The following is a 72,089-nucleotide window of genomic DNA, read 5'->3' as shown; positions in this document are numbered from 1 at the left end:
CACTTGTCATCTTAGGGTTTTATTGCTGTGAAGAGACACCGTGACCACGGCAACTCTTATAAAGGAAAACATTTCACTGGGGCTAGTATACTGTTCCAGAGAATTAGACATTGTCATCATATCAGGACATGACAGCATGCAAGCACACATGGTGCTAGAGATGGAGTTAAGAGTCTTACATTTTGATTCAAAGGCAATAGGAAGGAGAAAGAGCACTGGGCCTGCCTTGGGCATTTGAAACCCCGAAGTCCACTTGGAGTGACGTACTTCCTCCAACAAGGCCACACCTCCTAAAGCCACTTAATAAGCATTCAGATGAGTCTGTGGGTGCCATTCTTATTCAAACCACTACACTCATGAAATGCATTTTTATCAAATCCACCCTTCATTTCCTCCGCTCCTATGCCTCCTCTTCCTCCTAACACTTTCCCGTTGTTGAAACTTGTAATGAATCTGTAAATACAATTCATGTGCTTTATAATTTTATGGATGTTTTTCTGCTAGCGAAGGCTTTATACTGAAAATATTGTCTTTTTTTTACATACCAACCACAGATCCCCCTCTCATTCCTTTTCCCACTCCTCTCCCCCTGCTTTCTCCTCCAGCCCACACCTCATCCCCTCCTAAATGGTAAGTCCTCCCATGGGGCATCAGCAAAGTCTGGTACATTCAGTTGAGGTAGGACCTAGCCCCTCCTCACTGCATCAAGAGTGAGCAAGGTGTCCAACCATAGGTAATGGGCTTCAGAAAGCCAGCTCATGCACCAGGGATAGATCCTAATCCTACAGTCAGAGAACCCTCAAACAGACCCAGCTACACAACTGTCTCCCGCATGCAGAGGGTCTAGTCAGGTCCCATACAGGTTCCACCATTGTCGGTCTAAAGTTCCTGAGTTCCTATGAGCTTGGTTCAGTTGTCTCTGAAGATTTCCCCATTATGATCTTGACTCCCCTTCCTCATGTAGTCCCTCTTCCCTCTCTTCAACTGGGCTCCCAGGGCTTGGACTGGTGCTTGGTTGTGGATCTCTGCATCTGCTTCCATCAGTTACTGGATGAAGGCTCTATGATGACATTTAGGGTATTCACCAATCTGATTACCAGGGTAGGCCAGTTCAGGCACCCTCTAGTATAATCTGGGGTCATCCTTGTGGGTTCCTGGGAATTTCTCTAGCACCAGGTTTCTCCCTTACCCCATATCTCCCTCTATCAAGATATCTCTTTCATTGCTCTCCCACTCCATCCCTCCCACATCATGTTCCCTCATGTTCTCATCCCCCAGCCTCTCCCCTCTATTCCCCTAGCCATGCCCAGTTTACTCATGGAGATCTTCTCTGTTTCCCCTTCCTAAGGTGATCCATACATCACTCTTAGGGTCCTCCTTGTTAGCTAGCTTCTCTGGAGCTTTGGGTTGTAGTCTGATTATCCTTTGCTTTACATCTAGTATCCACTTATGAGTGAGTACATGCCATGTTTGTCTTTCTGAATCTGGGTTACCTCTCTCAGGATGACATTTTCTAGGTGCATCCATTTGCCTACAAATTTCATGATGTCATTGTTTTTTTACAGCTGAGTAATACTCCATTGTGTAAATGTAAACATTTTCTTTATTCATTCTTTGCTTGAGGGGCATCTAGGTTGTTTCCAGGTTCTGGCTATTATGAATAATGCTGCTATGAACATAGTTGAGCAAGTGTCCTTGTGGTATAATTGAGCATCCCTTGAGTATATGCCCAAGAGTGGTATTCTTGGGTCTTGAGGTAGATTGATTTCCACTTTTCTGAGAAACTGACATATTGATTTCCAAAGTGGCTGTACAAATTTGTACTCCCACCAACAATAGAGGAGTGTTCCCCTTGCTCCACATCCTCTCCAACATAAGCTGTAATCAGTGTTTTTTATCTTAGCCATTATGACAGGTGTAAGATGGTATCATAGAGTCATTTTGATTTGCATTTTCCTGATGACTATGGATGTTGAGCAATTAGTTAAAAGTCTTTCAGCCATTTGAGATTCTTCTGTTGAGAATTCTCTGTTTAGATCTGTAGCCCATTTTTAAATTGGATCATTTGGTATTTTGCTGTCTAGTTTATTGAGTTCTTTATATATTTTGGAGATCAGCCCTCTGTCAGATATGGAATTGGAGAAGATCTTTTCCCATTCTGTAGGCTGTCATTTTGTCTTATTTACTGTGTCCTTTGCCTTACAGAAGCTTCTCAGTTTCAGGAGGTCCCATTTAATAATTGTCGCTCTTAGTGTCTGTGCTACTTGTATTATATTTAAGAAGTCATCTCCTGTGACAGTGCATTCTAGGCTACTTCCTACTTTCTCCTCTATCAAGTTCAGTGTAGCTGTATTTATGTTGAGGTCTTTGATCCACTTGGATTTGAGTTTTGTGCATGGTAATAGATATGGATCTATTTGCAGTCTTCTACATGTTGACATACAGTTATGCCAGCACCATTTTTTGAAGATAATTTCTTTTTTCCATTGTACAGTTTGGGCTTCTTTGTAAAAAAAAAAAAATCAAGTGTTCAGAGGTGTATGGATTAATGTCATAATCTTCAATTCAATCCCATTGGTCCACATGTTGGTTTTTATGCCAATACCAAGATGTTTTTATTACTATAGCTCTATTGTAGAGCTTGAAGTCAGGGTTGGTGATGCCTCCAGTTGCTTTATTGTAAAGGGTTGTTTTAGCTGTCCTAGGTTTTTTGCTTTTCCATAGGAAGTTGATTATTGCTCTTTCAAGATCTGTAAAGAATTGTGTTGGGATTTCAATGGGAAATGCACTGAATCTGTAGATTGCTTTTGGTAAAATTTCCATTTTTATTATGTTGGTTCTACCTATCCATGAGCATGGGAGATCTTTCCATTTTCTGATACCTTCTTCAATTTCTTTCTTCAAGGACTTAAAGTGCTTGCCATACAGGTTTTTCACTTGTTTTGGTTAGAATTGTCTCAAGGTATTTTATATTATTTGTGGCTATTGTAAAGGGTGATAGTTCTCTGATTTCTTTCTTGGCCCATTTGTTGTTTGTGTATAGGAGGGCTACTGATTTTTTTTTAGTTAATCTTGTATTTCACCACATTACTGAAGGTGTTTTTATCAGCTGCGGGAGTTCCCTGGTAAAATTTTGGGAGTCACTTATGTATACTGTCATATCATCTGCAAATAGCAAAAGTTTGACTTCTTCCTTTCCAAGTTGTATCCCCTTGATCTTCTTTTGTTGTCTTATTGCTCTAGCTAGAACTTTGAGTTCTATATTGAATAGATATGGGGAGAGTGGACAGCCTTGTCTTGTTCCTGATTTTGCTTTGAGTTTCTCTCCATTTAATTTTATTGGCTGTTGGATTACTGTAAATTGTCTTTATTATGTCTAGATATGTTCCTTGTATTCCTGATTTCTCCAAGACCTTTATCATGAAGGGGTGTTGGATTTTATCAAAGGCTTTTTCAGCATCTAATGAGATGACCATGTGTTTTTTTTCTTTTAGTTTGTTTATATGATGAATTACATTGAAAGATTTTCATATGTTGAACCATCCCTGTATTTCTGGGGAGAAGCCTACTTGATCATGGTGGATGATTTTTTGGATGTGTTCTTGGAGTCGGTTTGCTAGTATTTTATTGAGTATTTTTGCATCAATGTTCATGAGGGTGATTGGTCCATACTTCTCTATCTTTGTTACATCTTTGTGTGGCTTGGGTATCAGGGTAACTGTAGCCTCATAGAAAGAGTTTTGCAATGTTCTTTCTGTTTTTACTGTGTGGAACAATTTGAAAAGTATTGTATTAGCTCTTATTTGTAATTCTGGTAGAATTCTGCAGTGAAACCATCTGGCCCTGGACTTTTTTTTTTTGTTTGGGAGACTTTTAATGACTGCTTCTATTTCCATAGGAGTTATAGGTTTACTTAAATTGTTTATCTGGTCTTAATTTTATTTTGGTATATGGTACCTATCCAGGAAATTGCCCATTTCTTTTAGATTTTCCAATTTTGTGGAGTACAGGCTTTTGAAGTATGACCTGAGGATTCTCTGGATTTCCTCATTGTCAGTTGTTATGTCTACTTTTTCATTTCTGATTTTATTAAGTTGAATATTCTCTCTCTGCCTTTTGGTTAGTTTGGATAAGGGTTTGTCTATCTTGTTGATGTTCTCAAAGAACCAACTCTTTGTTTCTTTGATTCTTTATACTCCTTTTTTCTATTTTATTGACTTCAGTCCTCAATTTGATTATTTCCTGGCATCTACTCCTCCTGGGTGAGTTTACTTCTTTTTGTTCTAGAGATTTCAGGTGTGCTGTTAAGTCATTAGTGTGAGATTTCTCCAACTTCTTTATGTAGGCATTTAGAGCTATGAGCTTTCCTCTTAGTTCTGCTTTCATAGTGTCCCATAAGTTTGAGTATGTTGTGGATTCATTTTCATTGATTTCTAAGAAGTATTTAATTTCTTTCTATTTCTTCCTTGACTCAGTAGTGATTCAGTTGAGCATTATTCAGTTTCCATGGGTTTGTAGGCTTTCTGTAATTTCTGTTGTTGAAATCTGACTTTAAGCCATGGTGGTCCAATAAGGTTATTCCATTTTTTTTATTTGTTGAGATTTGGTTTGTGACTCAGTATGTGGTCAGTTTTAGAGAAGATTCCATGGGATGCTGAGAAGAAGGTATATTCTTTTGTGTTTGGGTAGAATGTTCTATAGATATCTATTATGTCCATTTGAGTCACAACATCTGTTAGTTCCATTATTACTCTGTTAAGTTTCTGTCTGGCAGACCTGTCCATTGATGAGAGTGGGGTGTTGAAGTCTCACACTATTAGTATGTGGGGTTTGATGTGCAATTTAAACTTTAGTAAGGTTTCTTTTACAAATGTTTGTGCCCTTTTATTTGGGGGATAAATGTTCAGAATTAAGACTTCATCTTGATGTATTTTTCCTGTGATGAATATGCAATGTCTTTCTCAATCTTTTATAACTAATTTTAGTTTGAAGACTCTTTTGTTAGATATTAGGATAGCTACACCAGCTTGCTTCTTAAGTCCATTTGATTGGAAATATTTTCCCATCCTTTTATTCTGAGGTAGTGTCTGTCTTTGAAGTTGAGGTATGTTTCTTGTATGCAGTAGAAGTATGGATCCTGTTTTTGTACCCATTCTGTTAGCCTGTGTCTTTTTTATAGGCGAATTGAGTCCATTGATATTAAGGGATATTGATGACCAGTGATTGTTAATTCCTGTTATTTTTTGGTGGTAGTATTGTGTGTTTCCCTTCTTTGTGATTTGTTGATGTGGGATTATCTATTGCCTGTGTTTTCATGGGTGCATCTACCTTCCTGAGGTTGGATTTTTCCTTCTAGTGCTTTCTGTTGGGCTGGATTTGTGGATAGGTATTGTTTAAAACTGGTTTTATCAAGTAATATCTTGTTTACTCCATCTATGATGATTAAGGGTTTTGCTAGGTATAATAGTCTGGGCTGGAATTTGTGGTCTCTTTGTGTCTGCATAATGTCTGTCCAGGACTTTCAGAGTCTCCATTGAGAAGTCAGGTGTTATTCTGATGGGTCTACTTTTATATGTTACTTGGCCTTTTTCCTTTGCAGCTCTTAATATTTTTTCTTTATTCTATATGTTTAGTGGTTTGATTATTATGTGGTGAGGGGACCTTTTTTGGGATGCAGTCTATTTAGTGTTCTGTAAGTCTAGGCATTTTCCTTCTTTAGGTTGGGAAAGTTTTCTTTTATGATTTTGTTGAATATATTCTCTGTGCCTTTGAGCTGGTATTTGTCTCCTTCTATCCCTATTATTCTTAGGTTTGGTCTTTTCATGTTGTCCCAGATTTCCTCTATGTTTTGTGATATGACTTTGTTGGCTTTAATGTTTTCTTTAACCGACAAATCTATTTCCTCTATTGTATCTTCAATGCCAGAGATTCTCACTTCCATCTCTTGCATTCTGTTGGTTATGCTTATATCTGTAGTTCCTGTTCATTTACTCCGATTTCCATTTCCAGCATTCCCTTAGTGTGTGTCTTCTTTATTGTCTCTATTTCTATTTTAAGTCTTGGACTATTTCCTTCACACATTTGATCACTTTTTCTTGGTATTCTTGACTTTCTTTAAGGGATTTATTGATTTCTTCTAATTTTGTGTTTGCCTTTTTTTAATTTCTTTAATGAAAATTTTCATTTCCTATTTAAAGGCCTTTATCATCTTTATAAAGTTATTTTTAAGACCATTTTCTTCTACATTGGGATGTTCAGGTCTTGCTGTAGTAGAGCCATTAGGTTCTGGTGGTGCCATATTGCTCTTTATGTTGTTGAATATATTCTTGCACTGGCATCCACCCATCTCTTCCTCCAATCAGTGCAAATGGTGTCTATATCTCAGGGAGCCATTCTTGGTCATATCGGCACTGACAGTGTTTATGTCTGAGGTAGCTGCTGGGGTCTTGGGTGGATGGGTGAGTTTGGGGGGCAGAGTGGGGCTTGTAGATTGCAGGGTCCAATGGGGGGGTGATGGAGAGAAGGCCTACTCTCAGGATTCTTGCCTGCTGATCTGCAACTGGACCTGCAATGGGTGGGAACATAAGGGCATGGATTGTGCCCCTAGGCTTAAAGCCTAGATGCTGGGGTGATCAGCTAGGAGAACAATGACTCACCTCTTGGTCCAGTCAGAGCTGGTGGAGTCTGTGTCTCAGGGAGCAGCTGCAGTCTCAGTGTATGAGTGGGTTTAGGGAGTGGAGTGGGGCTTGTAGGTTACTGGGTCCAATGGGAAATGATGGTATTCAGGCTTGCCTGTAGGAGTCTTGCCTGCTGACCTGCAACTGAGGCTGTTGGTCCAGTCAGAGCTGGCAGAGTCTGTGTCTCAGGAAGCAGCTGTGGTCTTGGCAGATGGGAGAAATACTGTTTTATTCATGTCAAACACTCACCTTTTCTGCAGACATTTATGTTTTAATAACAAAGTACTTTAATTTACCTGTTTTGTCTTACTAACATAACATACATGATTATTTTTAACATTTTATTTTTTTAACTGTCTGTATGACTGTGTACCATACTCATCCCTGGAGCCCTTGGAGGCCATAAGAGGGCACCAGATCCCCTGAGAGTGGAGTTACAGCCCTTTGTAAACTATCATGTGCATAGTGGGAGCAGCCAGTGCTCTTAACCTCTGAGCCATTTCCCCAGCCTCTAGATAAACAGTCTAATTGATTTTCTGCCATGATCTCACCACCACCAGCAGCATAAACTCGTGTCTTCAGTTCCAGTACATACGTTTTTGTGCTATTGCATGGCTCACTGCATTTAGAAAAACTAACCTAAAACAATAATTATAATCATGGCAATAGCAGCCACTGGCTGCTAGCCCCATTTCACTCTTAGTAAAAATTAATGAAGTGTTTTATGTTGAACCACATTAGTATTTCTCAGCTTATTTACACATTTTCCACTGAAGTTAAGGAAAAAATTTTGTTCATAGTTCAACAATATTCTGTTATCAGAAATGGATATTTGATTCTCCTAAGGGCCCTTTAAACATTGTGATCTGTATGCTTCTCTATGGCTGCACTTTGTAACTGAAAGTTTTCCTGTGCCCACCCAGCTCCCACATCCTTGTGGTCCCACAGCTGCTCAGGCCCAAATGAACACACAGAGACTTACATTAATTACAAACTGTGCCTATTGGCTCAGACTTCTCACTAGCTAGATCTTACATCTTAAATTAACCCATTTCTAAAAATCTATACTTTGCCACGTGGATGGTGGCTTACAGGTATCTTTACAACTTTCTTCTCATGGCAGCAGGTGGCAGCGTCCTCTCTGTTCTGCCTTTCATCTTCCTCTTCTCTAGTTAGAATGTCTCGCCTAACCCTATTCTGCCTTACCATTGGCCAAACAGCTTTATTTATCAACCAATCAGAGCAACGTATTTTCACAGCATACAAAAAGACATTTTCCCATCACTTCCCCTTTTCTGTCTAAACAAGAGGAAGGTTTTAACTTTAACCTATTAAAATTACATATAACAAAATAGTTATCAAGCAAGAATTACAGTTACAATATCTAGTCTATTTGTATTTTGTAAAATTAAAGAATATATTCTATCCTATATTTGTGAGTCTAAAATTTCACATCTAATTTATCTTTTATCATAACCAAGGAAAATTACAATTATAACTATCTAGTCTTCAACTACATCAAAGACCTCAGAAGGCTATAATATTACCTAAGTAAACAGGAAATGCATTGTAAGCAACTTCCAAAAATCTAGAATGACAGAGACAGCTGGCTGCCTGGACAGTCACCCAAAGTTCTGTAATGTTGGAACATCTATCTTCAGCCCACAAGCCTAGAGTCTCTCAGTTGCTTCTTCCTGTGTCCTGAAGAATGTCTGGCAGTTTCTTCTGCAAAGCACGAACCTGAAGGACCATCTTGCCTTGCAAAGTTCAGTGGTTACCTTCCTATGAGTCCTGCATGTCAAGTTGATACATTTTTCAAGCAGTCCAGGCAAGAAAATTTTCTTGCCCAAATGGCTGTTTTTGACAAGAAGAAGATAAAGTCCATATAGAGTGTCTTTGACACCCATCTTCCTCTTTGAAATAAATCAGTGTTGCCAGGAGCAGATGTGTCTCATTGTCCAGAAAGTCTAAGTTTTTAAAACATTTTAAATGCCATATTTTGTAGGTCTTTGAAGTGTTTGAAGATTACCTACCTAATTGAAATATGTATATATATATATATATATATATATATATATATATATATATATATATATATATATACCTAGAAAATTTAACTAACATGACTCTATGGTTGATTATCATAGATGACTAATTATTAATCTGTATTTCTCAACTATACACTACAATTTCAAATAAGCTGCACAAACATAATACCTTAAACAAGAGTAGAAATATACATGCAGTATAACAAAAATTAACTTTAAATTTGTATCAATAAACTAAAATCTATACCAATGTAAAACATTTTAAACAAGTTGCTCTTTAAAAGTAGGTTCAACAATCCACCCTTTTATCCTATCATATCTGTATTATCCCCTTTTCTTATTTGAAAGAGATTGTATTTATAATCAACCTGCTTTAAATAAAAATAAACATTCATAAAAAATATTTTGGGAATTTGGGTGTTGCTTCTTATACTACTTCCTGCTGGATGAGGGCACTGGCAATCTAATGGGGATCTTGAGAAAATTAAGAATTATTATTATTATTATGGTTAAGTCCTGAGTAGTCTGTGAGGCTGTATTCTCTGAGCCAGTTGCCTTGAAGTTGATTTTGGACATTGGATGATCTAGGCCATGGTGTCATTGGAGACCTTTCAGGGGGTCTTGGCATGTCAAACCTGATCCATCTTAACTTGGAACAAATCCATAGCCTCTTGCTTCCTGTTCCAAAGCAACATATCCTTAGATCCAAATTTTGAAGTCAAGATACCTTTAAAATATATGTATTGGTGTAACTGAGCAGCCTTTATAATTAAATGTCTTTCTGCAGTTAAAAATCCCAAAGACAATATACTCCAGACTCTCTGTGTGATTTCCATCTTTATATGGCTTATTTTATATTACTTTTACTTTCTCTTTAAAGACTATTTTTAAAACTTTATATTTCTTTAATATAATTGTCTATATTCCTTTTTCTCTCTCTTTCAAGCCTATGTACATTTTTACACACAGTGTAAACCATTTAGAGGTTTATTTCATCTGAATCTGTTTTATTTTGAATCTATTGCTTTAAACTGCAGCATTACTAGGACTGAAATGGCAGCTTTGGCTGCTGGCTCCTCCCACCTCAGCTTTCCAACATGGCGATGGTACATTTACCGCCAACTATGACTCTGGGAGCCATGTGTACCACCAATTCTTGGAAGCAGTGGGTCTATGCCTGCATTAAAGCAGTGTGTAGCCCAGAAACCTCTTTTTTTTTTTTGGTCTGTACTAGCAAAGGCTAAATCCACCACACAGTGTAAAATGTGCGGTTTGGAGACACCTCTGTGTAACGTGGCATAGCTACACTTATACCTAAATAAATTCACACTTAAGGTCTACTATATTTTAATACATTGGAATTTGTTTGCTGTTGTTTTGTTTGTGTGTGTTTCTGTGATTCCTGTGAAGCTGGTCTGTAGCTTTGCTTTTATGAGATGTCTTTTCTACATTTTAGGATTGGGGTTAAGGGGGACTTTAGGCAATGAACCAGGTGAATTCACTTTTTACTGTGTTCGTGTGCAACTTAAAATGCTAATGTGTTTCACTGCTCTGAAATCACTGGACTTAAACACATTTTTCCACATGAACTTGAGTGCTTTCACCAAAAAAAAAAAAAATAGCAAAGGGTCAAAATTATTTGATACAATAGTGAAGTTTTATGTGTCATTCCATTACAGACAGAAAAATTAGGTCTAAGGCCATGCTAATTTTTCTTTCAAGTTTCTAGGAACCATAAAATTTATTTATCGGGATACTTACATTTCTGACCAAATATATACAACTATATTTGAATGACAAAGAAATCCTTCACATCTAGAAACCAAGACCTGCTGCTAATTCAAGACCTGCAAAAATATTATCTCTTATAGAAGAGCATGTGGTCTCAGGAAATCAGTAGCCATAAAGGCAGCAGTATGTTCATAGAAAAAAATTATCCACATTGGGTTAAAAGCTTTCTCTTTCACATGGAACCAAGCAGACAAAAACAAACAACAACAACAAAAAACAAAACAAAACAAAACAAATCAAAAAAATAAAAACCTCACTAATACTGCACTGCCTTTGCAGCTGCCTTCATCACCAAGGTGTGTTCCTTCTGTTTCTCTGTTGTTTTTTGTCATTGTCCCCAGATGCATCAGCTCCAGACTGGAGTTATAAGAAATGGATTTGTTTTTTAGTTTTAGAAATAATGGTTTTCCCATATTCCTTCAGAATCAGCAATAGGGTAGGTACATTTTATAGCTCTTTTCAGCATTCATTAGCTCCCAGAAGTTAATTGCTGTGACTATATAATTAAGAAGTTAATGTGAAAGTGAAGTGTAGCTTCAGGAGCTGGCAGATTTTCTGGAAAACTAGCAATCTATTTCTCAACTATTTGCACTTATCTCAAGGTGCTCCTTTCTTCTTGATGTCTCTCAGTCTCAGATCCTTGGCTCTGACGGGGGTCTGGCTGTGGCATGACAAACTTAATTAGGAAGGAGATGCGGTGGTGCTGATTATGAGGACACAACATTTTCGAAGTTTAAACTGGTGACTTTCAAAGTTGTGAAAGGAGACAATATTGCATTGTCTGTCTTGAGGTCATGAGTCATTTGTATGAATCCTGCGAACATTACTGACGTCACTTGGTTCAGTGAATAATGCCAAGCATCCATGAGAACTACGTCTAGAGAGTTCACTCAATTACATCCTTTTATAAGGATTTCTTTGGGGTTTTTTTCTTCTTTAAAAAAAAGGAAAATAGTTTTACTTTTCTTACTTTGGAATTTCTCTGTTTGGCTTTGTCAGTGTGGTTCATTCTTTCCATCTTCTGAGTTTCCATTTCATATGTGTAAATGTTTTAGCTGAATCAGATGATATTGAGATCCATGGGTAACACACTATTCTTTATACTTGATAGATGGCATTAGTATTGAAGCTCATACAAATGACCTGAATGGGGCTTCAGCTTTCTCTGTTTGCCTCCATTTATCCATAGCTAACTTATTTAAATTCTCCAACTCCATTTAATATAGAAATTAACAAGACCAACAGATTAGATCTTCACAAGATTATATAAAATTTTGTAAAATTTGCTAGCAATTTCAAGGTACCTGACACATGATAGATATTCAGTACACATTATCATTATTAATTATTATTATTACTTCCTGACACTAATGGTGATGATTATAATCCAATACTAACAAAAGTGAAGAGTGTGTATCCCATTTATGTTTTTGAAAAGCAACTACAATCATAATCTGAATCTCTTAGGTAAATTTTATTCATTTATCTCAATCAGAATCATGACACTGTTCCTTGTTTTTTGTTGGTTTTTGTTTGTTTGTTTGTTTGTTTGTTGTCTTTTTATAGAAAGATCGCTAGATTACTGCAGACACAATATCCCTGATTTCAAAGGAGTCATTTTGAAATCATTATTGTTTCATCTTGTAAAAGTTAAAATAATGACTAAACACTTTTCAGTTAGGTAACAGATTTTCCAGCAAGTTATTATTATTCAGAAAAAAAAACCCAAATACAAGAAAAACTCCAGAATACAGGATTATAATGTCAAATATTAAGACTGTGACAACATCTTGAACAAAAATATGGTAGGCATGTGAATCAAATTCACAAGTGAGACGGTGAGGTATAGAAAATCTGTGGAAAGGTTAGAACGACCATGCCACAAAGGCAGAAAATTGAGCGAGTGTATCACAGAAATCAGCCACGAGAAACATAGAAAGAAGTTGACTGGAGAGACATCTGTTGTATGATATTTTGTGTGTGTTCTGACAAATAAAGCTTGCTTTGAGTCAGAGGCCAGAGCTAGCCCCTAGCTAACCATAGAGGTCTGGAGGTCTGTACAGAGAGGAACAGGAAGTAATAAGGCAGGGGCGACACAGGATCTCGGCCATTTTGAACTGGAGGAACAGAAGGGGAAGGAAGCAACTGTGGCTGCTCTCAATATCTGAGTCCTGGTTTTTATTGACAAGATTAATTAAATTTACACTTCAGACTTCTCTACCAGCTAAGTGTGTTTGGAAGACTTTTTGGATTTACTGGGGGGAAAAAAAAAAGCAGCAACAACCACTTCAGGCTTACTTTAGGTGAAGAATAAGATACACAACAATGGTACTACAATAGCAATGTCATCCTATGCTGGAGAGATGACAAGGAGCTAGATTTAGTTCTATATAGCACAAATGAAATGTGACATTGACTACTAGAAAGCTGTTAGGTGGATAATATGATAATTGGCCTGGACATAGAATGATTTGAAACCTAATGTGCACATATACATAAGCATATACAGTGTGTGTGTGTGTGTGTGTGTGTGTGTGTGTGTGTGTGTGTGTGTGTAATTATGAAAAGAAATAAAGGATAAAAGGCAGGGACAGATGAGAGCCACATTGCAATCACAGTTCAAGCTGTTTTTATTACTTGTATGCTGAGCTTGCTATCAGTTACACGCTTGTGTGACACAGTGAAACAGAGGGAACCAGAAGACTAAACCAGTATATATGTCATAGCATTGAATACCACACTTAGAATGAGGGGGGACAAAAGCTGTGTTATTAGCTATACATGATGGACTCCAACAATGACTAGATGGCTACTGAGGAAAACATATTTTTCAGAATGTCCTAAGGATCTCATTGAATACATGTGAATTACAGTATGTCTATCCCAGTGTGTTGTCTTTTTGAAGAAATTCTCTTTGCTACTATTGGCAGGAAAACTCTCAACCCATTTCAGAAGAACTTTTTAGTTCAAATAGAAAATGAAAAGTCTGACCACATTGCCCTTTTCATTTCTATTGATCGGAAACTCAAAATTCACACATTCATTTCTGTAGTGAATATTTACTATATTTTCATTATCATTCTATTCCAGGAGCGGCAAGCATAATGTTGAAGATGACAGACAAAGAACTCTTTCCTTAGCAACATTCATTCTGGTAAGAGAGGAGACATAAAGAAGGATGTAAATTAAGAGGGAAACATGTAAAACAATTTCAGTGGAAAGATGTTTGCAAGGAAAATTAAGAAGATTGACATGGGTGAGAGTTTCATATTTGGAGTGAGGGTTGAAACTGAGTCCTAAATAATTTTTAAAAACTAACGAAGGTCTACAGGGCTTCTGAGAAAGGACAGCAAAGACACATACTCCAAGAAAAGAAAGATGCTGAGCTACTAACCAGACATCTCAGGAAGAGGCTCAAGGATACACAATAGTAGTTAGGTTAGAGCAGTGATTCTCAACCTTCCTAATGTTATGACCCTATGCTACAGATCCTCATGTTGTGGTGACCCCCAACCATAAGATTATTTTCACTGCTACTTCATAACTGTAATTTTGCTACTGTTATAAATTGTAATGTAAATATCTTTGTTTTCCAACAGTATTAGGCAACCCCTTTAAAAGACTTTTTTGACCCCCAAAGGGGACTCAACTCACAAGTTGAGAACCACTGGGTTAAATGTACTTAATGAGTAAACAGAGAGGCCCAGGAGACAGGCAATGGTAACAACCTCTTGGTCTGTAGCATCAGGAAAGATTAGGACCCCATTCCTCTTGTAAGAGATTTGTTCTCACTGACACTCCAAGACTGACAATAAAGTTTTCCTTGAACCAGAAGGTGGAATCAAGATTAACTGATCAGAATTAGACATAGAGGCTTGGGAGGACCAAGACAGGGGGGCACAGGAAGAAAGATGCACTGTCTTTTCGATCTGAAGTGTGAAGAGGCAGGGTCAGCTGATCGTTCCGTTGTCATTCTTTGGATCTATCAGGTTTTTACCCCAATATCTGACTCCCGAATTTTATTTAATAATAGAACAATACAGGTAATCACTTTACATTCCATATGTGAAGTAAACCATTAATGTCTCTTAAATAAAGGACAGCATGGTCTGTTTCTTGGCTAAAATGATTCACCATTCCAGAAAGCAATTGATTAAAAAAATAATAATAACAAAATACAAAAAAAATATGCTAAGCAAAAGCACAAACAGTCCTTTGGTTCATCATCATGATTTCCTATTCTAACTTCTTTACTGTCTAGTCTCAACTGACAACTTATTATTTATAGGTAGTTTATACTAATATCCCTACAAGCTTTTTCAAACCTTACCCCAAAAAGTTGAACCATAAACTTGAATATTAAATGAATTATGTTTTCTTGATATTTGAGGGGGAAAGATAAATTTGTAATATAGAAATGTAGACTTAAGAAACCTACTAAATCTTGGATTTGAAAGATTCTTCCAGCCCAAAAAAGCGAATAAGTCATTATCCATGTCTCAAATAATAAAGGTGTTTATTGTGAAAACTTCTTCCCAGTTGCCCAGTAGATAAAGGATTTGCCTCCTAAATATACTTTCAATTTATTTCTTCTATAACCCAACAGAATATCTTGCATTAGCTTTGAATTTCAGAAATACTTATTTTTTAGTTTAGTCCTACCATTTAGGCAAAAATTCCAAATCATGTACATTATTCCTGGGCTTTCTTAGCCTGAAATTCATTTTTCCCATAAATATTTTCAAACTGGTTAAAAATGTGAAAGATAAATTTAGGTAAATTAATTGAGAAAGTCAGAAGTATGCACTAGTTTCAGAATTAAAGAGCAGAGGAAATTAAACACTTTGTAGATATGAACATGAATATAAAATTTTAGTACTTGTGAGCTTCGGAAGAATAAACTGCTTTTCTGTTTCTACCTTCAGAACCTGGTCACATGCAGAACCAGATCTGTGGCTTTTGACTGTTTCTCATCTTGGAACCTTCAAGTGTTTTTGGAACTAGGTAGACCACAGACCCCACATCCAATGGTGATTTTTCATCACAAGAGGAAGCCAAGAATGATGTTCAAAACGCATACTAACAGTTAAGTTAGGTGCACAATCAGCTGAACAGACCACAAGAAGTCAAACCTTTCACCCCTTGCAGAACTTCCATTATAACAGGGAAGGCTATTAGAGAGGTTGTTCTTGTGAAGAGTCTAATTCCATTACAGTGTTTACACACACACACACACACATATATATGCTTAGTCTCACATTCTAAATTGTAAATAGGAACTTCACCTGAACAGTTCTAAATAATTTGCGTCTAGGCTTACAAAACCCAGAACATTCAGTGACCTTCATTAATATACTTTCTCGGTCTTTAGAACTTACACACACAAAAAAAAAAAAAGAAAGAAAGAAAAAAAAATCTTGGGAAATGGCTGAGTGAAGAAAGTGTTTGCTGCTCAAAGCAGGAGCTGAGTTCAGATCTCTAGTGCCCACATGAAAGCTGGCATGGTGGTCACATGTCTGTAACCATGGTGGGGACAGATAGATCCCTGGAGCTTGCAAACAATGACTTAAGAAGCCCCCTGACATTGACTTTCCCACACACAGGAACACTAGCATGCCCAGAAGATCAGGGACCTCTGAAGTATTCTACAAAAACAGATAAAAAAAGATATATCCCTGAGTGAGGAAGATCCCTCTCTATCTGCTCTGGTCATAGCCTTCCTGCTCTTCCTTTCCCTCACTATAAAACCCTTTGTATCTTCAGTGTACAAATAGGAGGAAGATTTGAAGTCAACAGTCCTGACACTTCCCATGACTCTCTTGAGTAAATCTAACTCCTTCCCATCAATTCTAGTCATATGAGTATTAGCCTTCCATCACTGGGCAGCCTGGACTTAGTTCAATGATAATTTTAACACTGTAGCTACTAGTTGATGAGAAAATAGAAAGTGTCCTGAAAAAGGAGTTGGATGAGATGAACTCTGAGACTCTGTTACTTATCAACCAAAATCAAAATATTTTAACACTTCAGCTACTAAACAATGTTTCTAGTATACATAGAGACAAGTAACAGGATAAATGGCTGTATAAATAATCTTCTAAGGAATAACTAGTAACCAGATATGTAACTGTATAAATAATGGTCTAAAGAATAAGTAGGTGTAGTGATTGGTTTTTGTCCACTTGAAACAAACTGGAGTCACGTGGGAAGAGGGAGTAAGGATGAGAAAATGCCCCCATCAGATTGGCCTTCAGACCAGTCTTTGAGGCATTTTCTTCATTAATGGCTTATGTGAGGTGGCACAGCCCACTGTGAGCAGACAATCCTGGGTTATATAAGCAAACTATAGGGAACAAGCCAAAAAATAGTGTTCTTCTATGATTTTTGCTTCCGTTCCTGTTTCCAGGTTCTGGCCTTGAACTCCTGCCCTGAATTTCCTAAATGATTATCTATACCTGGAAGTATAAGATGAAATAAATTCAGATCTTTGAGCCAGTGCCATACATTGTTCTTGGCTCACATTTATGCACATTTTAAGACGTTCCTGAAGAACAAGCTTCTGGCTCAAAGATCTGGATCAAGAACCAGTGTGCTAAGTACAAAGAGAAGAATCCCCAGAATGCTCAAAAAGGACTGTCAGAGTCAAGTGGAATCTCTAAAACTGTTTCTGGGTCAACCCATTCTCGTGCTCACTTGTCTGTCCTTGTCTCTGCCAATGTAGAGTCCATGTCTTCAGGAATATCTACTGTGGACTCCGTCCCCAAACTCAACTCCAGCCTGGAAGCTTCTGTCCATGATAATCAGGACATGCAAGATGCTGGATGTAGTCTCCAAGAGGACTTGCTTGATGGTCAAGGCCTGGCTCCAGCTTCCAACCCTGGTCAACCTACAGTAGCTGATACCCACACTGACCCAGCAATGACTGAAGGTATAGCCACAGTGGAAGCTCCACTTCCCAGCACAGCTGCAGCCAGAGGACCAAATGGTGCTCATGAGTTATATCCAACTACTGAGCCCCTCTGGCAATGCACACTTGAGGCTCTGTACACATGGGAGGACCTGTAGACTTGGACTTACATTCTGACTCCATACAATATCTCTTACATGGAGCAGTCCATGGAAAGAAATATTTATAGAAAGGAAGAGGTGTGGAGGTTCATGTCTTCAATCTCAGGATTTGGGAGACTGATGCAGGCTCATCTGTAGTAGTTTCAGGCCAGTGTGGTCAATACACTGAGATAAAAAAAATTTTATAATATTGATTAAGTATCGTTTTCTTACATGATAAATAAAACTAGAATATATTTTTGCAAAAAAAAAAGAAAAGAAAAAAAGATGAAATAAATTCTTTTTTCCACAAGTTGATTTTGGTCAGTGTTCTATCACAGCAACAAAAAGAAATCTAGAACACTAAGGGAGTGGAGTTATATAAGAGTGTCTAGTTCTTCTCTGTAGTAACAGTGGAAAAATTTCTCTGTTATAGTTGATATATAGACAAAATTCTAAATTATATAGAGAGGTACACTCTCTAAGTATGCAGCATTTTAACGTGGTTTATGTTAAGTAGTACCTCTTCACAAAGACTTCTGTGACCTAAAAATAAAATAGCTCCCAGATATCCTCTTACTGTCTTTTTCACCTCTGTGTGGGTTTTCTTCAAATCAACTGCTACACACTGCACACTACAGCTGGGAATGTTTCATCTGTCTGTTTGGTTTGATTTATTGTTGTTAGCATCTCTCTCTCTCTCTCTCTCTCTCTCTCTCTCTCTCTCTCTCTCTCTCTCTCTCTCTCTTTCTCTTTCTCTCTCCTGCCCTCTTACTCTCACCTGGTTCCTAAACTAGAATGTATGTTTCTTGAGACTGGCAGCATATTTGAATTGTAAATATTTGTATTTTGATGATTGAGATTCCTTGACAGTGAGGACACATTCCCGTTATCTGTGTACATCACTCTATTTGATGGTGCCACTGATGGAGTTTCTAAAAGTTAGCTGGAATTACAAGGGTAGATACAGAAGGCTGCTATCCCTGTGTCTCTGCAACAAAGGCAGGATTATGTGGCTAGAGTTTGAGACACTTAACAAATGAAAAGCTGCATTTCAGTCTGAGAACATGGGTATTATTCCAGAGTCATGAGTTAGTATAAAAAAAGGAGAATGGAATGCAAACTATTTCTTCTGGAAGAATGATCTGACCTAAAAGTCATATGAAAAATGAAGCCGAGCATAGCTGACAAATCATAAGAACCACAGTTTGTGTTATTCCAATTATGCCTTCAAATACCATGTGTTGGGAGTCAGAAAAAGAGGGAAATGGGCAAAGCCCAGCATGCTTTTAATTTCTGTTCAGCTGGGAAGTCAACTAACCAATAGTCTGAAAAGCTAAAAGCATTGCTCACATTAAGAAATCAAGAAAAAAAAAAACTTAGCTTTCTCCTTGAAGACCTAGGTCTGTGGTAGAAAAGAGTAGGATGCTTGTTTTTTTAAAAAACAATTTACTATAATGCAGCACCCTTTAAAAATGTAGTAAATTGGTAAAAGTCCAACACGGAGATGAGTGCTGCCAGGTAGAGGCACCCTACTGTTTACCTGCAGTTATCTATCACGTACTGACTTAAACCAAGAGGTGGCTCCCAGTTCTTTCCCCTCCCGTTGAGAGGGGCAGTGAGTACATCGGTTCTACTCAGATCAAGTTGCCCACAGCCTTCACTTGGAAATAATACAGATGGATAATGAGCAATGACCTTTTCTCTTTTCATTTAAAAAAATGCATTATTGTTCACAATACTTAATATGTTTATGACCACCTTGTCAGAAACTGCAAACCTTGAAGAACATGCAGGGATTTCTAGATTTAGCAAACAGAAACACAAGATTTCTGAATAAATTTGGTATCTGAAGCAAGGGGAAATATTTCTAATACATTTATGCTAAAAACTGCTTGTCATTTATCCAAACTTCAAATTTATCTGAGAGTCCTATACTTTAATTGACAACCCTATTTTAACTTGGAATTTCACATTTATGCACAATTTCTTCTTGCTGGTTGTTCAATTGGCCTTGCTTCTGTGGAAAATGAGAATGAAACACCTATATTTAAATAGGTGTTTTCTCCAATGTGATAAAATACACATAACATAAACTGTATTGCCTTAATTGCTTTTAGATTCAGTCCAGTAGCATCCAGTACATTCATCTTTTTTGTACAATCAGAGCCATTTCCCATCTCTTAAATTCTTAGAAACTGTATACACACCAAATGATAATTATTCATCCCCCACCTCTCATGTCTAGCGAGTCCATTTTATTCATTCTCTTTTTCTTTCTTTCCTTATTTCTTTTCTTTTCTTTGCTTCCTTTTTGAGTTGTATTAAATATGAAATTTATTGGAAAGAATGGAAGAAAATGAGAAAGGAGTGGAGTGTTTTGGAATGCTGTCTCCAGACATGACCTTTCCACAAGTCATTCCATCCTTGAACTCTCAGCAGCTTTGATTACCTGCAAAAGACCTGTACAAGACTGTGTCTATTTACATTCTTCTGTCATGGAGAGGGAAAGGCCTTAGGAGGCCATGTGCCTCCCTGGGAATTTAGTTATTTAATGTTTGCTGGAAGAGGAAGAGATATTTTCTTTAGTTGTATAGCCAATGCTAAGTTGCCCCTGGTCTTATAAATAATAATGATGTCCTGCATGCAAGGTATGCTAGGGCAATGGTGATACAAAGGTTGTGGGAGTAACCAGCCAAAATAAGGTTTGACTTAAGGCCTACCCACAAGATAGAATCCATAACTCTACAAGATAGTACCCATAACTGGCACTGCTTGCATGACCAGGAACTAAAGACTAGATAGCCTAGAGATATAGGGTAAAACTAAATACTACTGATTTAAAAAAAAAAACTGTAGTGATAAAATGATACCTAGTGATATTCCACTGTGCTTTTAGATCAGTTCCTTGTTCAGTCATCATCAGAGATGCTCCCTCCTTCAGAAGATGGAAACAAATACAAAGAATCACAGCCAGACAATATGCAGAGAGTGAGAGACCTATGAACACTCAGCCCTAAATGAGATGTATCTATCAAATCCCTCACCTCAGCTCAGGGAACCCCAAGGAAGAGGAGGCAGAAAGAACTCCATTATTTTTCTGTCTGTGAATTTTGACAACAGTACCCCAATAGCTGCAGTTAATACACTGCTGTCTATTGTTGTGCAGGTATACATATGACAAATTTTAATTTATTGATGAGGTATAGTAAGCATTAACAGCAATCAAACAAAATTAAATGTATATATATATATATATATATATTTATATGTATATATACATATTATATGTGTATGTATACATATTATATTTATATATGTATATATTTGATTACTGTTAATGCTTATTATACATATATATATATATATATATATATATATGAAAACCCCATGTGGAAACCTATTATACTATGAGCTAATTTAGAAAATAGAAGAATTTATTTTAAAGAACAGTGATAACACAACCTGAGAAAAGTAACTTAATATTTATGGTCACTCATATTGGCTCCAGAATAAATTATCTAATCCCCTTTGAGGTGAAGGTTGTAGTTTTTGAATCTGCAATAATTACAGCAAATGTTGTTGGGTTACATCTACATTGTAGCTATTATAAGTAATACAACTATAAATATTATACCAAAATCTCCTCAAAACTCTGCTTCCAATTCTTTTGAGTATATCTTGGCCTGGTAAATTATATAATAATTTCATTTTTAACTTTAGAAGAACCACATTTTCTAAAACATTTACATTCCCACCAACATTACATAAGGGTTCTGGTTTGTCCACATCCTTGTCAACACCTGTTATTTGCTATTTTGTAGATAGTGGTCTACCAAAAGCAACTATGTTTTATCTTCTACATGCTCTTCTGGAAGATGCATATAATCAAATAGACTTCTGAGTTCCAAATTAGCAGTGTCAGACATATTCTGAGATTTCAATCTTCGTCTAGGTGCGAAGACAGATTTCCTGGCAGGTCCTAGTCCACAATCTTTCTATTAGGTTATTAACTGAAGTAGTCTGTTGTTTCTTTTTTTTTTTTTTAAATGTAGAAAACAAAATGAAACATTTATTTTTTTTTTAACTCAAAACAATACTAAGTAGATAGGGTATGAAATTAAATATAAACACAAGTTCTACCCTAACCCTATTTATGCAAGGCAGCACAACCAAATGGACTTGTGGCGAGACCACCTGGTCAACAGAGGCTCTATCAACGACGTCTCCCATCTGGACTTCTGCTTCGTCTTCGGCCACCTCTCCTCTTGCCCTTTGGTGGACCCCGAACAAAACACCAGTCGACACTGATTGGCTGTCCCATCAAATCTTGACCATTGAGTCCCTCCGTGGCAGCCTGAGCCTCTTTGTATGTTTCATGCTCCACTAGAGTATACCCCTTCAGGTATCCTGTACGCCTGTCCAAGTTAAGGTGGATGTTTTTTATTTCCCCATATTCAGCGAATTTGTCATGGATATCTTCTTCAGTGGCTTCTTCATGGACTTCAGTGACAAAGAATCCAACCTTCAATGGAGCGTTGTGGTCCAGGTTCATCGCCATCTTGCTCTACACTGTCATAATCCTCTCGCATCCACGCTCGGGACCCCTTGGACCCAAAGCCGCGGCCCTTCCCTTTCTTCGATTTTTCTTTTAGTTTATGGATGCTTTCCGTCACCATCCTCATCCATGGCGAAATCTTCGCCCCCAGCCTCGTGAAGATCCAGCACGTCTGCCATCTTGCTTCTCTCACAGCTCTTGTCTGTGCCCCCCTTGTTTCTTAATATAAATGGCAGAACAAAAATAGGCCTGTACATACTTTCAATTATAGAGGATTATTTTTATCTAGATAAAGCTTTGTAGGTATTATGCCAACAAAGTCTAAATCTTCATTTCCTAATATTAAAAAAAATTATTTTTCACACACTCTGCATCAAATAAAATTCCATGCAGTTCCTACTAATCTAGACTATCTGGGTAATAGGTATTATTGCCATCTCATCATGTGCACGCCATATCTGACAAGCAACAAAAGAAAACAACATTTAAAATACATCAAGAAATCCAGGCTTGGGAGCACATGCTTTTAATCCCAGCACTGGGAGGCAAAGCCAGGTAAATCTCTGTAAATTCAAGTTCAATGAGTTATAGGCCAGCAGGGACTATGTATGAGATTATCTCAAAAGAAAGAAAAATAGAAGAGAAAAAGAAAGAAAAGAAGGTAGAGAAGGAGGGAGGGAGGAGGAAAAAAGAAAGGAAGGAGGGATAGAGGGAGGGAAGGAGAATGAAGGAAGAAGAGGGAGAGGCACACTAGTAAGTACAGCAGCCTAGAAGGAGTATATTCCATGTTCACCAGATGATAAACAAAACTTATCACTCAGTGCTGCCCACCTACCAGGGAAAAGTAAAATCATAGAAAATAACTAGATAATGAGTAGCTACTACAAGTCTTGATCACAGTATTTGCCACAGTACAATCAGTAATGAACTCTACACATTACATTCCAGTCTACACTCCATCTCGATATAGAAGTCTCTCTCAGGATGTCACTAGTTTCTTCTTGCCTTTGTTTGGGTGACTTTCTGTGACTTGTAGCTCATGGTCTCATTATTAAAGTATTTCTTTGTTACACCTATTAAAATCTACTTCTTTATAATTTCCAAGATTTGCTTCCTTTATGACTATCACAGCCAATGCTTGTACATTAGTTTTAGAAAAACATAGGAAATCTGCAACAATTCAAGAAGACAAAATTAAGAACATATACTTGGAAAAAAACAGATCATTTCTAAAACTTACTTCTCACAAAAATCACAGTACATAATAAGCCAATTATAGCCTTCCCTCCATTTCCTAGACTAACCTTGCTCTTTAGGAAATGGAGATATAGTGAGACACATTGACTGTTTTGCTGTTCATTTGGTTTGTTGTGTGTATGTAATATTTATTTTGGAAATTTGATCTTATGAATAAAATTTCTAGCTATATAAAAAGTTTCATGGTTTCAACAAATTTTAAATAAGATTTTTAATTTATTAGCAAAATGTAAGTACTTGTGTATCATATTTTAAAATAGTAAACTCTGACGATGGAAGTGCCTAATAATTTAAGCGCTGATTTTCCATTTCTATCTAGGATTTAGAAAGTGGTGGTAGAGCAGCTTCATATGTACCTTTTGTGACTTGAAAACATCATCTATTTCACAGCTGTCGACTGTTCTTATCTATTCAAAAGGAAGTTGTATTCCCTCCACATCAGTCTTTCCTACTGATGGTCATCAGCGTGTGTTTTTTTTCTCTCATCATGCTACCATTTTGCTTGTTTCATGTATGTTGGAGGAAAGTCACCAAGTATCTAAGAAAGAATGTAATGTTCTGTTTTACTAACCCACTTATAATTCCGCATAAGAAAGTAACCTAATTGTTAATTTCAGAATTTCCAAAATAATAAAATGGTAATAATAATACAGACTGATAAGGACTACTGGCTGAAAGGACTCTGAGTAGAATACTGAGTATTACTCAGGGTTAGATGAGACATTTTGTATGAAAAGATTTATCTGTTCTTTTGCACTTATTAATTTAACACATCTTCTAAAAGTGCCCTGTCAAGCAGTTTTTCAGTTCCTTACACATTGATTCAACAGGCTCTTATAACCCTTTCTGCTCCTCTATCCTAAACTCCCCCTGTAGTTAGGCTGTTTCCTTAAAGCTAGACACTAACCCAACCACAGCCAGTTATAACGACCTGAGAATGGTGCTGGAAATGGACTGAGACACACACTGAATCGCAGCTTGCGTATTTTTGACATACACACTTCACAAATCTTTATTAGTTTTCTGAACCATAATGAACAAGGAGTTAATGTGACTATTGTCTAAAATATGTTGAAATGTGTCTCCCATATTGTACTTTTAGATTATGAGTCACCTTCCTCTTTTATAATATCCACAGAGATAAAAAAGAAAACCCTCTTAATGAGTAGTTAAGATAGGCATGCCTGACTATGAACAACTTATACAAAAAATAGTTGTTGAAGCCAACAAAAGTCAAATATAAGATGGGTGGGGAGGAGAAACCATGGGCCAGCCTGGTGCCAGTCAGGTGCCATTATGGTGAGCCAGTATATGTGGGGTATGGGAGAGAGAATGAGGCCGAATGGTTCATGTCCTGTTAAGTGAGGCAAATCTGAAGAGGTGAAGGCAGGGATGAACAGGCTGATGTGTGAGGCCTGCATGACACCAGGGCCCTGGTAACATCAGTGCCTGGACTGCTGCCAAAGGCCATGTCTAGGTACATGGCCCTATTGCAGCTGTGGGCTGTGTTGCAGTCTGTGGCTCCTGTTATTACAGAAATTCTTGAGGATGCCTGGAGTCTGGACCACCACATGTGCCACGTTGGTGCCCAAGGACAATGCCACCTCAAGTGCCACCCCAATCTGAGTGGCCTGCACTGCCACCTGGAGTCATGGAGGCATCCAGACCCAAGCTGCAGCCAAGGGCTGTGGCTATGTAGATGCCCTTACCACAGCCAGGGGCCGTGTTGTGCAGATGTCCGGGATCTGGACTGCCACCTGGGGCCATGTTGGTGTCTGAGGCCCATCCTGCAGCCAGGGTGATGCCAATTTGAGTGAAGTGTGCTGCCACCCAGGGCCATGGTGACATCCAGACTCTACTACAAAGGTCCATGCTTGCGTCCGTGGTCCCTTCAGCAGTGGAGTCTATGTTGATGTCCATGGCCCATGTTGCCACCACAGGCCACAAGGATGCCTGGGTTCTGGGCTGTCACGTGTGGCCATTTTGGGGTCTGAGGGACATGCTGTTGCCAGAGTCATGCTGATGTGCGTGGCCTGCTCTGCCATCCTGGCCAAAGCTGCTGCTGAAGGTCATGTCTGGGTCTGTGGTCCTTCCACAGCCAGGGTCTGTGTTATGATATGGCGCAAGGACGGCCTGGGAAGATTGGGCCAAGGTGCCCTGATGGGTGAGGGAGACACGCCATGCAGATGCAGCGGTGGTTTGCAGCGTGGAGTGGTGGAAAGTTACTCACACCATGCAGACATGGCATCCACGGGGAAAGTTTATTAAAGGGGCAGGGGCGGGGTGAGGGTGGGGAGGAAAGAGAAAGAGAGAGAGAAAAGGGGAGAAAGGAAGGCAGAGGTATGTGTAGCCTCATGAAGAGAAAGAGGGAAGGGGGAAGAAGGAAAAGGAAGGGGAGGGAGGTTTTTCTTGCAGAGGGCTTTTACATAAAATGATGTCAGGACGCTGGGGGGCCGTAAGGGGCGGTTCAGAATGCTAACAGTTTGCAAGGATGTCTGGGACTCCTGTTAACCACTGAAGGCTGTGAGGATGTCTAGAGTCTGGGCTGGCACCTGAAGCCATGATGGTGCCTGAGGGTCAGGTTGCTGCCAGGACCATACAGACTAGGGTGGCCTGCACTACCACCTAGGGCCATAGTGTATCTGGGCAGAACTGTGGCAAAGGGCCATATCTGGGTCTGTGGCCCTATCACATCCAGGGTCTGTGTTGATGCCCATGGCTCCTGTTGCCATAGAAGGCCATGAGACTGGGCTACGAACTGGGGCCATGTTGAAGTCAGGAAACCACACCATTCCTGGCCCCATTCTGATCTGGGAGGTTTATGCTGCCCCCTGGGGACATGGTAACAACCAGGTCCAGGTAGCTGCTGATGGCCATGTCTGAGTCCATGGTTTTTCATTTGTGTTTGTTTGTTTGTTTTGATATTCTTATTTGTATTTTTTTTACTTTTTATTTTTATTTTATTTTTGTTATTTTTTTTGAGTTTTCCTTTGTGGGGGATAGTACAAGGATGAAGGGCAGATATGGGGGAACTGGGAGATGAATGGGGATGGAGGTACATGATGTGAAATTCCCAAAGAATCAATAAAAAAATTATGTTTAAAAAAAGTCAAACATAAAAACTGAAAAAGAGTAATTCACAAGTTTTTGAAAGATACAAATAAACAACATTAACAGATCACTTTGTAATAAAAACAAAAGGAAGCTCTTGAGATGCCAACCTACTCCCATAGACTGTGACTTTCCCTCTGGGAGTTTCCTGACGTCTACTTCCATGTGTCCTGTTTCGTGTGACAGGTCCTTACTTCAATGTTTTTTCTGATTATATCCAAAGCTGATAGTTTGTTCTGAAGATTATTGTCAGTCTCTTCCTAGTAAGGGTGGTTTTTACAGGGGCACACCTCACAACTTTACTGATTGTGCCCAAAACAAAGAGCCTCCAATATTTAATCCAATATTCCAGAAATTTCCTTCGGTTTTCAGCATTTAACTTCAGGTAGTAGCTATTTTTACTACAATTTGTAGCTAGTGTTTTCCTGCCTGGCCCACAGTCAGGTTAAATCTCTCTCAACTGCCAGCCCCACAGCCGCTCAAACCCAACCAAGTAAACACAGAGACTTATATTGGTTACAAACTGTATGGCCGTGGCAGGCTTCTTGCTAACTGTTCTTACAGCTTAAATTAATCCATTTCTATTAATCTATACCTTGCCACATGGCTTGTGGCTTACCGGTACTTTACATCTTCCTTGTCCTGATGGCGGCTGGCAGTGTCTCTCTCTCTGACTCAGCCTTCCACTTCCCAGCTCTATTCTCCTCCTTGTCCCGCCTATACTTCCTGCCTGGCCACGGGCCAATCAGTGATTTATTTATTGACCAATCAGCAACACATTTGACATACAGACCATCCCACAGCAACAATTTAGTAAAGATGCTACTAAAAGTTAACAGAAACATTTGTCTGACATTTCCAATGGGACACCCACAACCCTTCATAAATCTTTAATGGCTGAATTACTTATGAATAAAAATCTGTAATATTACTAAATTGGAAGTGTGATTTTCTTTTCCCCAACTCCAGGAGGCACCTTCAGTCTCTGGGTTTCCTATCAAAGGGGCTATTACTGAGAGATGATGATGTCTCACAAAAGATTCATGAAAATTGTATAGGCTTGGGTCAACATTTTTCCATTCATCTTCTGTTTGCCTGGGGATTCCTGAGGACCTCACTCCTCCTGTGCTGCTTCCTGGTGAAAGTCGTTATTGTGACATGATTTCTGTGATGTGCTGCCTTATCCTTGACGACAACCTCCAATACCCATTCCACGCATGCATTCAGGCTAAAGCACAAACACAGCATGGGTTTTCACACCAGCATCACCGTTCTGAAACCAACAACACAAAATTCCCACACACCTTTCCAGTTCTATCCCTTTCAACTGCAAACTTTATGAACCTGCAAACTTTATGAATACTATGAGTGGTATCAAACTGTGTATAGCACCACATTTTGTCTTGTTTTGTTTTTCAAGATAGGATTTCTCTGTGTATAGCACCACATTTTTGTTATTGATTTGTCAGTTGATGGACATCTAGCTCTAACCTTGGCTGATGAACTATTAGCAGATGCTATTCCTGGTGGTTTGCATAGGAATGGCCCTCATAGGGCCATTTTGTGTTTAAATACTTGGCCCACAAGGAGTGTTATTATTAGGAGGTGTGGCCTTGTTGGAGTAGGTGTGATCTTGTTGGAAAAAGTGTGTCATTGAGGGGGTGGGCTTTGAGGTCTCATACATGTTGAAGCTATGCCCATTGTGTCACACAGTCTCCTTCTGCTGCCTATGGATCAAGATATAGAACTCTCATCTCCTTCTCCAGCATCATGTCTGTCTGCATGTTGCCATCTTCTCGCCATGATGATAATGGACTAAACCTCTGAAACCGTAAGCCAGTTCCAATTAAATGTTTTCCTTTATAAGAGTTGTCATGGTCATGGTGTCTCTTCACAGCAATAGAAACCCTAACTAAGACAGAAATTGGTAAAAGAGATAGATATTTCTGTGATAAGCCTGACCATGCTTTTATTTGGAGCAATTTGAACTATGTGAATTTGGGTTAGGAGAGCCGTGGAATACTTTAAGCATTATTTAATGGCCCATACTGGTAGAAGCATGGAAGACAGTGATGTTGAGGGTTATTTTAACTGTGGGTGCTTTGCTAAAGAGGTTTCAGAGGAAGAGAATTTTAGTAAGTAGCCTACAGACCATTCTTGTGATATTTTGGTGAAGAACATGACTGCTCTTTGCCCTTATCTGAAAAGTCTGCTTGAGGCTAAAGTGAAGAGTTTTGGATTAATTGCATTGGTGAAGGAAATCTCAAAACAGCCTAGTATACTCTATTGTATGGTTACCAATGTTCAATCTTATGAAGATTTAATAATGAAAAAGATCAAGCTGAGCACGTAAAAATAGAAAATGTACAGATTGAGGAGAAAGGAGGCACCAGAAAGTGGAATAGAGCTAAATCCTGTGTTCAAGCAGACAAACAGGTTAAAAAAATGTATGATATTAAATGGAATAAAGGGAGTGGTGACCTCAGGGCATGATGCTACTAAGCTAAGCTTTCATCTTGTGAAAAGGAATTAAAGAAAGCTTAGGTCCAGGCGTGGTGGTACTTGTCTTTAATCCCAGGAGTCAAGATACAAAGGCATGCAGATCTCTGAGTTCAAGGCCAGCCTGGTCTACAAAGCAAGTTTCCAGGACAGCCAAGCTTAGTCAGTGAACGTAGCCATCAAAAACAGAAAGCTGGTGAAGATGTAATTGAACAAGGGGCCACGTTCCAGCCCCAGCAAGCAGCAGAACTTGGCAGCTTAAGCCACGTGATTCTGGTTTTAGAGTTGAGGATAGAGGAAAGGGGTCATGGAATGTCCCTGTGCAACTAAGGAAAGCTGCTGAGGCCAGGAATGTGTCAGGGATGTCCCTGAATGGAGGCCTAGAGAGGAAATCAGACATGGAGATGCAGAGTTTGGAATTTGTCCAGCTGGTTTTTGGTCTTGCATTGATTCCAGTATTTCCTCACAATTCTTCTTTTCCTCCATTTTGGAACAGTAATATACATCCTGTGCCATTATATGTTGGAAATATGTGATCTGTATTTTGGTTTTGCTTTTATAGGAGGTTACAGTTAAGAGATTGCATGAGTCTCAAACAGAAGTTTGAACTTTTAAACAAGTCTGAGACTGTTATAGATTATGGAGATTTTTGAAGTTGGACTTAATACATTTTGCATTGTATTATGACTACAAGTCTATGGGGACCAGGGAGTGGTATGTAGTGGTTTGAATGGGAATGGCCCGCATAGACTCATATGCTTCAATGTTTGGCCCATAAAGAGTGGCACTATTATGAGGTGTGGCCTTGTTGGAGGAACTATATTACTGTGTGGGCAGGCTTTGAGATCTTATATGTTCAAGTTGGGCCTAGTGATGGAGTCTCCTGCTGCTGCAATAGAAACCCTAACTAAGATACTATGGAAGGGAAAGTCACCTCTCTCCAGGAGTGTGGCCACTAATAGGTTCCCCAGACCCAAATGAATAACCCCCTCATCCATGTACATTAAGGAAGCACTAATAGGAGTAAGTGAGTTGTTAAACAACAACTCAATAATTTAGTTAATTAGAAAGTATAAAAGGAGAAGATGAAATTGTGAGGTAGATGTGATGTGGAAGGTCCTGATGGAAGTTGAGGGTAGTGAACCCTAGTTATGCTCAAGATATGTTGTACATATACATGAAATTCTCATGTCTTCAAATATTTAACTGTTTTTATATGCATTTGTACTAACATGGATATACAACACATATTTCTAAGACATCAATACCCAGCTCACCATTTCTCCCATAATACATGCTAAATAAGATAATAGGATAGGCCTGGTGGTGGCCTAGCACTCAGAGGCAGAGGCAGGTGGATCTCTGAGTTTGAGGCCAGCCTGGTCTGCAGACTGAATTCCAGGATAGTCAGGGGTACACAGAGAAACCATGTCTCAAGAGAGAGAGGGAGAGAAGAGAGAAAGGAGACAGGGGGGGGAATATTGGGAGTTGGATAAGTGGTTTAGCGGTTAAGAGCACTTTCTGCCCTTCCAGAGGATGTGAGTTTGTTTCCCAGGACCCATGTCAGGCAGCTCACAACAACTATCTGTTCTCTAGCTCCAGGGGCTCCCATACCTCTGACCCCCCAAGGGCACCTGCACTCACACACTTACCTGTATTTTAAAATGATAAAAATAAATATTTCGAGAGAGAGAGAAAGAGAGTGTATCTTCAGAATGGTGGAAGAATGGAAACTCTCACTCACCAGCACCACACTCTGCTCATACTGGAGGTGAGCACAGCAATTGTAACTGCACAAATACTCAATCCCATTCCAAACCCCACCTTCTTCCACTGCTTTGTTAGCTCTCACAGGTATCCAAACTGTTCAACAGGGAAACCTTACAAGGTCACTTGCTAAGAAAAGGAGAATATGAAATCTTTCACAAAAATAAACATTTTAAATTATTTTCTCTTACTTTAGCAAGAAGCAATTCCAGTGAACAGAAATCAAATTATTGCTAGCTGGCCCCATGCCAGTATTTGGAATTTGCTGTTCAGATTCGAAGGTTCATCTAAGAAACTAACAGCACAGTTTATTAGAAACCTAATTATCAAACCTCTGCAAACCATTCCCTCCTAAACCACTTGTGTTTGACGGGTCTCTGCTGCACACACAGCGCAGGCCTCACATTCCCCGCCTTGTGTTCACTGAATCTCAGCTTCTCTTGGAGGTAAAAGCACATGACTGGCCTAATGGACACGTTCCAGTTGCCTTAACGCCCACCCACAGAGTTGCTGCCAATAAACAAAGCTTAGTTCAGCTAGGGAGAGAATTCACTAATAACAGCATACTATCTAACTGGACAATTTATGTATTTGCTACAAATAATCACAAAGCATTAATATTCATTAACAAATTTCTCAGAAAGAAAAAATATTTGATTCTAACAAGTTCTATCTCTCAAGTTAAGCCAGATTTCTGTTATCCATTGCTTAGATATTTGATTCACAAATGACAGTCGCAAGACTTCAAAAATTAGAAAAGTTACTCAGTCTTGTTTTTCTGAACTGCAATATGAGCATAACTACAACCACAATACTCACGCACCAGTAGATCACAGCTGTGGGGCTGCCAATGTGTCCATTTCTGAGAGCATTGGTCTAAAGTTTCTTATCTTACTTTATTCCTTGTTGACTCTAATCTATTTCTTTGTATGTACAACTCAGCATTAGTTCAAGTTCACCAAAAGACACTAGTGATGCACCCAAGGACAGGCCTCAGGCTCCAACACAAAATGAGCTCAAATGTATTTTGGGAGGACTTTTTTTGTCTCATATTGCTTTGTTTGGGCATTTTCTATTGGTCTTTTGCTTGTATATTATGGTTCTGATTTTGTGCTTTCATGGAGTGTGTGTGTGTGTGTGTGTGTGTGTGTGTGTGTGTGTGTGCATTACCTGTTCTTTGTTTCTCTTTTTTTCTTTCTTTGTTAGTTTGCTCATTTTCTTTTCTTTATTTTTTTTTTGGTGTGTCTTTTATATTTGCCTGTTTATTTTCTTAAGAGACATAGAGAAAAGGCATGGAGTTGTGTGGTGGTATTGTGTCCCCCAAAATATTGTGCATGCTAATAAACTTATCTGGGGTCAGAGAATAGAACAGCCACAATATTAAACATAGAGGTTAGGCAGTGGTAGCACACACCTTTAATCCCAGCATTCCAGAGGCAGAAATCCCTCTGGATCTCTGTGAGTTCAAGGTCACATTGGAAACAGCCAGGCATGGTGACTCATGCCTTTAATCCCAGAAAGTGAGCCTTTAATCCCAGGAAGTGATGGCAGAAAGCAAAAAGGTATATAAGGCATGAAGACCAGAAACTAGAAGCTTTTGGCTGGTTAAGCTTTTCTTGCTTTGAGCAGCACAGTTCAGCAGAGATCCATTTGGATGAGGACTCAGAAGCTTCCAGTCTGAGGAAACAGGACCAGCTGAGGAATTGGCAAGGTGAGGTTAGCTGTGGCTTGTTCTGCTTCTCTGATCTTCCAGCATTCACCCCAATAACTGGCCTCAGGTTTGATTTGATTAATAAGTATCTTTAAGATTCATGCTACAGAGTTGGATAGTAGGGAGGAGGGGAGAAAGAGGGAAGAGACGAGGGGAAGAACCATGATCAGAATATATTGTATAAAAAAACTTTTATTTTCCATAAAAAAAATGAAAACACACACACTCACGTCCTATAACAATTAGTGAAAAAAAAGGGGACATAAATTTGAAGGACAGTAGGGAGTGATATATGGGAGAGCTTGGAAGGAAGAAGGGGAAGAAAGATATGGGAGAAATGTAATAATTAAATTATTATCTCTAAAATTAAGATACCAATGATAATGAAGAAATAGAAACAAGGTAAAAATTACTAAAAGTGTTCATGAAACATCATAACCATTAATATTTGATGTTTTGGACTTTGATAGACGGCTCAGCATTTACGAGCACTGGCTGCTTTTCCAGAGGACCCAGGGTTGATTCCCCAAACCCACAAGGCAGCTCACAACTCCAGCTCTGTAACTCCAGTGCCAGAGGATATGATGACCTCTTCTGGCTTCTGCGAGCACTGCATGCACATGGTACACAGAAGCACATGTACACAGAACACACATACATTTAAAATAAAAATGAAACTTTTAAAATATATATATTTGATGTTTTATCTAGTTGAGAAAGCCCAGGAAGTTCACTAAACTCCTATCATTGGAGGGTACATTCCATACCTCCCAGTGGATGTCTGAAATTACATGGAGTAAAGATTATTTCTACTTTAAGTTTTGTCCTAGTCATTCTTACTCTACAACTTAGAAACCTCAACACATTTTTGTTCTTTTTTTTTTTCTCCCTTACTAAAGAAAACTTTTAACCTTTCTGTTAAGAGAATCACTTCTAGGCTTTCTTCAGGACCCATGTTCCAGTATCACTTCTCTTACACCATGAGGCCATTGATAAATACATAAAACGTGTTTGAATGCACGCATCTCAGTATCTCCATAAATGGCCTCGTAACCTCTGTACCACGGCTCTTGCTAGTCAGATATCAGCAGGCTGGAATGTCACCAAGGGTGAACCTCCTTCATAATCAGCAGCTTATAAAACCAGGAGCTAAAACCCCAGGGCTTTGACTACAAGTCAAAACAGGGAGCTCTGAATTGTCTCTCTGGCCCTGAGTAGGGATATGACATTTTAAACTACCGGGGGGAAAAAAGCACACTGTTATTATGTCACTGGAGGCTTTCTAAAGGTTTAGCATTATTCTCTCCCATAAGAATTAATTCAAACAAACCTGTCAATCCTCTGGCAGCAAGATGTCTTCCAGAAATTTAACAAATAGTATAGAACATATCTAAACATAATGGTCCCTCTGGCCATTGTCACATCTCACCCTTGAGAATATCTCATGTTCTTCCGCAATAACCCCCATCTGCATTTTATACTATGATCTGAGTGTCTCATCTAAGTGTACTTGGTGGAGACCACAAGGACCAGGGAGCTTAAGGGTGGTCAGAGCAACATGCTAATAACAGAGAATGAGGAGCACACACAGGGTGGAAACACAGAACAAAGATGAACCGGGTCCAGATGGTTGGCATGAGGTTTCATCATTCTCCACAGATGGCACACAGTTTAAACCTTGTGAACTGCTTATATCTATAATTTTCTGTTTAATATTTTCAGACCAGATGACGACAAATAATTGAAAGCACAGAAAGTGAGGCTGAGGATAAGGGCAGACGAATCAGCGGAGAACTGACAAGTAAGTCTATTAATACTAAGTGTTCACAACCTTAAGCAATGCTGGTGAAAATGGAAAATGATGTAAACAGTTTAGAAAGCAATTTAGAATTACTTTATACATATTCCCAAGCCTCAAAACTAACAATTCCCTCTACAGATATTTGCCATGAGTATATATAATGTTAAACAGGAAACATTTAAAGACTATTTATGGTGGTATTTTTCACAAGACAAAAAAAAATACAGGAAAACACCCCCAAAAGTCCAATAACTGGAGAATGGGTAAATATATTATTATATATTATTAGAATAATATATCAAACTGCCATAAAAACTATAAATTTTTGCTGTAATATTTCACACGCAGCAACTCAAGTACACTTTCGAGACAATGCTAGTAGGGGAAAAATCTAGTCACTGAAGTCTACTTTTACAGGAATGGTGTCATTTGTGAGATTCAAATCGCCTAGAGATACAGAAGAAAAAACATATTTGTCCACTGTGTATGGAATAAGTCATTAACAGAAAAGTTCTGGTTTCTTTTAAGCATCCAAAGGAATGCACTCACATTAATAGGTTGCATGCACAACTGACCAAAACCTGGTAAAAACAAAGGAATGACTTCAGATTTACAGGCACTCTTGTATCAAACCTGGCTTGAAACAACCCCAGTTCTAACAGATAATATAGCTGCCATACATAATAAGTAACTAGAAATAGAGGCGAGTACTCTTATTCTTTCTGACCTTAATTTATAGACATATTCTTAGTTGTCTTTGGTTGCTAAACATATATTGGGTTATTGTATATCGTTTTCTATATACTTCTAGCTTAGCATTAAAAGGCCAGCCAACATTGATCATGAAGTCTGACAAGCTTCGCACAGTAATCATGTATTCCAAACTCAGCCTTACATTTAAATGCTGGCTACATATGCAGGAGTTTTCAGCTTCAGGAGAAAACGTCTCTTCAAGAGAGAACGACTGAAAGCTACCAGAGGATACAAGTACTACCTGGTCTTTGTGTGACTGACAAAGCAATTCATCTTGTTTCATCCTTTGTGATATACAGATACAGGAAAAAAAAAAATCAAATCACTACAACGAAAACAAAAGCTCTTCAGTGTCTCAAACACATCTTCCAAATCAGTGTGTCTGACCTTTTCTTAAAACTTTAACCATCACAAGGGACCCAGTGGGGAGGGAGTCATGTGCTGGGGAGTAGTTAAAGGGCAGGAGAATTCACTGGTGTGAGAAGGGATTAGTGAGAGCTGGAGGAGAGGACAAGCCCCTCCCAGTGTGAGGGATCCAGCTGGGGATTTACTGTCTGGCAGAAAGCCACATTCAATTAACAGCTGGCATCAGGGGACAAGCAGACAACCAACACTGGCTCTGAAGGAAGTCAGCAGAGAAACCTTCCCGGAGTTGAAGGTACCAGTGAGCAGCTCTGTTGTGAGGTCAACTGTGGCCAAAACTCTAGTAGGATGAAGAAGATTTGCTTGCTAGAAACCTGCTCCCAATCCTTCTTTCAGATCCATGGTGAAATGCTACTATGGCAGTCACCTGCTAGTGGATGCTTTCAGTAAATGAGATCCAGGATAAGTCTTTTTAGAATAGATTCATCGTCTTTTTAATTTATGTGTATGCATGTGGGTATGTGCACATGAGTGCGGGTGCCCATAAAGGGCAGAGGGGAATGCTGGGAGCTGCAGTTACAAGAAATTGTGGGCCTGATGATGTGGGTGCAAGGCACTGAACTTAGTTCCTCTAAAGGAACAGTATGTGCTCTTAATCACTGAGCCATCTTCCCAGCCTGAGAATTGGATTCCTAGGACTAGAAGTTTTAAATAAGAAAACTCAAATGCCAGGAGTATGAATTCAGTGATCTAGGTGTTATGCTTGATATTCAAAAGTAAATTGTTTTTATTTATGTTTAGAAATGTTGCTTCACATAGAAGGATTCCATTTTGGAGTAGGTTGGGAAGAGTGCTTAGAAGAAGTTATGTAACTCGGTTTTGCTTTTTTTTTTTTCAGCTGGCTTTTGATCTGAGTACTTCAGTATCCTCCCTGCAAAGAGCAGCATACTAGATCTGTGTCCTGGACTCTTGCTTGTAGAAGAATGAAATCCTACAAAGTCCTTCCCCTGGCCTCTGTCTTCCTCTCCCTGGTGCTTTTTCATCAGGTCTGGACTCAGTTTCCGCGAGAGTGTGCCAATGTTGAGGCTCTGAGAAGTAGAATGTGTTGCCCAGACCTGTCCCCTTCCTCTGGACCTGGGACTGACCGCTGTGGCTCATCATCAGGAAGGGGAAGGTGTGAGGCTGTGACCGCAGACTCCCGACCCCACAGTCCCCATTATCCCTACGATGGCAGAGATGACCGAGAGGGCTGGCCTCTGAGGTTCTTCAACAGGACATGTCAGTGCAATGGTAATTTCTCAGGACACAACTGTGGGACCTGCCGTCCTGGGTGGAGAGGAGCTGCGTGCGACCAGAAAGTTCTCACAGGTGAGTGGAAAGATGGGGGAGGCAGTTTCACTGAATGAGATTCAAGGCTATACACAATACACAGAACGCTGAATCACTTAAGTCAGGAAACACCTACAAATCATAGAGCTCAACCATCTTTCCCCAGTTGAGCAAACTGAAGGATAGGAAGTTGGAGAAACTTGTCTGGTATAGAAGTTTGGGACTGAACCCCAAACTTTATTTTTTTTTTTTTTTTTTAAAGATTTATTTATTTATTATGTATACAGAAGAGGGCGCCAGATCTCATTACAGATGGTTGTGAGCCACCATGTGGTTGCTGGGAATTGAACTCAGGACCTCTGGAAGAGCAGTCAGTGCTCTTAACCTCTGAGCCATCTCTCCAGCCCCCAAACTTTATTTTTTAAGATTTATTTATTTTTTAGGATTGATTAATTGATTGATTTACAGTGTTCTGTCTGTATATATTCCTGAGTGACAGAAGAGGGCACCAGATCTCATTATAGATGGCTGTGAGCCATCATGTGGTTGCTGGGAATTGAACTCAGGACCTCTGGAAGAGCTGCCAGTACTCTTAACCTCTGAGCCATCTCTCCAGCCCTGAAACCCACACCTTTCAACTAATAGTTGTCTCCTTAGGTCTGGAGAGACGGCTCAGTGAGTGGTAAGAGGACTTGTTGCCTAAGCAAGAGAACCTGACTTCAGATTCCCAGCATCCACTTAAGAAACTGGGTGTAGCCACATGTGCCTGTAACCCCAGTACTAAGGGTGAGAGACAGGTGAATCTCTGGAGTTTTGAAACAACCACAGGTCTAGCCAAAAAGCGATGAACTCCTGTGAGAGACCCTGTCTCAGGAAAATGAGGTAGAGAGTGATAGTGGACACCTGAAACTCCGCTCTGGTCTTCACACACATGCATATGTCCCCCCCACCCCAACACACAGTATTTCCTTCAAAAATACTGAAGCAATCACCATATATTAGGAACTGGCTTTTTATCACTTAAGGTGTTTATGCTAATCTTTATACATTAGATTCATAAGGCCAAATTCATGGATCTAGAACTTTGGCAAGCATGGCATTCCCACTGAGATCTATCTAGCTCTAATAATACAGCCTCTACAAGCAGCGATGATGACCCATAATTCCTCGCTGTGGTGAGGGAACTCTTGCATTATAGATGAAGGAGCAGGTATGTGGAGTACTAAACAGTAATGGCACCAGCACCTGCTTGTTTTCCATGTTTCAGACAACGACTGAGGGTTTCACAGACTAGCTTTTGAGACTTCACTGTCTTCCAAGCCCTGGTCTAATTGTGTGTGTACGTGCGTGCGTGCGTGTGTGTGTGTGTGTGTGTGTGTGTGTGTGTGCATGTATGTGTGTGTGTGTACGTGCGTGTGTATGTGTGTGTGTATGTGTGTGTATGTGTCACATGCATGCATGTGTGTTCTCCTTAATGTTTGTGCCTTTGTAAAGCAGGAGTTCTTTTTATCCAACTATTGCATACATGAAAATTGAGCCTAAGAAAATGTGTCCAGAAGGACAAATATGGTATGTACTCACTCTTAAGTGGATTCTAGATATAAAGCAAAGAACAATCAGACTGCAGCCCATAGAACCAGGGAGGCTATATGAAAAGTGGGACCCTAGGATGACTGTGGCTTACAATAAGTCTTGGTTTTACTCAATCAATCAATCAATAAATAAATAAATAAATAAATAAACAAACAAAAAACAACAGCAAAAAAAGAAGAAGTTTTGTTAGCCAGGCAGTGGTGGCGCACGTCTTTAGTCCCAGCATTCAGGAGGCAGAGTCAGGTGGAACTCTTGGAGTTTGAGGCCAGCCTGGTCTACATAGCAAATTCAAGATAGCCATGGCTTTTTCAAAAAGAAGAAAGAAAAAGAAAGTAGAAAGCAGAAGGAGGAGGAAGTAGTTGTTGTTGCTGTTGTTATTAAATAATATATCCATCCTTTTTGTCTGCTCCCAAAATATGCACACACAAAAATTAAAAGTCCCCCCATCCAAAAAAGAAAGGAAGAAAATGTGTCAAAAGACAGAAAACTCTGTTTTAATCACTAGGCTGTGCTCATCTGCCTTGTTTTTATAAGATTTAGATAATAGAAAATCCTACTGGGTGGTGGTGACACATGCCTTTAATCCCAGCACTCAGGAAACAGAGGTAGGAAGATCTCTGAGTTTGACATAGCCTGATCTACAAAGCAAGTTCCAGGACAGGCAGGGCTACACAGAGAAATCCTATCTCAAAAAAAGTAGAAAAATTTTTTAAAATGTCAATAATGAACAGAAATAAATATGACAATGTTACAGACCCATAAACCCTCATGTAAGATTAAAGAAAACTTTTAGAAACCCAAGAGTAAATGTCATGGGGTATTCACCATAGAAGACTGCTTGGACATGGGTTTTAGAAAGTCTTTGTTAGCAAGCCAGCAACTACACTGAGTACTCAGAAACCCAGTGTAGCACTGAGCCTTTCTCAGGATGAACTTATATGCACAAAAAACGTGTTCTTGGTTGATATACTTCAGTTAACAAGAACAGTTAGCCAGAAGTAGAACTACATAAGCTAAAAAGGTCAGTACATGTTGGGACTTTCCCACAACTATTTGGACTTTGATGGATTAGGCCTTTGTTTTAGTGTTGGCAGGTGGTGCTACCTATGTGCTGAGTTCTACAGCCTTGTTGGCACTTCCATCATGGAGTCAGTTGTGCTAAGGTCTCAGGGCCTACTAAGGTCTGGGGCTCTGTTACAGTAAATTGCTGAGACAAAGAAGGAGAGGAAGAAAGATCAGTCTAAACAAAGATTTAATTAGAGATATTTTTAATAACATACAGATTGAGAATCTCTAATCAAAAATTCCAAAATTCCCCCAAACTCTGAAAGTTTTCAAGCCCAACATGGTATCACAAATGGAAAGCCACACACATTAGTCTTTGTTTTAAACACAAAATAATGAAACTGTGGTTAAAATTGTCTTCAGGCTATGTGTATAACAGAGTGTATAAGAAACAAATGAATTTTACATTTAGGTTCGGATCCAACCCCCAAAATATAATGTATAAGAAAATACTTCAAAATTTGTAAACTCCAAAACATATCCGGTCCCAATCATGTTGGAAATGATACTTAACCAGTTAAATAACTTATAAAAGATTTGAACGGGTACACATATGGCCATTAATGGTTACAGGAGGCATAGCATGTAGTAATATGATTGTGCTAATTTTCACATCTTAATCTTTTCATCCTTACAGTCAGGAGAAATCTTCTTGACTTAAGTACAGAAGAAAAGAGTCACTTTGTCAGAGCCTTGGATATGGCAAAGCGCACAACTCACCCTCAATTTGTTATTGCCACAAGGAGGTCAGAAGCCATACTGGGACCAGATGGCAACACACCACAATTCGAGAACATTTCCATTTACAACTACTTTGTTTGGACACACTATTATTCAGTAAAAAAAACCTTCCTTGGAGTGGGGCAGGAAAGCTTTGGTGATGTGGATTTCTCTCATGAAGGACCGGCTTTTCTCACGTGGCACAGATACCATCTGCTGCAGCTGGAGAGAGACATGCAGGTATGTTCTATCTTCGTTTTGAGGTCCCTGTTGTAAATCACTGTGATTCACTTTGTACTGAATGACAACAATGAGCCGTGACAAAGCAATCACATTATCAGGGTACTTGTGACTTTCAGGTAAGATTCTTCCCACACTGATTATTCACTAATGCATTAACCCTGATCTTTTGTGCAGTAAAATAAAAGTAATGTTAATGATGAGAAAAACAATGGAGACCTGGTTTGGGCAAGAATTAAAAGTTTCGAATTTTCTACAGCTTGGTAACCGGAACAAAATGATGAAGGTAACAAAGGAAATCTCAGTTTTCTGGGCTTCTTCCTGAACTGTGGAATGTAGGCAGGCGCCACCTCCTGGGGAGTGGAGGACCTGCATGTCTCACTCTTCCATCCATAGGTATCTCTCCTCAAAACAGCTGATGGTTCTAGAGACTAAATACTTTCCTGTTCACTGAACTATATTTTTCCATGGCCCCTACCACTTTAAGGCTTAGAGAAAAGCCCCACACAAAAGCATCACATAACTGTAAAAAATGATGGATGTGTTCATTTTCTTAGAGGCAGGACTCATTCACTCTATATGTGTACACACACACACACACACACACACACACACATATATATATATATATCGTGTTTATATGTGTGTATCTACATTCATATATACATTCAAATATATCAAAACATCATTTTACATAACTTTAATATATATTGTTTCTAAAAGGATCTCAAAATGACATATCTTTAGACATGAATTTTCATTTGAAAACTAGCTTTTTGAAGGGGAACATAAAGTAGACTTCAACTGGAGCTCAATAAGGCTTTTATTTTTAAGCAGATGAACTCAAAACACACTAACATATCTAGTATCATAAATATCTTATTGTTGCCTTTTCACTAACAGAACTACTTTTTGAGAAAAATATTGTCATTCAGAAAGTGAACAGTTTAGAGATTGTGAGTTTAGCTCAACGATAGAGCACTTGCCTAGCAAGCACAATGCTCTATGAGCAGTCCCCAGCCCAAATAAAATTGTTTATTATTGGATCTCAATTATTAAGTCTGTAAACTAAGCTCGTTTCCTGTACGAAACAACAGTCATGTATCTCTATCCCAAAGTTAAAGTCTTAAAATTATCTTGAAAAAAAAAAATCTGTCCAAACTTATTTGTTGATTTACTGGGCACTGTGTTAGCCTTTTGAGGGAAAACAACTGTTAGAAGATAGAATTGATGCACTGCAATACAGAGTGATCGTTGACAGGAATCTGTTCATACACACTTTGAAGGTAATTAAATGGGTCCATCTAGTCCTCTCAGGATCATATTTTAAAGCTCTGATTACAAGAAAGACATGTGACAGATTGTGCGTACATAACTCTGTCATCTGTAACTAACTGGAGATCTTCATTCCCTCAAGGCATTTCCCAATGACACATTAGAATTTGAAAAGGCGAGTAGGGAGTGTCTCAAGCCTTCATTCTGCTGTGTAACTTCCACCCTGGTGACTTACGTTTTCTAGCACAAGGCATCACCATGTTCCAGACTACCTGTGACACACAACACCATAGGAATGTGCTCTGGCTCCCAAATGTCAGTTGTCCAGCTACACTTAGCTTGATTCATAATGAGCCCCTGGAAGTTGTCCCTAACTTTTGGGAAGCGCAATGACAGTTTTTGCATGACTAATACAAACCCATAGTGATCAAATAAGTAGGGATGCCTTAAAAAGCCTCTGATCTCTAAAACACCCAAGAATAAGGAGATGTAGACCAGAAGGGAGCTACATTAAAGGAGCAAAAGTATACCCGGGGCTTGAAAGACACAGAAGGCAAAAAGCAGCTCTCCACTAACTCTCACCCTCTGAAAGCAATTCCCCAAAGGCCAAAAGAAAGTGAATGAAGGAAGCAGTGTTTTAAGAAATTCGGTAAAATAAGCATGTGTCCTTGGTCTCAAGTATTTTCAAAAAGTGTGAGATAGTTTCTAAGTGGAAACTAGGTCACTGGTCCTAAGAACAATAGGCACAGAATTCATCCTGCTTCTGTTTAGCATTTTGTCTGTGAGCTTCAGGCAGATGCCTGTCTTCCTGGGTCAGCTTTGCAGCATAGGTCTCTAAACAAAATTCTTTTTGTCCTTTGCAAATAGAGTCTGTGTGAGACAAAGCAAACCAAAATCTACCTAACTACAGTCATTCAGGCCACATTAAAAACAAAACCCCAAACTTACTGTTCCACAAATCATTTCAAAGCTGAGGTCACATGCTGCTAAGAGTTGGTGGTACTTCCATTAAAAATAGGAAATTAAGCAGGGCGGGGGAATTAAGCAGCACTCGGGAAGCAGATATCTGTGAGTTCGAGGCCAGCTTGGTCTACAAAGTCCATGACAGCCAGAGCTGTTACACAGAGAAACCCTGTCTCTGGAGGGAAAAAAAAAATACCTAAAAATAATACCTCAACACATAGAGAGAAAATAATACCTTAACACATAGAGCTAACAGAAAAAAGACACCGGAGTCAAGCAAGCCAAGAGACAGGACGTAAGTAGAAGAAGTGACCACTAACTGATTTCTGTGATTTAGGATATGCTGCAAGAGCCTTCTTTCTCCCTTCCTTACTGGAATTTTGCAACCGGGAAAAACGTCTGTGATATTTGCACCGATGACTTGATGGGATCCAGGAGCAACTTCGATTCTACGCTTATAAGCCCCAACTCGGTCTTTTCTCAATGGAGAGTGGTCTGCGAGTCCTTAGAAGATTACGACACCCTGGGAACAGTTTGTAACAGTAAGACCCAAAATGACAGCTACTGTTCACAGTTCTTTATTAGATGAAGAGATTGTGCTGCCTTTCTTCAGAATGAAATCTGCTACCATTGCAGAGGCACATTGAGCCCCTAGGAGACTCAAGGCAGTCTACAAGGTGCTCCTGGGAAATACAAAGTACCTGTGATTGTTACTATTTTTTTTTCTTTTAGCAATTTGATCAGTACATCGCTAACTTTATTTTCAAAAATCCTAGAGTCTATTAATCCTCTTACTACACTAAGCACTGCTTGGCAGTCATGTGCCTTGGGGTGGAATCTTACTGAAAATGTCCCCCAGGAATATCTGAAATGTGCAAAAATTGGTGGAAGTACTCTGGGAGCAGAACAAGAAGGAGGGGAGCAAAAACGGGAAAATTCCATGTTTGTTCAGAGAACTAAAACCCAAAAGGGATGGATCCCTTTCCTAGAAAAGGAAGATGTGATAACAGCAACGGCTGCCGAGTCACGGCTCTCAGCTCTCCTAAAGAGAATAGACACAGGTCCGGACATTGTGCCTCTGCCGCAGAACATTTCTGCTATGCACTGGTCTGTTCATGAGCTTCCTGCTTTCCTCCACGAAACACAGTTACCCTCCCTGTGCTACTAACACAGTCTTTTTGTTTGTTTGTTTTTTGAGACAGGGTTTCTCTGTGTAGTTTTGGTGCCTGTCCTGGATCTCACTCTGTAGACCAGGCTGGCCTCGAATTCACAGAGATCTGCCTGGCTCTGCCTCCCAAGTGCTGGGGTTAAAGGCGTGTGCCACCACCGCCCGGCTACTAACACAGTCTTAATTGTTGGTGTTCTCTATTATTTCTTGTGTTTTTTTCTGCTTCAGGTATTTCTGGATATTTTAAATATTTGATTTTCCATATAAAAATTAGAGTTGTACCTTATTATTATGTTTGTGGTCTATCACTCTGCTTGTATTTTATGTATTAATTTTTGTATTGCTTTAGAAGCCTAAGAAGAGAATAGTTTAAATATATCCAAGGAACTAAGTACATTTTTTTTCACCATTAGAAAGGTAGTTATTTTTGTACTACTGTAAGAAATGTGATAATACATGAAAGTTTCCTTTAGCAGTCTAACACCTGAGCAATTGGGTCCACCTTGTGACAGAAAATGAAACTGAAGGTCAGAGGATCTTCATATACTAACACATTCATCTTTTTTACCAGGCTGTTATGTTTAGGGCTGAGAGTTCTTAGATATTTTCCTGCCATGCTGATACTTAGACATAATCGTGGTGTGTGTGTGTGTGTGTGTGTGTGTGTGTGTGTGTGTGTGTGTTTATGTTCATGCGTGTGCATATACACATGTGTATACATATGTGTATGCCATAGGACACCTTCAATTGTCGTTGATTTAGCTCTGTCTAACCTATTTTCTTTTAGTTTTGAGACAAGTGTCTCACTGTGTAGCTCTGGCTGTCCTGCAACTTACTATGTAGCCTAGGCTGGCCTCTGACTCATAGGCATCCAACTGCCAGACTGTTGCTGTCTCTCAAGCGCTGGGATTAAAGCCAGGCTCCAGGCTCCATCTGGCTTTGGGGTGGGGGAGCAAGGTTTCTTACTGCCCAGAATTCATCAAGGGCTCACTACCAAGCCTGGGACTCTACCTGTCTCTGCCTTTTCAATGCTAATATTGTAAGTGTGCCCTAACGTACTTCATTTTTTTTCCTGTGGGTTCTTGGGTCAAACTCGGGTCTCAAGCACTTGACTTTTATATGCTATCTTCCCAATCTAGAAAGAAATATTCTTTAAAAGTCAATGAAAATATAACATAGGAGGAAAAAAATAAAAGTGAAAGTATTTCATTTTGTCATAGTTTTTCCTATCATTCAATTTAACAAGCCTCACAACTTTGGGAAAAGTTGAAGAGTATTTATTCTGGGTTAAACAAATTTTAAGATTGTCCACTGTGACAATTCAAGATGTAAAAAGCAAACATCATATTTATTGAACATGGTAGAGAAGGCTGGCACGATGGTTCTGCAGGTAAAAACTCACATTGCCAAGACTGACGACCTGAATCCAATTCCTAGGACTCACACGGTGGTCCTGGGACTGTGCACACATAGACACACACACACACACACACACACACACACACACACACACACACACACACACTAAACTTTAAAAATCAAACATAGTAAAGAATAAAGGATGAGTTTGTATCAATCACAGCGTATGTCTCATACAGTATGAGATTCTTACTATATGTCTTCTTCAATTCTCATGGAAATTATTTCTTTTATCCTGCTTCTGTCTGAGAAGATTTTATTCATTTCTATAGATTCATTGACATCTTCTTCAGGAGACTGGTGCATACATGTCCTTGGATTAACCTTTCCTTGATCTAGGGATTCCAGACTTATATTGTTATTTATTTGTTTGACTAAATTTAATGGGTGGGAAAAGTGAGTTAGTGACACCTGACAACCTTTCAGCCCTCCTAATGCATCTGTGAGTCATCATATGAAAAACACTGCTTCTTTCTTCACAGGATTTCTTAAAGCCATTTTTCCCTCACACATTCTGGACTTCTCATTCATTCCAATGTGAAAATTTTACAGGACTGTAAGTCATAGGACATTGGTGGCTGAATTGGCAGAAGTTGTCCATGTGCAAACTAAATTTAAAAAACACTGGGGTAAAATTAAAATGGCTCCACTAGTTTCTTTTACTACCCAAAGTCTCAACCATGAAACTCCATCAAATGAACTAGGATGCGGTTGCTTGCAACCAAAGTGGACAGAACTTTCAAACTTCATGGGATTTATTGATAATTTCCCCAAACAGTAATCCCCAAAATACTAGCTAAAAGTCAGACTTTAGATATAGTAATGCCTGAAGGTTTTTTGAGCATAGTCTATACCCCCAAAATGTACATGGATACTGCAATCCTAATACAGGTCAGTTTTATCGCTATGGTGTGTAATGGTTGTTATGCTAATGAAGCAGGTAGGAGCATTGTGCCTAGGATTCAACATAGGACATTTGTGAATGAAGATGAAAACAAGCTGAAGTTGCAGTGCTGCCCCTCACAAACCAATCAATTATTTGCCTTGTCCCTGGGGGGCACTTAGGAGTCTATCAATCAATCACCATGGTATCCTCACGAAAAGTGCTCTTAACCATTCTTACCCTGCCCCACTCACGTAAGGCTCCAATTTTCCTCCACTTCCCAAAGAATTTAATATAACTTTCTGAACTTGTACTTGATTTCTTCACAACGTGGCTCTGGTCTGGCTTCCCATCATCCCTACAGTCTGCTCTGCTCCTTGCAAGCTCTTCACCAAAGAGATCTCTTTTAGCAGCCATAGGAAAGTGTGCACCAACTCCTTGTCACTCTTAGGAAACACCAGGCACTGTGTGCCAGGAATGATGAGAGAGTTCATATACTCCAGAGACAAAAAGGAGGAAGCTTATGGCTTTTTGCTAATGTTCCTCTCTAGACTACTCACCTTGCAAAATTTCTCTGACTTTACTTAAAGAAATTCTTCCTAGTCATTCAGAGTTCCTTGTAAATCTATTCTTTATTATTCTCTCTCTCTCTCTCTCTCTCTCTCTCTCTCTCTCTCTCTCTCTCTCTCTCTTCCTCCCTCACTCCCTCCCTCCCTCTCTTTACCTTTCTTCCCTCCCTTAAGGCATCTATATTTCCCTTCAAAAGGTTTAATGATGGCATTAATTGATTCAAACAAACAAACAAAAAAGATGGAAAACATTTATTGATTGAAATAAGCACAATATTTCAAGGAGATTTGGGGTATTTTTTTCTTGTTTCTCTGAAGACTGGTAATAGATGGAATTTGGGTATGATTTTTCATATATATGTGAAATATATGTTTTAGGGTTTTTGTTTGCATTTGTTTTTGTTTGTTTGGAGATTTAGGGCTTTTCTGTTGTTTTTTGGTTTGGTTTTGGGGAGGAGGTTCTTTTTCTGTTTGTCTTTTTTTTTGTTTTGTTTTGAGACATGTTTTTTTAATGTAGCCTTGGTTGTCCCAGAACTAGCTTTATAGACTAGGCTGGCCTGGAACTTAGAGATCCACTTGCCTCTGTCCCCCAAGTGCTGGGATTAAAGGCGTGTGCCACCACTGCCTAGCTTATATTTTAGTTTTTAATTTAGTTTTATAAGGTTATTTAAAAAAATTCAATTTCTTATATTCTTACATTCTTTCAACAAAGCTTATTGTCATTTAGTAGCACTCAGACCCATGTCTGTCAACGTGATTATTGTTTCCTTCCAGTGTCTTGGAACATCAGGCTATCTCAATTCACAGAAGTAGGACAACGTAATTTAGATGTTTTTCACTATAAGCATGTCTTTTCATATTTCTTTCATGAGGATCTAATTTTGGGGGTTTTCACTGTATACAAGAGAGCAGTGCTCAGACCTGTAGCCATTCTTTAACTGTGTGCATGCCTTTCCTCCCTAGGCACTGAGGGTGGGCCCATCAGGAGAAATCCAGCTGGAAATGTGGGGAGACCAGCAGTGCAGCGGCTTCCTGCGCCACAGGATGTCATTCGGTGCTTGGAGGTCGGTGTGTTTGACACACCGCCTTTTTATTCCAATTCTACAAACAGTTTTCGAAACACAGTGGAAGGCAAGTAAACAAACAAAACCAAAACCAAGACAATTGGCGCTTTGAATTAATCTAGTTGGGTGAGTGGAGTGCCCCAAATTGGTTAGTTTTTAAAAAGATTTTGAATGCCATATTGATCACATGGGTTTATATGAACTGGCTGTTGATTTTGTCACAATTTTGGATTCAAAAAATAAGGGGAGTATCAAACTCTATTTGATTACCAGAGATATATTTGATTATCAGAGGAAAAAGTCTTGGGGGACTATTGTTTCAAACCTCCTAAATTTCTCCAGTCTCTTAAACCTAGTGCCTGGCACCTTTCAGACTTCATGTGTAATAACATCATACTGTAGAACTACAGGGGACTTTTGTAATCATAAAATAGTATCTTTTAAAAAAGTAAGATTAACAATTATTTTATGTTCCAATTACCTGACAGTCTGTAAGATCTGGTTTGGGCAGTTTTATTTAAGTTGAAACACTTTGTAACAAATTGTGAAGGTCTATAAACAATTAAATAAATGTCTACTGAGTTTTAGCTTGATTTTCCTCATTTCACAGCAATAAAAGTATTTTGAAGTTGAAGTAGTGCAGTGACTTTCCTGAGATAGCAAACATCAATATATTCAGACTTCTAAAGGAATATAATTACGTCTAACTTAATTTTAAATTTGTTACTATTGAAATTCCCCTGAGTATCAGCATCACAAGTCAAGTGCACCAACCTGCTTCCAATAGGAATGATTCTCTCCTATAATCAGAGATATGTAAGATATAAATCCAATCACTAATTTTAATTCTACTTCCTTTTACTATCAAAATTGTATATTCTCCTTATTTTCATTTAAATAATACTAACTCACTAACAGAGTTGATTCAATATTTACTATGATATTTACTGCATATAGGTACTAAAATCTGGTATTTATAAGGCTAAAGTACTGATTTTTTTAAAGCAATGTGCTATGTTCCTTGAGTCATAATAAAGTAGGAAAATGAATGAATGAGTGAGCGAGTGAACATATACACTTGGTAGTTCAGCCCAATCAGACGCGCTTAACTCGATCACACATCACAAGCCCTCCGACTGCTTTCTGACCTATTTGGCACTTGTCGTCATATGTTTAATATGCAGAGGGACTATAAAAATTCTCTAACTATTTTGAGAGCAATCTTTCCAGATGTCTAAAACTGTAGAGAAAAAGAGAGAAAGTGGGGACATTTTAGCATCCCCACAAAATTAATTTTCTAAAAATAAATACGCTGGCAGTGATTCAAAGGGAGGAAGAGAGGAAAGTTTCCAGGACAGTGACAGCAGTATTCCCAGTGGTGGAAGCAGTAGCTGGGGGATTTCCACTGTCTCTGTTTCCATGCGGAACAATCTGTGCCTTGTCAAAATTCAGCATTCATCCATTTTGACTGTTATCTTCTGCAGGTTGTTAGTGTTAACCTAGAAGCTACATTTGGAAAGCCACACTACCAGCTCAGAACTAACCTAGTTCTGAGTATAGCAAGCAAATGTCATCAGCCATTACTACAGAGAGACAACACTATTATACTGAGGCAGTATTTAGCCTGGCGAGCTTTGAAAAATAGTTTCCTAATATAATCCCTGCTGTTGACTTGCAATGTTCTCTACTATTTCCATCCTTACTTTTAAATGCAGGTTACAGTGATCCCACGGGGAAATATGACCCTGCTGTTCGAAGCCTTCACAACCTGGCCCACCTTTTCCTGAATGGAACAGGAGGACAAACTCATCTGTCTCCCAACGATCCGATTTTCATCCTCCTGCATACTTTCACTGATGCAGTCTTTGACGAATGGCTAAGGAGGTACAGCCCTGGTGAGATGCTTTCATATGATTTTGCGGGCTTTGCAAAGGGATTATCCTGATGCTGTGGTTATCGATTTAAACTAGCACTTGACAACCGTAAAATACCCTCCAAAATAAAGATGCAGCAGCTCTCCCATCCAGCCACTGCCAAATACTCAAAACCACTATGAATACTACAGAAGTCTCTCAGTACAGTTACCGTTAAGATGTCACTACAGGCATTTTTGTCGTGAAAAGATGACTCCCGTGTGTTCCAAGTTTTTCTTACTCATATTTTCCAACAAACCCTCTCATTGCTTTTTAATATAAATGAAGGAATGTTACAGATCTTTTCTTGGATTCCACAAAAGACTGAACATGCCATGTCTATAATCTGCAGTTCTGAGTTGTATTACTTTATGGCCTCACAGAAATGGAAATTTGCTCAACTTGAAAAGTTACAAGTTTTTATGTCATGCCATAGGAGATCTCTTTTAAGTTCATTTCAATGCATTCTTTAAAATATTATTTTAGAGACCTCATTTACTGCACTCCTACTCAGCCAAGAGAAGTATGTTGCTTTTCAAAACCATGAAAGTACTTCCACTGGTTTAAACATCATAAATTTTTATACTTTGGAAATGTTCTGAGTTTTAGCTGCTGTGCTTTTATCATGCACCCACAGTATTGAAGATTAGCTCTCTATTGCTTTTATCTATCCAGTAAGGCCCTCACACATCTTTGTGTGTAACAGAAACCTCTATTGCAACCTTTCCCAGACCACTAATCTATGTGTTGATTAAAATATGTTATTGTGTCAGAATCATTTAAGAAACCAGTAATTTGCCAGGGATGGTAGTGGCTATAATTCCAGTACTCAGAAGTTTGAAGGAGAGGATCTAGAGTTTAATGCCAGCCTGCGCTATAAAGGGAGGTGTAGTCTCAAAAAAGAAAAAACAGAAAGGCAATTCATGCATAAATTCTTGCTCAATTGTCAATTTGTTATGAATTCAATAATTGGTATCCTGCTTCATATTTCATATGTATTTAAATGCATAACAGCAACAGATAATGGATTACTTATACAGTGTTAGTTTCTGTCTTAGTCACTGTTCTATTGCTATAAAGAGACACCATGACCCAGACAACACTTATAAAAGAAAACATTTAATTGGGTGCTTACTTAGTAGTTTCAGAATGTTAGTCCATTATCATCATGGTGGGAAGCAGACAAGCATGATGCTGGAGCAGTAGCTGAGAGCTTACATCTATCCATAGGCAGCAGGCAGAGAGAGAAAGACATTGAACTTGGAGTGGGCTTTTGAAACCTCAAAGCCTGCCCCCAGTGACACACCTCCTCTAATAAAGTCCCACCTACTCCAAAAAGACCACACCTCCTAGTCCTCCTAATCCTTCTCATACAGATCTACTCCCTGGTGACTAAGCATTTAAATGTATGGGCCTGTTCTCATTCTCATTCAAACCACCATAATTTCTTTAAAATAAAATAAGAAATTAATTTTTTATGATTCAATCTGGGTACAGTAAACTACATTTTTCCACTTCCCCAACTTTGAAATCATACTCCCCACTCCTTAATCCATACCTTTACTTCAGGCACTTGCTTTTTACCAATCCCTCCAGTGTTCAACTTAATAGTTGTAAGAACAAGATTGTTCTGTTTACAGTAATGGCTATCACTTTGGGTGTGTTTGATTAGATTATTTTTATTATAACACTATATAAACTGGAGTTGATAGGTTAGGAATTAACAAAACCAGCTCTTATTAAGTATAGACTTTTGAGAACTAGCCAAAAATATACAAGTAATATATAGGCAGTCATTCCCAGTGCTGTGGGTGTTAGACTTCTCAAAGGGAATGGAAATACTCTCTTGTTATAGTTTTCTAGAAACCATGAAAATGTGTACTCTTTTGCCTTTCAGATTCTGGTTGAAAAAATAATTATTGCTCATTCATACAAATTTCTTAAAGACTCTCCAAGTCTAATCTAAAGGTTGTTGATGAACCAGGAAGTTGTGTTTTCTTATTTCCCCCACCTCCTCTGCTTGAGCTCTGTGCAGTTTAAGGTTTCTCAGCTACTAGGCTCTCAGTGGGTAGAGAAAGGCCATAAATAAACAATAGTCAGCCTGTGACACTGTTCTGATAAAATATAGTCTTAAATTATAGAAAAAGTCAATGCTGAAAATTTGCATAAAAATGAAAACTGACCAACCAGACACCTTCTCAAATATCTCATTTATTTCTAAATGTCCATTGGGAAAGGATGTCATGAAGTAATAAAAGCAGCAAAAGTAAGAATTAGGGAAGAATCTCTAAACAATTCCATAAAGCTGAAAACAGTCCAGGAGCAGAAAGGATGGGGTTATTTTTCTGAATTCTGTCAAAGGTTTTAAACATATTGAAGATTCTTCAGAAATCAGAATTGTACAATTATAAAAACCAGAAGTCATAGTAACAACCTTAAGAAAGCTAAACCCGGTTGTTGTCTTTCAATATGAGGCTGCAGAATCCTATTGCTGAACACAAAACAAACAAACAAACAAACAAACAAAAACAGTACATCCAAATGCTAGCAACAATTATGTCGATTTTTATTTACTAATTTTGTGGGTTTGTTGGTTTATTTGTTTGTTTTGAGACAGAGTTTCACTATGTAGGCCTGCCTCACCTGAAACTATCTATGTAGCCAGAATGGCCTCAAACTCACAAAGACCTGTCTGTCTCTGTCTCTTACCACTACTATTATAAATCTGAGTAACATATAATTCAATATCCCTCTTTCATTACTTTAGAATGACGTGTTGTTTCACCATAGTAGCCCAGAGCTCCATGATTTTTTTTTTCAGAAAAAGCAGTTTGTACATTTCCCAAAATGATTGCTACTTCTTCAGCTAGGAAAGAAATGAAGCAATCATAAATCCTTTCACAAACATTAATTGATCACCTAATGTTTCTTGGACAGCATTCTAGGTACCAGAAGTTGAATGCAGAACTTAGTAGTTTCTTTCCAGAATTTTCACACCTGTTAGTAGAAAATAGAATAGCCAAATATAAATAAATACAGTATAATAGAAATACAGTATAGTAGGAAGTGGAAAGTTTTTGTAAGTAGACAAAAATCAGAAAATGAGATTGAGAATGCAGTGCAGGCAAATAGAAAAAGATCCTCCCAAAACAAAGGAACAGGAAGGAACCTGATAAGCTGGAGCAGATGCACATTGAGAAGAGGAGGTGGAGGGATTGGGGTCTGCAGGAAAATGAGAGTACAAGGTCACTGAGAAATGGGGATCATTAGAAGGATCTTGCTGAGGGAAATTACTGGTGATCCAGTTGTGGCTCTTGCTTGTGTTGTGATTCCTTTGCCCATTTTAGTGAACTGTATCACATAGCTGAAGACAAACTGAACTGAGAGTAATCAGTCAGGATTCAATAGACAGGTGAAACGGAGAGTTTAAAATTGTAGCTGGGTTACAAGCCTCACCATGTAACTTCCCCAGGTTACTAATACTAAAATATATATATATGGTCAAGGACAATCATCTCTCAAGTTTGAATTACAGACCATGATAGAGAACAGGCAGGTCTGGCTTTTCATTGACTGAAAAATATGTTCTGTGGATTTATTAAATTAAATTAGCTTGTGTAGTTTAAAAACAGAATAGCTGGTGAGAATCTTTTTTTTTTTTTTTTTTTTTTTTTTTTTTTTGGTTTTTCGAGACAGGGTTTCTCTGTGTAGCTTTGGAGCCTGTCCTGGAACTCACTCTGTAGCCCAGGCTGGCTTTGAACTCACAGAGATCCGCCTGCCTCTGCCTCCTGAGCGCTGGGATTAAAGGCGTGCGCCACCACCACCCGGCCTGGTGAGAATCTTATACAGTATTGTCACTCAACTCCTGTGACTTTAAAGGTTCTATCAAGACGAGTGTGGATGCCACACTCACCCTGTTCGGCAGTGAGACTTGTCTTGTGCCTGTATTTGCTATAAACTTTGAAAACACTTTTCACATACACTTGCACGTTAGCCACCTTCAGAGCATAACAACTACTCTGATGTCAACTTTCTGTCTGCTGACAAGCTGCCTTTGGAATATTTTAGATATTTCTACCTTCCCATTGGAAAATGCTCCTATTGGACATAACAGGCAATATAACATGGTACCATTCTGGCCTCCAGTTACCAACACAGAGATGTTTGTTACTGCACCAGACAACCTGGGATATGCTTATGAAGTTCAATGGCCAGGTCAGTGTTGTCAATGTATTTTTACTGTGGTGTTCTCCAAAAGAAAATCGGTCATCTTAAAAGAAAGGTCCTCACAGTGTGCTGAGGCTGGTGTGTTCTATTGGATATGAAGTTTTCCCATAGATTCTTGTTCGGAAATAAAAAGTAGGAAATTATCATTTATTGGGTACTCACTCTGACCAGTATTGAGATAATTTAACAACACTCCATCTTATTTAATCTTCAAAATCTTATTTAATCTTCATAATAGAGGCAAGTATTTTATTTCTCATTTTGCAGATAAAGAAACTCAAACTTATAAATTCATTCTAACACTAGAGAGGCTATGTTCCCAGCAAGGAAGAAATGAATTTTCAACTTAGACCCCTGTGATGTCACCAATTACTCATGAGACCATGCCACTTCCATTTATTTATAAATGAAGATGGAGTAAGATATTCAAAGCTGCTTTTTTTTTTTATATTTTAAAATTCAAGACTTTCAATTGTAAATTTTCCCACAACAAAAGTACCAAGACATAGTGAGAGATCACAGAACTTGGGACTGATTAAAACTGACTCCCAAACCCAGAAATTCTCCTACAGCCCATGGACCCTGGGCAGGGTCTCAATTCTTTGAGCCATCAGGTCTTTAGCTTTGGAATGGCAACAACATCGATCTCAAAATGACTCATTCACAAAAAGAATTAAGACGTACCTTCAAGATGGCAGGTGCTAAGTAATAGGGCCAATAAAAACTAAATATGAGGGTCTCTCCTAGAGTGCCTTGAACAGTGCCTAAATGTGAGCTGTCCAGTTTGGGTGATAATTATTTCAATGTTTATCTGACTCTCATCTTGTTTTCCCAATAGGTCAGGAGTTCACTATATCTGAAATCATTACCATTGCTGTAGTGGCTGTGCTGTTACTTGTGGCTGTCATTTTTGTGGGAGCTTCTTGTCTGATCCGTTCTAGAAGCACCAGGAATGAAGCCAGTCAGCCTCTTCTCACGGATCACTACCAACGCTATGCTGAGGAATATGAGGAGCTCCCAAATCCTAATCAGTCCATGGTCTGACATGGCCTGTCCTCTAATGCAGGAGGGTGGAAACGACCTGTTTGAAACACCGTTATCACCCATATTCCCTTTTGCCTCCTTCCTTTCTTACATAGACGTGTGTTGGAATTAAAACAATATTAATGCTGCATTTCAGAGATGAGAATTCAGAGTCTTTTCAATGGGTTCAACTCATTAGTTCTATTTAAGATGGCATATGGTACCAGCTCAATAATATCTAAGGGGATACTGTGATGAGCTTTCTTGTATTCTAAAAATTGCCTAAGTGCTGTGAATGAGCAATGCTTTGTGTGCACAGGGAAATAAGATTGATGTAAAAATCTCTACTTCAATTGTTTGAGTGGCTGTTCTTACACTGTTAACATGTGAGTGCATTGCTATTATTGGTACTGGTCAACAGAGATGAAGACAGCCTTGCTGAACAGTTAAATTACATTACTTTGTAAACAAATAGGATCCTGATTAGCTTTCTGAAACTGGTCTCTCATTTTGGTGTCAGCATATATAATTTGGGCTCAGGGGCAAGCCCGTCACAAAGTCACAATTCTTGTCACACTTTGTAAAGGCAAAAGCTTCACTTTACTAGAACACAGCTGCTACTGTGTGTTTGCCACTGTGTTCCTGAACTTAGCTCTCTGGACAGGAAACTGCTGTGCCACAGTTCACCTCCCAATTCTAGTGTCTTAGAGGTCTGCAGAGAAGGAGGAAGACAAAGAACATGGTGTTTTGTGGATAACATCAGATGCATTTTTCAACAGCATTCTTTCACCGTTTACCAATCAGCCTTCTGTGCTTTTCAAAATAAATACAATAAAATCGTGTTTCATTAGTTCCAGTTTTCTTCTTCTATTTTTTTTTTAAGACCAACTCTGACTCTGTTGCCCTAGCTGGCCTAGAACCCTCTCTATAGACCAGTTTGGCCTAAAATTCACAGAAATTCACCTGCCTCTCTCTGCCTCCCCCAGTACTGCAATTGAAGATATGTACCACATCTGGCCTTCACCTTGAATTCTAACATAATATGCATTTTTGTTGTTGTTTTGTGCTGTGAAACAATGTTCCAAATATGAACTATTCAGGCTAGCCATAACAAATATCCTAATTAAAATTGGTTAAAATAAGTAATAGTAACAATAATCATAACCCCACAGAACGTGGCTGGTTTGATATCCCAGCTTAGGATACAGAAACAAGTTTAAAGTTACATTCACTGGATTTCTTATTTTAAGCAATATCTAGGCTATGAAGACAAAATATACAACAGAATATATTAAATGATACATATAAAAAACAGTGCTTTTAAAATTTTCAGGTACCATTATTCAGTTGATTTTCTTCAAACGCATCTTACCATGTTAAAATATTACATATGTGCCGGGTGGTGGTGGCGCACGCCTTTAATCCCAGCACTCGGGAGGCAGAGGCCGGCGGATCTCTGTGAGTTCGAGGCCAGCCTGGGCTACCAAGTGAGTTCCAGGAAAGGCGCAAAGCTACACAGAGAAACCCTGTCTCGAAAAACCAAAAAAAAAAAAAAAAAAAAAAAAAAAAAATATTACATATGTATTTACAATATTTTAGGGATGTTATTATGCAATGTAAGTTTTTTACATAGAATATCAATGAAACTAAACAGCCCCACTTCATATTTTGGAGAGTTAATATTTACTCATTTGGGAACATTTATTAATCCTATAGTAAATCTCAGGGATAGTTCAAGGCACTGTGAATTTTTGGAGAAAGTCAGGATTAGAAAATTGAGAAGGTAAAATATGACTTTGACTTTCAAGGACTCTCAATGAATTCACCAAATAAAAAAGTAGAGAAAGGTCTCCTTTTCAGAATGACAGCATGAGCAAGGACACAGAGGTTTGAAGGAGCACAGAACATTCAACAACATAAAGTAGGTCACTATGGCTACTTGATGGGGAAGAGTAGAAAGAAATGAAGCCACAGAGTGCCCTGTATGCAATCCTAAACATTTTGGAACTCATTCTAGAGAAAAAGGAAAGGGGGGAGGAGCAAGGGGTGTCACATGAGAGATGCATCCACAAAAAGGACAGCAGGGGTAAGATCTGTAAATAATATTGATGAGAGATGGCTAGAGGAGAGACAAGAAGAGTGAATTTGGGATAGTACATGGGAAAGAGAAGTGCTACCAGAAATGTAGACACAGATTATAAATAATCTCACTACGGAGAAGCTACAAAATATAGCTAAGTTGCCTTTTTTCTTGCATATTTGTATTTATTATCCAGCTCTATGAGGAGATCTTATAACTTGTCTTGATCAGGTGGCCCTTATTTGTTCTGTAATATAATATATTATTCATGATGAATAATATTGATCTGCTATCTTAGAGAACTGGCACGCTTATCACTCTTTGTGTTCTCTTACAAAGCATAGTGAAGTCATTATACATTCATTAATAAGCAAATTCCACACCACTTAAAAACCACCCTTTCCTGAGGCATTGGCTCATTTCATGCCAGTGCCACAACTGAGCTCAGCTATTCTCTAAACAGAGTGCATGAGAAGCACAAGAATCCCAGACTGGGCAGCCAGGAATCGTGGTGCATGCCTGTAACACCAGCATGACTACATAGTGATAATCTGGCCTCAGAGAGAGAGGGAGAGATAGAGAGAGAAGAGCTATTAAATTTGTGTAGCCCTCAGTTGTTACATGTCCTGTCTTTATTTTCAGTAGCTTATTTCAGAAATAATGATATCATTTTGCTCATTTTAATTTTTAAAATTGGAGGAAAGGGAAAAAAAATGAGACCATCGAAGTAACTATTCCATGGTTTGGTTATAAGTTATTTGTTCTGAGTGCAGTTCATGACTATTCAATTATGTCAAATATTTTCATCCTTTACTGTGTTCAGAACAAAATTTTTACCAACCAAGCAACCAAGAAATGTAGGATAAAATTGGACAGAGATATAATATGAAATATGAAAATGCTTAAATTTTTAAAATATTGACAAAACCAAGAAATGCTTTATAAAAAAGAGATGAAATTTCATAAGAAAAATATATAAAATATAATAATTCAAAAACAAATGGAAAATACAAAGTAGAAGAAGATAAGCACCAACAAGATTCTTTACAAATAGAGAGTTTTAATGGATTTTAAGTTAAAATATAAGTCATTAGTGTAATGTTACAAAAGAGAAAACTAATATTGATATGCAACTCACAGAGCAGGGATATGCTAGTTGTTGGGACTCAGCACCTAGAAACAGAAATCTGTTGTGCATAAGTTCCATCTAAAGTATTAATTCAACTTTAAGTCCACATTTGAAGGAAATGATTGAAAATTATAATGCACTACTCCAAGGGGTCTTAACTGCCAGCTCCTGAATAATGACAGAAGACTTACTATTAAGTATGAAAGTTTGACTTTAGCTTAGACTTTTTCCCAACTAGCTCTTAAAATTTAAATTAGTCCATTTATATTAATCTATGTCCTGCCATGTGGCACATTACCTCTCCTCAGTAACATTGTCCTACTTCCTCAGTGTCTGGCTGGCAAATCCCCCTCTCAGATTCTTCCCCCATGTTCCTTTCTCTCCCCAGAAGGAAGACCTGCCTATCCTTTCCTGCCTAGCTATTGGCCATTCAGCTCTTTATTAAACCAATCGGAAGGTACCTTAGGTAGGTGAGGAAAGACAGACACATCTTCACACAGTGTGATCCAATACCCTACAGCACACTACTTCATTTTATTATAAAAGATCTTATTCAATTCTCATATCTAATTAACTAACAATTTTGCTAATATGGTCATTTACTATTAACTACTGTATCTTAACACTAAACTGAGCATTTAAGGTGATGACTCTTCACTGGGGGCAATTTTGCCCCAACTGACTTTTGGCAAGGTTTAGAGACACTTTTGGCTATTCCAAGTGTGATTGCAATCTAGTAGGCAGAGGTGTGGGGATGTCACTAACCTCCTGTAATTTGCAGGACACAAGCAAAGGGCACATAGTGATCATGCTGAGAAACCTTGGTGTAAGGCTGTAAGGATAAATAAGATTTGTAGTATGCCTGGCCTCGTGTAGTTTACAACTGCATAGACTTACAGCTCACACACACACACACACACACACACACACACACACACACAGTAGGGAGTCTGGAGTATTAAAGAGTCCAGGCTAAGCTAAACTTCAAAGGTGCAAGTTCTCTTTAGTCTGTCTATATGACTCTTAGTGGGTCTTTGTCCTTTTTTATTTATAATACTGGAGCTGGAAGACAAGTGTAATACAAATTTTAAAAAGTCTTATTAATAGAAAACACTCGGGAGCCAGATATTGGGGTGAATTCTGAAAGGTCAGAGAAGCAGAACAAGCCACAGCCAACCTCACCTCAACAGCTCCTCATCCTATCCTGTTTCCACAAATCCTCATCCTGAAAGCTTCTGAGTCCTCACTGGAATGGATCTCAACTGAACTGCTGCTAAAAGCCTCAAAGCTTAAAAGCCTCTAGTTCCTGGTCCTCATGCCTTATATGCTTTTCTGTTTCCTGATATCACTTCCTCAGATTAAACGTGTGTGTCACCTTGCCTGGCTGTTTCCAATGTTGCCTTGAACTCACAGCGATCCTAATGAATCTCTGCCTCCCAAGTGACAGGATTAAAGGTGTGTGTGCCGCCATTTTCTGGCCTCAACGTCTATCTAGTGGCTGTTCTGTTCTCTGACCCCAGATAAGTTTATTATGGCGCACAATGTATTTGGGGATACAATATCACCACAAATAGGTCCTTTATCTTTAACCTCATATATATCCCATGTCTAAATGTTCCATTTTATTCAAAAATGTGTATCATTCCCAAAATCTAATTACATTGCATTAGAAATGTATCACACGTCAAAGGAATAAAAACAATTGAGGTATTTGTTTAGTTGTTTGGGAGTTTTGCTATTATCCTGAATAAAATCAGAATTTAAATACTTAGGGCTTTAAGGAAAACAAACTTTGGAAGTGTGGCATGCAAATGTACTGCTGTAACAAATGCAAGCAAGCAGCTACAATTGTGGCAGTATGAAGAAAACCAACACTTGCTTCTGCTTAAAGCCCTGACGAAGGGCTGTGTTCTGTAGATGTGGTTAGAGAAGACTGTGTGGAGAGTCAACTCTCCAGGACACAGAAGCCTCGGGAAGTGTTCCAGAGTAGTGAGCTAGGCAAAAAGAAACACATACAAGGTGATCCTCCTGGTGGGCATGAAGTTTTAAAAGCTGTTTCGTTGGAGATGATTGACTCACAAAGCTTTGCACATATCTAACTTGAATTTGGAGACGACTCTACCAATGAGAGAACCACCACAGCCTGCACAGCAGCCGAGCATTCCCTTTCTCCCTGTTCATTTAGCTTTTCCGCCTTAGCAGATTTTTTTTTAAAGTCTGAAGTGCAGTCACTACCCTCAGGCACTATACTCCGTGCTCAATCTCTACGATTTATTCATCTTGCAAAAAAAATTGTGAACTTTAACTTCCGTGTTTTCTGCTCCCCATGTCCCCTGGAGATCTCAATTCCTAGGATTCAATTCCTAGTCCTTAGGAGTCTGAGCTCTTTTCAAGTCCATGCATCAGTAAAATCAGTACTTTTCTTTCTGAATCTAAATTACCTCACTAGGTGGGATGTTTCAAATTCATCCACATAACAAATGGCAAAGGCTTCCTTCCTTTTAAAGGCTAAATAATATTTCATTGTAAGCATACACATTTTTATCTAATCGTCTGTCATTGGGCATTTGTATTCTTTCCATGCCTCTGCTTTTATGAATAGTGCTACAGCAAGCACACATATTCAAACAGCTCTTGGAGCTCCTCATTTCAAATTCTGGCTACATACCCAGATGACTGGGTAGTCAGGTACCTCTTGTGTCTGCACGCTCACCAACACGTTATCTTTCGTCTCAAGGAGCAATTTAACAGATGTGAGCTGATGTCTCTTGAGTATTCCTCTGACGTTAGTGATACTGAACAGTTTCATAAACTATTGGCTTTTCATAGGTTACAGAAATGTACATTCAGATCCCATGACCATTTTAAGTGGGTTAGTGAGTTTTACTATTGAGTTCTCTGCCATTCTTTTATTTTCAACTTTCTTTTTATTTACTCTTTGTATCTTTCACATCATGCATCTCGATCCCATTCATTTCCCTATCCCTTCGGATCCGACCTCTGCCCTTTCATCCTCCTCCCCCGCAAAAATAAATAAACAAATAAATAAATAAATAAATACAATTTAAGAGAAGAAAAAAATAGGGAAAAACCAACCTTGCCATGGAAGCTGTAGTGTGACACAGTGAGTCACGGAGTAAACCCTTTTATTCATATATCTTTACTTGCAGGTGTTCACTGCAAAGAGTCACCGATCTGGTTCCAGACCTCTGGTTTCCGCTATACTACTGTTGCTGGGTCCTCACTGGGACTCCTCTTGGATATCCTGTTGTTGCCCTGGGTCCTGGAGATCCTGCAGCTCTAGGTCTGCAGAACCAGCCCCTTCACATGCTCTAGTAAATGATAGATGGGGTGGATGTTGGGGTGGGCCAACTCATAACCCTGGTTCTGGGCCTGGGTAGTTGTAGGTTGGTCAGCTCTCCCTTGTCCTCGCCACCAGGGTAAGCGAGCGCTCTAGCACTGCCCTGGCTAGTTCACCCTTCTCAGCAGTGAGTGAGGGGCGGGGCCAGTTCTCCTGCTCTCATGCCTTCAGGGTCAGCTCTCCCACTCCTGGGCCATCAGGGCCATCTCTACTATTGCCCAGGCAAGGTGCAGGGGCCACTCTCCTGAGTGCTGCAGCTGGTGAGGGGCAGGAACAGCTCTCCCGCTCTTATGGCCTCAGGGGCATCTTTCCCACCTGCCACAGGTGGCAAAGGGTGGGCAGAGGGCAGTGGGGTAGCATCTCTCTCCTGCCCACACCACCGTATGGCAAGTGGGGGCCGGGGCCAGAACTCCCGTGCTCATGATCTCAGGTGGTTCCGCCGTATCCCTGTCAGTAAGGTCAGCTCTGCTGTGCTGCCCAGGCCAGGTACAGGACCCTCTTTCCTGAGTACTGCAGCTGATAAGGGGAAGGGTCAGCTCCCTCTCCCACCACAGGTGGTAGGTAGACAAGGAGGGAGGGCATCTTTCCCTCGCCCTGACCACCGTATGGTGGACAAGGGGTGTGGCCAGGTATCCCACTCTCAAACCCTCAAGGCCAGTTGACCGTTACCTCCACCAACAGGGTCAGGTCTACTGTGCTGCCCAGGAGAGGAGCAGAACCTGCTTTCCTGAATGCTGCAGCTGGTAAGGGGGAGGAGGGTCAGCTGACTCATCTGTCCCAGGCAGCAAGGGTGAGGCCAACTCTCTCCTGCCCATGTCTCTGAATGACAGAAGAGTAGTGGGAACAGCTCTCTCATGCTCACTACTTCAGGGCTGGCTCACCCACACCTCTGCCAACAGGATTGGCTCTACTGTGCTGCCTGGGTGAGGTGCAAGGCCTGCTCTCCTGAGTGCTACAGCTGACGAGGAGGGCCAAGGGCAGTTCTCTTATGACCTCTGGGCCTGCTCTGCCATCCACCTCAGGCATGGGGGGCAGGCAGATCTCTCCTCAGCCCATGCTGCCATACGGCAGATGAGGGTGGGGCCACACCTCCCACGCTCATGTTGTCAGGCCGACCCACCTAGCACCTTCCCTCCCCCCTCTAAATATCCACACCTCCCACGCTCATGTTCTCAGGCCGACCCACCCCGCACCCCGCCTAGCACCTTCCCTCCCACCTCTAAATATGGTCAGCTCTGCTGTGCTGCCCAGACTAGGTGCAAGGCTGCTTTCCGGAGTGCTGAAGCTGGTAAAGGGGAGGGTCAGCTCTCTCACCAGCTGGAGGTGGTAGGGGTGAGGGGGGTCATCTTTCCCTAGCCCCCACCACCACACCACAGACAGGGAGGTGATACAAGCTATGCCCCTCTCACACTCTCAGGGCTGGCTCACCTGTGCCGCTGTTTACAGGGTCAACCCTACTGTGGTGCCCAGGAGAGGTGCAGGACCGGTTCTTCCGAGTGCTGAAGCTGATGAGCTGCTGCAGGTGGTGAGGGGTGATAGGAGGCATCTTACCCTAACCGCATGGCAGATGTGACCTGCTCTCCCATTCTCACACCCTCAGGGCCAGCTCACCCTTGCCCCTGCGAACAGGGTCAGCTCTATAGTGCTACCCAGGTGAGGTGGAGGACCCACTCTCCTGAGTACTTAATCAGTGAGGAGAAGAACCAGGTCTCCCTACTATTGTAGCCAAGTGAGGGACTGGGCCAACTCTGTACAGCCCTATCCTCTTGGCCTTCCGTGGTACCAGGAGCCATGGACATCAACACAGACCCTGGCTGCATCAAGGCCAGGGACATGGTCCCTGGCATCAGCTCGGCTCCTGACATCACCATGGCCCTGGGTGGCAATGAAGTCACCCACGCCAGCCCACTCTCACTGCTTTCATCCCTTCAGATACGCCTCTGTCCACAGGACATGGACCGCTCTGTCTCTCCCTCTCTCTCTCCCATACCACACCACACATTTTTCACCATAATAGTGTCTATGTGCCCAGCCCCGAAAGTTGGTCTCATTGTCTCTCTCAGTCCTTCATGGTGCTGGGCAGGACCCTGCTTCCAAGAACCATAATGGTGCCTGAATGCCTGGCACCAGAGTTGTGCTTGTTCCCTGGGGTCCACCAGGCCTAGAAACCTCTATGCCTTTCTTTGCTGTGGAACAATCCTTTTCTACACTGTGAATATGTATGACTCTCATTGGTTAATAAAAAGCTGACAGGCCTGTAGCTGGTCAGGAAGTTAGATGGGAAGGCTAAACTGAGGATGCTGGGAAGGAGAAGGGTGGAGTCAGTTGTGTCAGCCAGACACAGAGGAAGCAAGATGAGAATGCTATACTGAGAAAAGGTGCCAAGCTACTTGGCTAAACATAGATAAGAATTATGGGTTAATTTAAGTGTAAGAGCTAGTCAGTAATAAGTCTTTCCATGCATTTAATTGTTTCATTGTTTTTGTTTTTTGTTTTTTCTTGTTTGGTTGTTGTCATTGGGGTTTTTGTTTTGTTTTGGCTACACAAGTTTTTTTCATTTCTTAACATTTACTTTTTAAAAATAAGGATGGGTATGTACATGCCACAGGACATGAGTGGAGGTCAGAGGACAAGCTGCATGAGCCAGTTTTCTCCTTCCACTATGAGGGTTCCGGGGACTGAACAAAGGTCATCGGGCTTGTGGGGCAAGCACTTTACCACCAAACCATTGCCCCAGCCCAGAATTATTTTATTAATTTCAATTTTGAGTCATTGATTTATAGTGGATGGAAAGTCATTGACTTTATGTGGTGGTATTGTGTTCCCCAAAATATTGTGTACCTTAATAAACTTATCTGGGGTCAGAGAACAGAAAAGTCACAAGATACTTAGGCTAGAAAATGATAGCACACGCCTTTAATCCTAGCATTCCAGAGACAGAAATCTCTCTGGATCTCTGTGAGTTCAAGGCCACATTGGAAATGCCAGGAATGGTGACACACACTTTAATCCCAGAAAGTGAGCCTTATTTTGTGTGTATGTGTCTGAGTGTGTGTTTGTGCACTACAAGCAAGTAAGAGCTCTCAGAAGTGAGAAGACTCAGAAGAAGGTATCAGATCCTCTGGAACTGGAATTATACACAGTTGTGAGCCACCATGTTGGGTGCTGGGAATTGAACCCAGATCCTCTGCAAGAGCAGTAAGTACTCTAAACCACTGAGCCATCTCTCCAGCCCCTGGTTATGTGGATTTTAGCCTTCATTATTAATGTGTTTATTGCACTGATTGACTTGTGTATGAGGTCAACCAGGATTTTGCATGTACTTTCATCAGAGACTTGAACCTATGACTTCTTTCTCTGTGGTGTCTTTCTTTCACTTCAGTATCAGGGTAATGCTGGCCTTATTTTATAAAATGAGTCTGAAATTTTTCTGAATTCTATTTCTTATAATTTAAGGATAAATATTGGTTTTGATTCTTCAGACGTTTGACAGAATTTATGTGTGAAGTTACCTTGATCCAGATTTTTTTATGGGATGTTTCATTACTGACTCACTGTTGTTGGTATGTTTAGGCTTTCTATATTTTTCTTGATTTAGTTTTGATAAAGCATATGTTTTATCAGTTGTTCTTTTTTTAATTGCAGGCGCTTATTTAAATAAAATTCATTAAACAACCACTTATAGGTTATCCAATTTGGGGCCAAATAATTTTTCATTAAAATTTATTTCTTTTAATTTCCAGAACATCATGGATGCTTCTGCTGTTTATCAAGGACTGAGGCACCCATACATTCTTATAATCCCCTCACACTCAAGCCAATGTTTATTTAAATGTTTATAAGTAATTAATTTAGTTGGCACACAAAATAATGAGTTTAATTTTCATACTTTCTATGCATGTATCATTACACTTTGTTCATATTTTCAACATCCCTTCCTCTCTGCTCACCTTAGCCTCCCACTGGTCCCTTTTCTCTCTGCAAATAGTCACCCTTCTGTTTTCATAGTGTATACCTACATATAATCCTTAATATATATTTATTTATTTGTTATAAATACAGTGCTCTGTCTGCATGTATGCCTACAGGCCAGAAGAGGGTACCAGATCTCATTATGGAGGGTTAGTTGTGAGCCACCATGTGGTTGCTGAGAACCAAACTCAAGATCTCTTGAAGAGCAGCCAGTGCTCTTTAACCACTGAGCCATCTCTCCAGCCCCCTTAATATATATTTATATTTATAAAGTATTTGACTCACAAGCATAAGAATCTGAATTCAAGTCCTCAGAACCAAATACTCATCTGTAATCTCCAGAGAGGCAGGAAAATTCTCAAAAGCTCACTGGTAGTTAGCCTGTCAAATGCAGAGAGACCCTGTCTCAAATAAGGTGGAAGGTAAGCACTGACATCTGAGGATATTCTGTGACCTCTAAACATGCACTATCACATGTTCACACCCATACTCACACACAAACACACTGACATCATACATGCAGACATACATGTATCATACATGCAGTGTCCTAGTTTGACCTCTGTTGCTATGATAAAGTACTCTGACAAAGAGCAATTTATGCTTTTTTAGCTCGCAAGATCACAGCCCCAGGTTATAGTCAATAATTGTGACCTAGTCAAGGCAAGAACCTGAAGCAAGTGAAGAGCAGAAAAAGAGACAGAAACATCATGCTTAGTGCTCAGCTAGGTTTGTCTGCTCTTACATCATCCAGGGCCCAAAATCTGGGAATGGTATTACCCACTTTAAGGCTGGGTTTTACAATATCAGTTAAGGCAATCAATGTAATCCTGCATAAACATGGCCACAGGCCAATCTGATCTAGACAGTGTCTCATTAAGACCCACTTTCCAGGTGATTATACATTGTGTCAAGCTAATACTTAAAACTAACCTCCTCCTCCTCCTCCTCCTCCTCTCTCCCTCTCCCTCTCTCTCTCTCTCTCTCTCTCTCTCTCTCTCTCTCTCTCTCTCTCTCTCATACACACACACACACAAAATGAAGTGAATAAAATAAATCAAGGTTTGACATATGATAAAAGACATGGCCGGGTAGTAGTGGCGCACGCCTTTAATCACAGCACTGCAGATCTCTGTGAGTTTGAGGCCAGCCTGGTTCATAGAGTGAGTTCCAGGACAGGTTCCAAAGCTACAGGGAACCCTTGTCTCGAAAAGCCACGGAAGAAAGAAAACATGACCCTTATGGCTCTGAGTCTGGCTATTGCTAAACATGATGATCTCCAATTCAACCCATTTTCCTGCAGAGGTTATGATGCAATTTGTTCCTACAGCATTTTTAAGACCACATTTTCAGAACCATTAAGATATAATACCAGAAACCCCATTTCTGCCTGGAGTAGTAATGCATATCTTTAATCTCAGCACTTGGAGGGGCAAACAGATCTCTATGAGTTAAGGCCAGCCTTATCTATATAGCAAGTTCCAGGACAGACAAGACTACATAGAACCTGTCTCAAAGAAAGAGATACCAGAGAAAGAGAGAGAGAAAGGGGGAGGGAGGGAGGGAGGGAAGGAAAAGAGGAGAGGGAGAGATGTAAGCAAGTGTTAACAACTCTGTGGGGGAAGGTATCATGACAGCTCTGGAAGTCAGGCTATACCTTGAGCTGCTAGGACAGCTCTGGTGACTGCAGCTGCAATGGGACAGCTCAGCTCTGGAGGGAAAGGTATTCTGACTGTTCGGGGAGTCAAGCTGTGCCTGGAGTTGGGGTGCGGTGGGGGATGGTCTCCACCTAAGATATAGCAATCCTGCTCCACTCTGGAGAGCTGCTACAGCTGAGCTTTGCTCAGCCCCCACTTAAGGGGGCTTCCCAGCAGAGCTCTGCTTCTTTTCTGGCCCAAGATATTGCTTCTTTTGCTTCACTCTGCTAAAGGGGAAACCCCTGCAGAAATGTAGCAATCTCCTCTGGCTCTAGCGAAAAGTTGTTACTTTTTCTGCTCTGCCTTGCTCAGCCCCCTAGAGACATCTCAGCAAGGTTCTTCTTCTCTATAGGGTGAATGAAGATCTTCACACCCAAGACTCTTTTGAGAAAGAGATTTATTTGGAAAGGAGGAGTCTAGGAGAGTGGCTGCCTCTACCAGGGTGGGAAAGAAGAGTTAACATTGAACAGGCAGGGTTCTTAGGGGCAGAGTTTCTCCAGGGAGAGTTTCTGTTCAGAGAGTAGCTAGTTTTTCCTGCTCGGGGATTGGTTAGTTTCATTGGTCAGGGGGAGATGGCCCTGATTTCAGAGACAAACTGTGTTTCTTTCACTGGCATTTTTTAGATTTTTGGCTCTAATCCTAAGGCAGGGCACATTTCTTTCACTGGCTCTGATTCTAGGGATAAAGTGTGTTTCTTTGGCACTGGTTTCAGAGTCAGGGCATGTTTCTTTGGTTCTGAGTTCAGAGATAAAGTGTTTCTTTCACTGGCTGGGGTCCCATATTTAGGCTGTGTTTCTTTCACTGGTTCTGGGCTCCAGGGTCAAGTTGGGTTTCTTTAGCTGGCCCCTGTAGCCAGAAGTTTTCCTGTGTCCTGCCAAGTAAACACACAGACGCTTATATTATTTACAAACTGTACAGTCTATGTCAGGCCTCTTGCTAGTTAGCTCTTATATCTTAAATTAACCCATAACTATTATTCTATGTATCACCACATGTTCCATGGCTTTACCTATGTCCCATTACATGTCACCTCTTCGGTGGCTGGCTCACATTTCTTCCCTTCTCATTTCTTCTTCCTATCTGCTTGTATTTCCTGCCTGCCTCTAAGCTGCCTTGCCATAGGCCAATACAGCTTTATTTATCAACCAATCAGAGCAACACATATTCACAGTACACAGAAAGACATCCCACAGCACTTCTGCTTTTCCGTCTAATCAAAAAGGAAGGTTTTAGTTTTAATTTTAACATAGTAAAATTACATATAATAGAACAGTTATCAAGCAAGAATTACAGTTACAGGTGGTGGTGGCACATACCTTTAATCCCAGCATGCAGGAGGCAAAGGGAAATGAATCTCTGTGAGTTCAAGGCCAGTCTGGTCTACAAAGTGAGTTCCAGGACAGCTCAAAAAGCTACACAGAGAAACCCTGTCTTAAAAAACGGAAAAAAAAAAAAAAGAATTATAGTTACAATATCTAGTCTATTTGTATTTGGTAAAGTTAAAGAAAATATTCTATCATCTATCCTATATTTGTGAGTCTAAAGTTTCATATCTAATTTATCTTTTATCATAACCAAGGAAAATTATAACTATAACTATTTAGTCTTCAACTACATCAAAGATCCCAGAAGGATATAATATTACCTAAGTAAACAGGAAATGCATTATAAGCAACTTCCAAAATTCTGGAAATGACAGAGACAGCTGTCTGCCTGGACAGTCATCCAAAGTTCCTCTGTAACGTTGGGCTTTCCATCTTCAGCCAACAGAACTAGAGTTTTTTAGTCGCTTCTCCCTGTGTCCTGTAGAATATTTGACAGTCTCCTCTGCAAAGCAGGAACCTGAGGAACCATCTCACCTTGCAAAGTTCATTGGTCACCTTGCTATGGGTCCTGCATGTCCAGTTTATGCAACATACTGTCAAGCAGTCGACACAAGGACACTTTTTTACCCAGCGCTAACTTTTGCCACAAAGAGAGCAAACTCCATTATGAGTTTCTTCAATGCCCATTATCTTCTCTGAAGTAGATTGGTGCTGCCAGGAGCAGACATGTCTCAATGTCCAGGAAGTCAAAGTTCTTAAAACATTTTAAATGTCATATTCTGTAGGTCTTTGAAGTATTTGAAGATTACCTGTCTAATTAAATCTATGTAGACCTAGAAAACTTAACTAACATGACTATAAGTTTGACTATCATTATTAATCTGTATTTCTTAATCATACATTACAATTTCAAATGAGCTGTACAAACATAATACCTTAAACAAGATTAGAAATATACATACTGTATAACAAAATTAAATTTGTAATAAACTAAAATCTATGGCAATGTAAAAAATTTTGTGCAATTTGTTGCTTTTTAAACGTAGATTCAATAATCTACCCTTTTATCCTATCATATCTATACTATACATTTCTATGTCATATCCCCCTTTGTTCTTTTAGAAACAGATTGTATTTATAATCAACCTGCTTAAAATAAAACATTCATAAACAATACTTTGAGAATTTGGATATAGTTTCTCATACTACTTCTTGCTGGTTGAGGGTGCTGGCAATCTTATGGGGATCCTGAGAAAATTAAGAACTATGGTCAAGTCCTGAGTGGAGCAGTCTGTGACACTGTATTCTCTGAGTCAGTTGCCTTGAAGCTGTTCTGGATGTTGGATCAGGCCCCTTTTCCCTACAAAGAGGATAGAGGGGGAAAGGAGGGGGGAGGAAGGGAGGGAGGGAGGAAAGAAACAACACTTCTCTCATGTTTATTTGATTTGTTGTATCTTAACATATAGCTGTATATAGTAGATGTGATATGAATATGTCATTAAATTGGAATTTATGTGTATTTAAATCAAACTCATGTATTTTTCAACATAGTGCATTTTCTAGGTTCCTCTGTTGAATCTTTCTCATACTGAAGGAAAGAACCAGCAGCATCTTATCAAGCTCCTTTGTAGTACAGATAAGGCAACACTACTCTTGTACAAATGCCACATGGCTGCTATATATAACAAACACAACGAGGAAAGCTAGAGTCCGGGTCTCCAAGAGCAACTGAAGCAGTTCCTCAAGTACCCAAGCATCCTAGGAACTCTAACATTATTTTTTAAAAAAATATCATTCCTGCTAGAGAGGTCATACAGGATTTTGTAGAGACCATGAGACCAAGATGTAAAGTCACTCGGCATACAAGGAAGGGTAGTTCTCCCATGAGCTCAAGAAACATAAGTAGGCTACCTAACCTTGTTGCACCAATTTAAAGTGTACTGAATGGTTAATGTTTACCAGCATGAAGAATGGCTAGCCAGATCATCAAAAGTGTGAACTGAAAGATACGTAAATCTTACAACTAAAAAGAGGGAAGGTCAGATGGATATAGTCCTACAGAAAGGGACTCTGTTAATTGAGCATATAAAATTAACCCATAAACGATTACTTACTAGAGAGATTTCCTGTAATAAGCCTCAAAAACTAAAGTTGGAGAAGCTGGAGAAATGACTCAGTGGTTTAGAGTGTTCGCTGCTCTTACAAAGGATGAGAGTTCAGTTCCCTGCATGCATGGCAGGCAATTTATAACTGTCTGTAATTCCATCCTTAGGGATCCCACACCCCTTATGACCCCCACTGTACCTGCTCACAAGTATACAAAGAAACACACATATACACATAAATAAAATAAAAATGAATAGTGTTTAAAATTTAAGTTAGATGGGCTAGAGAGATGGTTCAGTGCTTAAAAGCACTAGTTGTCCTTCCCGGGGACAAAATTCAATTCCCAGCACCCACGTAGTACTTAAAATCATGTATAATTACAGTTCTAAGGGATCTGACATCCTTCTCTGATTTTCTTGGGAAAGGAACAAATTTGAGATACACACATACATGTAGGTAAAACACTCATACTCATCAAATAAATAGCTCTTAAAGAAAAATAATTTAAATTAAAGATGGAGACACACAACCATATATTTAAAAGACTACACTAAATGTTTCGTAAGAACAATTATTCCAATTTAATAAAGCAAGTTTTAATTATGCAATTATTTTTATTTTATTGTATACTACTTGTGGAAAACAGAGCTAAATTTTTGCATGTTCCTCTACATTCCTGGTGGAATATCTTACATGAATAAGGTATGGGTAACTGCTTATATAAATAGTAATACATGAGTATGGGTAACTATTTATATAAATAGTAATTATTTAATAAGACTAATGAAGCCAAAGTTAATACAATAAAATTATATGCCTTGTTTTAGGAATAGGAAAGAGATGGTACAGAGTTTACTAACACTTACCACACAAAGCATAATATTTTAAAACAAAAATGTTAATATTTCTGAAAAATAGTCTGTATAATCAAGAAAAATATTTCAACAATTCCTAAGGCCTCAATGAAGTACTACTAAAATTGTAATATTTTTATTTCCAAATAGCTCATGTAAATATAAATATAACTGGGTAGTGGTGGCACATGCTTTTATTCCCAGCACTCAAGATGCAGAGGCAGACAGATCTCTATGAGTTTGAAGCCAGCCTGGTCTACAGAGAGAGTTTCAGGACAGCCAGGTCTATACAGAGAAACCCTGTCTCAAAAATTACTTTAAAAAAACAGATCTATGTGGTAGTATTATGTTCCCCAAAATATTGTGCACCCTAATAAACTTGTCTGGGGTCAGAGACAGAACAGCCACTAATACAAAAGCTAGAAAATGGTGGCACTCACACCTTTAATCCTAGCACTCCAAAGGTAGAAATCCCTCTGGATCTCTGTGAGTTCAAGGCCACATTGGAAATGCCAGGCATGGTGACACATGCCTTTAATCCCAGAAAGTGAGCCTTTAATCCCAGGGAGTGGTGGTAGAAAGCAGAAAGGTATATAAGGCATGAGGACCAGAAACTAGAAGCATTTGGCTGGTTAAGCATTTGACTGGTTAAGCTTTTAGCTGGTTAAGCTTCAGGCTTTCAAGCAACAGTTCAGCTGAGAGCCATTGGGATGAGGACACAGAAGCTTCCA

General features: G+C 39.4%; 1 protein-coding gene and 1 pseudogene across 1 annotated transcript; one reads left to right on the top strand and one right to left on the bottom strand.

Annotated features, from left to right (window-relative positions):
• Positions 1 to 21,700: 21,700 nt before the first annotated feature.
• On the bottom strand, positions 21,701 to 22,300 carry LOC128097429 (RNA-binding protein 8A-like; annotated as a pseudogene).
• A 13,988-nt stretch (positions 22,301 to 36,288) lies between these two features.
• Positions 36,289 to 55,607, top strand: Tyrp1 (tyrosinase related protein 1). The gene is made up of 7 exons (XM_052718192.1): positions 36,289 to 36,751; positions 40,008 to 40,330; positions 42,906 to 43,110; positions 47,571 to 47,738; positions 49,387 to 49,566; positions 53,653 to 53,799; positions 54,650 to 55,607. The coding sequence occupies exons 1-7, from the start codon at positions 36,367 to 36,369 to the stop codon at positions 54,853 to 54,855; spliced, it is 1,614 nt and encodes a 537-aa protein (XP_052574152.1). The 5' UTR covers positions 36,289 to 36,366; the 3' UTR covers positions 54,856 to 55,607.
• Positions 55,608 to 72,089: the final 16,482 nt, after the last annotated feature.

Source organism: Peromyscus californicus, unplaced genomic scaffold (genome assembly GCF_007827085.1).
Source record: "Peromyscus californicus insignis strain IS unplaced genomic scaffold, ASM782708v3 Scaffold_5__1_contigs__length_169319896, whole genome shotgun sequence".
Taxonomy (NCBI): domain Eukaryota; kingdom Metazoa; phylum Chordata; class Mammalia; order Rodentia; family Cricetidae; genus Peromyscus; species Peromyscus californicus.
Note: the sequence above shows the minus strand (reverse complement) of the source record. Positions and strands in the feature narration are given on the sequence as shown.

What these genes read in the sequence shown, in the direction of transcription:
- Tyrp1 (XM_052718192.1), top strand. Translation starts at nt 36,367, where the DNA reads ATGAAATCCTACAAAGTCCTTCCCCTGGCCTCTGTCTTCCTCTCCCTG. An exon ending in CGACCAGAAAGTTCTCACAG is followed by an intron (nt 36,752 to 40,007) that starts GTGAGTGGAAAG and finishes TCATCCTTACAG; the next exon opens with TCAGGAGAAATCTTCTTGAC. An exon ending in CCTGGGAACAGTTTGTAACA is followed by an intron (nt 43,111 to 47,570) that starts GTAAGACCCAAA and finishes TTTCCTCCCTAG; the next exon opens with GCACTGAGGGTGGGCCCATC.